The sequence below is a fragment of the Cicer arietinum genome, chromosome 7 (assembly GCF_000331145.2).
Source record: "Cicer arietinum cultivar CDC Frontier isolate Library 1 chromosome 7, Cicar.CDCFrontier_v2.0, whole genome shotgun sequence".
NCBI classification, from domain to species: Eukaryota; Viridiplantae; Streptophyta; class Magnoliopsida; order Fabales; family Fabaceae; genus Cicer; species Cicer arietinum.
Genome location: NC_021166.2, coordinates 17188202 through 17259909, shown reverse-complemented (window position 1 = coordinate 17259909; position 71708 = coordinate 17188202). Strand labels below are relative to the sequence as shown.

At 31.6% G+C, this 71708-nt stretch overlaps 7 protein-coding genes and 1 long non-coding RNA gene across 25 annotated transcripts in view; 5 read left to right on the top strand and 3 right to left on the bottom strand.

Moving 5' to 3' along the window:
* The window catches only part of LOC101496147 (exosome complex exonuclease RRP44 homolog A), a 13451-nt gene extending 11850 nt beyond the window's left edge, over positions 1-1601 (bottom strand). Inside the window, exons 1-3 of the mRNA XM_012718302.3 lie at positions 1350-1601; positions 1083-1220; positions 801-958 (exon numbers count right to left, since the gene is read on the bottom strand). Of these exons, the coding sequence (XP_012573756.1) occupies positions 801-958; positions 1083-1220; positions 1350-1403 (350 nt within the window). The 5' untranslated portion in view covers positions 1404-1601. The remainder of the gene's footprint in view (positions 1-800; positions 959-1082; positions 1221-1349) is intronic.
* A 4729-nt stretch (positions 1602-6330) lies between these two features.
* LOC101495825 (serine/threonine-protein kinase/endoribonuclease IRE1a-like) lies at positions 6331-14734 on the top strand. 3 transcript variants are annotated; one of them, XM_012718272.3, is made up of 8 exons: positions 6331-6676; positions 8121-8367; positions 9343-9952; positions 10043-10838; positions 11696-11868; positions 12452-12698; positions 13148-13451; positions 14423-14734. In XM_012718272.3, the coding sequence occupies exons 1-8, from the start codon at positions 6534-6536 to the stop codon at positions 14564-14566; spliced, it is 2664 nt and encodes an 887-aa protein (XP_012573726.1). In that variant the 5' UTR covers positions 6331-6533; the 3' UTR covers positions 14567-14734. The 3 variants fall into 3 exon arrangements, with proteins under 3 accessions (XP_012573726.1, XP_004509458.1, XP_012573727.1); XM_004509401.4 differs by having other exon boundaries at positions 9343-10838; XM_012718273.3 differs by lacking the exon at positions 6331-6676 and having other exon boundaries at positions 8137-8359; positions 9343-10838.
* Positions 14735-19502: 4768 nt separating this feature from the next.
* LOC101495056 (glutamate receptor 3.6-like) lies at positions 19503-25329 on the bottom strand. 4 transcript variants are annotated; one of them, XR_001144402.3, is made up of 8 exons: positions 24992-25329; positions 24304-24616; positions 22840-24191; positions 22472-22749; positions 21311-21342; positions 20801-21207; positions 20439-20562; positions 20205-20342 (listed from the first exon to the last, which is right to left on the bottom strand). XR_001144402.3 is itself a non-coding variant. In XM_004509399.4 (7 exons), the coding sequence occupies exons 2-7, from the start codon at positions 24575-24577 to the stop codon at positions 19863-19865; spliced, it is 2823 nt and encodes a 940-aa protein (XP_004509456.1). In that variant the 5' UTR covers positions 24578-24619; positions 24992-25325; the 3' UTR covers positions 19503-19862. The 4 variants fall into 4 exon arrangements, 3 of the variants coding, with proteins under 3 accessions (XP_004509456.1, XP_004509455.1, XP_073219429.1); XM_004509399.4 differs by lacking the exon at positions 20439-20562 and having other exon boundaries at positions 19503-20342; positions 24304-24619; positions 24992-25325; XM_004509398.4 differs by lacking the exon at positions 20439-20562 and having other exon boundaries at positions 19503-20342; positions 24992-25325.
* An 8482-nt stretch (positions 25330-33811) lies between these two features.
* Positions 33812-35485, top strand: LOC101494730 (amino acid transporter AVT3C-like). Its single transcript, XM_004509397.4, has one exon. It carries the CDS (start codon positions 33931-33933, stop codon positions 35167-35169), a length of 1239 nt encoding a protein of 412 aa, XP_004509454.1. The 5' UTR covers positions 33812-33930; the 3' UTR covers positions 35170-35485.
* Positions 35486-51205: 15720 nt separating this feature from the next.
* Positions 51206-53070, top strand: LOC101515608 (uncharacterized). Its single transcript, XR_001144400.3, has 5 exons — positions 51206-51860; positions 52043-52120; positions 52213-52318; positions 52419-52557; positions 52729-53070. It is a non-coding gene; the product is annotated as an uncharacterized lncRNA (long non-coding RNA).
* A 1465-nt stretch (positions 53071-54535) lies between these two features.
* LOC101494413 (uncharacterized) lies at positions 54536-55802 on the top strand. Its single transcript, XM_004509396.4, has 4 exons — positions 54536-54677; positions 55073-55235; positions 55324-55470; positions 55558-55802. Exons 1-4 carry the CDS (start codon positions 54658-54660, stop codon positions 55672-55674), a joined length of 447 nt encoding a protein of 148 aa, XP_004509453.1. The 5' UTR covers positions 54536-54657; the 3' UTR covers positions 55675-55802.
* Positions 55803-59239: 3437 nt separating this feature from the next.
* LOC101493038 (glutathione S-transferase zeta class-like) lies at positions 59240-65499 on the bottom strand. 13 transcript variants are annotated; one of them, XR_012161269.1, is made up of 12 exons: positions 65252-65469; positions 65057-65168; positions 64914-64970; positions 64737-64822; positions 64570-64641; positions 64275-64328; positions 64048-64126; positions 62835-62896; positions 62431-62490; positions 61687-61807; positions 59683-60988; positions 59240-59532 (listed from the first exon to the last, which is right to left on the bottom strand). XR_012161269.1 is itself a non-coding variant. In XM_027336730.2 (11 exons), exons 1-11 carry the CDS (start codon positions 65252-65254, stop codon positions 59494-59496), a joined length of 672 nt encoding a protein of 223 aa, XP_027192531.1. In that variant the 5' UTR covers positions 65255-65487; the 3' UTR covers positions 59240-59493. The 13 variants fall into 13 exon arrangements, 11 of the variants coding, with proteins under 11 accessions (XP_027192531.1, XP_004509449.1, XP_027192528.1 ...); XR_012161270.1 differs by having other exon boundaries at positions 59683-59730; XM_027336730.2 differs by lacking the exon at positions 61687-61807 and having other exon boundaries at positions 59683-59730; positions 65252-65487.
* A 2764-nt stretch (positions 65500-68263) lies between these two features.
* Positions 68264-70014, top strand: LOC101515282 (uncharacterized). Its single transcript, XM_027336453.2, has 5 exons — positions 68264-68301; positions 68723-68846; positions 69436-69516; positions 69707-69805; positions 69910-70014. The coding sequence occupies exons 1-5, from the start codon at positions 68285-68287 to the stop codon at positions 70012-70014; spliced, it is 426 nt and encodes a 141-aa protein (XP_027192254.1). The 5' UTR covers positions 68264-68284.
* The last annotated feature ends 1694 nt before the right edge of the window (positions 70015-71708 follow it).

Genomic DNA, 71708 nt, shown 5'->3' with positions numbered 1-71708 from the left:
GAGTAAAAAAAATTATCAACCCCAACAAAAGGAACAAAGCCCTAAAACAATCCTCCTCCCAATAGGTCTTCAGAAGTGGTGTCTTTCACTTGTAATTAATAGTAGTCATGTTGAGATCCTACATCATTTAGAGATATGGCAAAGTAGTCCTTATAATGCTAAGCAATCTACAATCCTCACCCGTTAAGCTAGCTTTTGGAGTTTAGTTAGGCCAAATATAAATTCTAAAATTTTGAGTCTATCTAAGATTCATTGTTGGGTCATCCATTGTTATTGGGCCACAATCAATTGACCATGCTTCAGAAGTCTAGACCTAGGCATGTCTTGAGATGCCACGTCAACTAAAAGTATTGTCAAATTAGTCCTTATAAGATTTGGGCAATAGTCGTCCCTTATGCTAGCTTTTGGGGTTTGAGCTAGGCCTACCCTAAATCCTCACACCACCCGGGATTGGGCATATGGTGCATGCACAAATGCAAGTTACCCAATAACAACACCCCGTCGTCATGCATAGCACTAAACATATGTAAAAAGGTCACTGAAAATATAACAAAGAACCAAATATCAATAACCCTGGGGTCTTTTTGATGCTTAATGTTGGAGCAGAATGCTCACATGTCTAAGGTCTACACTTCCCCCTAATTCGCATTTGGCAGAATTATGCAGCCTTGTCAAATTTTTAGTTTTTTTTATCACTCTCATAATTTCTTGTGTTCCCTAAATGCTGTTATTATTGTAATATAATTTTTTGTCATAACAAAACAATAAAAAATCGCAAAAAAAAAAAAAAAAGAAACTACCTGTGGTACTCATTGGAAAAGACACAGAATTTCCTCATTGAATTGTCACAGATAGCTCTAATCCGATTGTAAACAGACAAATTCTTGTTCTTAACCTCTTCCAGCACAATGGACAGTACAACAACATCATCAATGGCCGGATTCTCCAGCAAATCAATCTGCCATGACAGTACATAATCCAATTCACACACAAAAAGATGTCTTTCGTCTCAGCATAACAAACCTTCCAAATAGAAACTAAGCAAAACAACAAAGAAACAAGGTGAAAAATAAAAATCAAACCTGATTGAGAACAACATTGGTGTCAACAACAAGAATTGTGGAAGCAGACTCACTAAGGCGAGCACCAGAAGAATCACAAACAGTACAAAACGGAGCACCGCAATATATATCATCTCGCAAGTAATGCTCCCTCAATTGCTGCTCTCAAACGTATAAATAAGTAAATAAATATTTTACAAAAAAAAAAAAAAAAAACCAAATTTCTAGAAAAGAGAAAAGCAAGTTGAAAAAAGTTAGGATTAGGGTTTTAGAGGAAGAAGAAATTACCCTTATGATTTTGCCACCTCTGGTTTTCTTAGGGAATAACTTGTTGTGAAGCATTGTGGCGGCTCAATTGAGGTACTTGAGTGAATTGAAACGAAACACTTTTGGTTATGACTACAGGTTTGTATTCACCGGCGGCGGTGACGGCGGCGGAATATGAGAATCGTGACGGTGCGAGCCGCTGATAGTTGAACGCTAACAAAGAGAGTTCGTAACGAGGAAACCGGGAATTATTATTAGGTTTGGCATAATTCAATTTTAATTTAATCTATTTTTTTATCAATTTTTTTTAGATTCTTATAAAATTTTAAATAATCTCTAAAATCTACTATCAATTTACTATGTTAATTAATTTTTTCCTTTGATCATTAATTGGGGAGAGGAAAGTAATTGAGCATGTTTAAGATTTAAAATTTAAAAACAGAACTGAAAGAGTTATAAAACTGTGTCCTCTAAATAACTGCAAAAAATTAGGAAGAAATGCAGATCTCATCATCACTTGCTATCCTCTGAATCAACTCAATAAATATGTACCCAATTTCTATTTTCTAATGTGTTTTCATTAATTTGTTTTTATAATATCTCTTTAATTATCTATTGATGCAATTTTTAGCACCAAATTTCAAGGAAAATTTAGAAAGAAGGATAAATTAAGATGATGAATAGATTGGGAAGGGATAAATCAATGTAAACAATGACTAACAAAAAAATAACAGTGTTGTTTTCATTTTTATACCACTCAATTATTTTACACATAAATCAAGACTACTCAAACACTTTATTTTTCACACACATTTTTTTATCTTTTTGTTTTACATATTATTATATTTATTTATTTTATTTTTATTATTATGTTTAAATACAGTTTTAATCCTCTTATTTTTATTAGTATATAGTTTTGGTCCTTTCATTTTTTTTATTTTGCAATTTTGATCCTTTATATTAACTAATCTGTAATTTTTTATTCTCCATTTTTAATTTTTCAATTATAGTCTCCTTATTTTAACTAATCCTTAATTTTTATTCCTCCATTTTAAATTTCATAACTTTTGTCCATCTATTTTTTAAAATTGAGACATTTTGTCTCACCTGCAATTTAGATCTCTATTTTAATGAAATTACATCATTAGTATGGTTAAGTGTAAGTGTCCCTCATGTTATTTAAAATGTATTGTTTAATTAAAAATCAATAAAATGTAACATCACTTCCACTTAACCATACTAATGATATCATCTCATCAAAATGGAGGCACAAATTGTAGGTGGAATAAAATGTCACAATTTTAAGAAATAGAGAGACAAAAATTACAAATTTAAAAATAGATTTACCAAAATTACGAATTAGTTAAAATAAGAAATCAAAATTGTGAAATTAGAAATTGATCGCGACCAAAAATACGGATTAGTTAAAATAGATAACCAAAATTGTGAAATTATAAATGGGGGACCAAAATTACAGACTAGTTAAAATATGAGAACTAAAATTGCATTTAAGTCTATTATTATTATTATTAAAATTTAATTTGTATACATTATTAGTGTAAAGAGTTTTTTACAATGCCAATTAATCACAACTTTTATATCGTTAGTAATATTTGATTCTTATCATAATCACTTAAAAAGGCATCCACATAATTGGATATGATTTATTGACTATGTAATTTTTTTAACACAAATAGTGCATACAAATTAAACTATTATTATTATTATTATTATTATTATTATTATTATTATTATTATTATTATTATTATTATTATTATTATTATTATTATTATTATTATCATCATCATCTTTGTTGAGTATATTTTTTGAATTATATAGTGTGTTTGGATTATCGTTTATAAATGTGCTTTTGAAAAAATAGCATTTTACATATGTATTTTTACTTAAAAATGAGTTTTCTTTAACATAATTTATATTTAAATATTTGTCTACAAAAGTCATTTTATTAAATAAAATTTGTGTGGATTATATAACCAAATGTACTTTTAAATGTGTATTTATTATATATATCCCAAAGTTGTATTTGTAATCGTAACTTGTAGGAGATGATAAATTGAGAACAATTCGTGTAAGCAGAAAATAAAAAAATACAAAAGCATCATGGGTGATACTTTTGCTTAAATATTCTTTTAAGACAAAATTAATTTTGTCAACGAAATTTTAATGTAATTTAAACAAAAAGTCAAAAATATGAACAAAAATCTTTTAGTTATAAATATAAGAAATCACAACACACATTTATTACTGATACATAAAAAAACACATAACAAATATTTGTCATTCATAATATTAAAATAACACAATAAATAGTTATAATTGGTACATAAAAAAGAGACAATTATTTGTACGTGACAAATGTAAATACTACGGGAAAAATATTTATTAGTGATACATAAAAAAACAAGAGACAAATATTTGTCAATGATAAATATTAAAAAATATAGGATAAACATTTATAAAAGATACATAAAAAAGTAGGACAAATATTTGTAAGATATAAATATAAAAAATCACGGGACAAGTACTTGCTACTGATACTTAAAAAAAAACACATGATAAATATTAAAAAACAACATAACCAATATTTCTATTGATATATACAAAAACACGGGACAATTATTTAAAATTAATAAATATTGAGATAAATATTTATCATTAATACTTAAAATAAAATTTTATTAAAAGTTTGAATAAAGTACAAATAAAATACCGATGACGCGTTATATGTGCAATAGCACGATTTTCTTGCTAGTTTTGAATAAAAAAATACAATATTTATATGTAAGAGAAAATTAAAGAGAACTATTATATACATATATTTTTTTAATAATTATTATTAGTTTTAAGAAAGACATTCACTTAAAGAGGAGTATTGAGAATAATATGTTTAAATATCTTTACAAGATTTTATTAAGATTCAAATATATTTAAAATTTATAATAAGCTATTTTTTAGATATATAATTTATATTTCAGTTTATAATATGTTTGAAATTTGTTTCTTATTTTAAGGATTTAAAATATTTTTAAATTATAATTTAACTCTATATATAGTTCACTAAGAGATTTCAGACAAAAATAATAGACTTTTTTATACAAAATACAGTACATATAATCTCATTTCCGCATAAAGTGATAAAAGAAAAACAAAAAACAAATAACCAACAACAACAAAACACCTTTATAGTGTATAAATTGAAAACACTTTATCTTTGTTGTTAAGATGCAAGGGACATTCGATTTTTAATGAAACATGAATATGAACCAATGAAATTATACATATTGATTTAGTTCAATTTTACTTATTTTTATGAGTTGATCTGAACCAAATTAAACTGTTCAAGTGATTGGATTTGCAAAAAAGAAACTATAAAAATGATAATATTCTAGTAGAATCATAAATATTATTTAAAAGGTTATGTGAAGAGTTATTTCAATTTAGTCATACATAAATCATTTCTCAAATAAATCATTTCTCAAATGAATTTCTAGTATGTTTAACTAGAGACAAAATTTAAGTTCTTTTTTATCTTTTCACAAAAGAATATAAACTGTATATCATAAATAAACAATTAAGATTTTATTTATCAGAGAAAAATAAAGAATGACAAAATGGTTTACCTCCTTACATTGATAAGACAAGGTGTAACATAATAAATATATGTATTCATAAAAGAGATTTTGCTGTTATGCTCCTCATTAATTTTTTATCTGGTATCTTATAAGGACATGAGAATAATTTGTCTGCCAATGTTGGCAGAAATACATATTCTAACAATTCAGCACAAAAGTCAAAATTTTGGGATAAATAAATATAGTTTTATATTTTGTTACTTAAATAATATATATTTAGCTGCTCTAAATAAGATAAGTAATAAAAAAATTAAAATAAATAAAAACTATCACTTATTGATATACATATTCGTATTGTTTTACACTTTTAGTCTATACTTCAACTGCAAATAAAATATATTTAACAATAAAAATTGTCAAGACATAACTCATAAAAATATTGATAATTAATTTCTTGCAAATAATTTAATTATTTATATTAAAAAAATTAATTATTATAAATTAATTTGACTCCCCAAAAGATCGTCAAGTGCTACTTGATTCAAATCATGATTTTTCTTAAATCAGTTTTACCCTTATTATTATAACTAAAATCATTTTTTACCCTTTATAATTTATTTATTATATTTTAAAATAAATAATTTAAAATATTTTATCTATTATAATTTAAAATAAATAAATTAGCTAAATAAATAAAAAAAATATATCAAATTAATAAATATTAGGCATAATTGTTTTTGCAGTCCCTTAACTTAATTTTAGATAACATTTCAGTCTTTTATTTTTTATTTTCCGATTTGGTCATTTATTTAATTTTAAGTAAACAATTTGATCTTTTATGTTTTAAAATGTTAACAATGTTATCATTTTTTTACAAAAATTCATCAAAATTTTCAAACAAAACTCATAAAATTAATTATCATCTTCAATATGATACAAATTTCATCAAATTTATAATTTAAATCATCAAATAAACTCATATTTTCATTCTTTATATTTCGAATTTTTTTAATAAAATTAAATAAATGACCAAATTGAGAAGAAAAAAAAAGATTGAAACGTTATCTGAAATTAAGTTAAGAGACCGCAATAGCAATTGTGCCTAAATATTATTTATTATTTATAAATGACAAATTTTAAAACAATTAATATTTTAAAACAAAAAATAGATAAATAATTGAATAAAAAGTAAATTTTAAATTACTATTTTTAAAATATTTAAAATATTAATTAGTAATATTTATTTTTAATTAAATATTTTTTTTATGTCATTTAATATTTAAACTTTTAAGAAGCGATTGAATCACTAATTTTAGTAAACACTTCAATTAATTGAAACTTTTATGATTTATAAACTATTAGTTAATTTTAAAATCCAAATTCTAAACCAAAATTGCAATGAAGTTGACGTGACGTGAGTTAGATGGTAGAAGTCTTTGGGGGAGTTTGAATTGAATTGGAGGATGAGATGATATTGAGATGAGAAGAAGGTTGGAATATAATCTTGGATTCGATGCTCCATGTTGCTGTTTTCCTTCTTCTCCTCTTTCTTCCATCAAATAAATAAACAAACCCTACTTTACTTTCTCATTCATTCCCTCCTCAAATGAAATGAAACTCTTCTTTCTCTTTCGCATTTCCTTTCTTCTTCTTCTTCTTCTTCTTCTTCTCCTTCTCCTTTCGCTTCTCAATCAACACTGCGTCAACGCCTTTTCTCGCTCATCCTCAGCGCGTTCCATTCTCTCCCTTCCTCCGTCAGTTCATTTCCCCTCAACTCTTTTCAATTTCATTCATTCCTTTCTTTGTATTTTCAATTAACGCGTTTATTTAGCTACATGTCTCAACACATGAATTAACTATTTTTAGAAATATCCATGCAAAATTATTCCCATGTCATATCAGGAAAATTAATATGGCGGGAAATTAACGCATCTTTTAAATTCCCACACGTGTCATTGTGTGAAACACTTTTCTTAGAATAAATAAATTAGAAGATAGGTGTGTGTTTTTTGAAATTTACGGTGAATAGATAAATGCATTTATTTATGGATATGTAGACAGACAAATTGATTCATCCTGAAATTAGTTTTCGAATTTTGTAAATTAACAAATACATCTTGAAATTTAAAAATGATAATAAAAATAGTTTATATATAAACATTTATCGGTAGAGATTATTATGAGATCTGTTAATTGAATATTTGATTTCATATCAATATCATCAAAATACCAACTAATTTTTCTATGAAACTTAAATATTTCATGGATTAATTTGTCAATAATTAGTCACAAATTTGTCTTTGAGATGATAAATTTTATTGACAAATTTGTCACGGAAAGATGACATTGACGTGAGATCAACATTGATAAGCCAAATATTCAGTTACAGTGCTACATCAAAGTATTTAATAACAAAATTTTACCGAGGAACTATTTTCATTGTTATTTTACAATTTCAGAGATGTATTTGCCAGTTTGTAAAATTCAAGGACTAATTTGACCGACACTTACTATTTCAAGAACTAATTTGCCTATTCACTCGATATGTACGATATATACTTACTTGAACTATTAAATATCAAAGCAGACGAAAAAAATAGCGGGAAACAAATTTGTGAAATTCCACCATATGTCATTATGTGAATGATTTATCTTAGAATAGATTGATTCTTTCTAAATCATGTTAACTGTTAAGGAACATAAGGTTGTTTCAACACCATGATGCTGTAAGCATAGATAGCTGCTTGCTTTTACTTGTTTCTATTGGATATGCAGGTTGAAAATTATTTGTTCTTGCTATTTGTTTTCACTCCTAAAATTGAATTTGCAGTGGATGGGAATAAGGCTATGCTGCCTTAAACTATCATAGGAGGTTATTAAAAATCATTTATTGGCATATCATATGGTGTTTTTATAAGCTTTCCCAAATATTTATATGACTGTGCTTATGCCATAAACTAAGATCTAGTTAAGCTCTTTCAAACATCCTCTAAGTTCTAAACATATACATTCTAAATTTTTAATGTTGATTTATCTTAAAAACCTTCCATTACTGTTGTAGGCTCGTATTTTTTGGTGATGTGTTGCAGGCTTGTTTGTTTTGCAAAGATTATTTTTTTAAAAAAATATTTCTATTCTCTGTTTTGATCATCTTGTACTTATAGGTGTAGCTCCTATTTTTTGTGATTTTTTTTAAAGTAATGCAGCAACTACAGCACTGATTGCCACACTAGATGGGACCATGTATTTGGTGGACAGCCAGGAGCATGGTCCCATGAGGGTAATATGGTCATTCTCTACAGGATCGCCGATCTACAGTTCGTATCAAGCTCCTATCAATAAGGAACGTGGTAAAGAAAATGCATCTGCAGCACCAATTAGCGGGTTCGTGGAGTGTGGGGATGATTGGTCTTTGTACATGCACGACAAGCACTTTGGTAAAATGGTATTTATTTGTCTTGATGTATATGTATATACATGTTTGAAACTTTGAATATTGTAATTGTTGTATTGATGGATTTTCTAAAGTGATGCCTTTTTTACTGTGGTTTAAGACAACTATCATGAATTTAACTGTTGCTTTTGGAAGTTACCCTTGTTTACATATATAATAACTTGTAGTGTATTTGCATAATTTATTTGTGTTTTGGTTTGAGTGGGAGGTTTTGGAGCATACATGATTTACTGAGTACATATAGGAATTGTGATGGTTTGCATTTAATCTGCACTTCTGTCAGAAGAAATAGAAAACTTCTTGTTACTAAGCAATATCTAAATTCAGGAGAAATACTTGTTTTGTGACAGAAATGATGCTAATTCTGTGGTATTTCTTGTTTGAAAGCGTATTGATTCCTTAGTTTGAACTTCGTGCTTCAAAGTTGACAAGAGATGATAGATAATTCATTTGATGGTTTGGTGTGAGAGTAATAGGTCTTCCTGTGGCATGCTGGTTTTGAGTAATGCTGCAGTTGTTACCAAGTCCAACAATAGACGTAATTCAACCTTTTATTCTTTCTTTATTTTGTCCTTACATGGAGAAAACAAACCTATAATTTCGTTCTTATCCTGCATTGTCCCAACTATGAGAGAAACTGTTAAGAAAGACCTAAAGACTAATGAGCTGGATAAAGACATGCTATATGATAGAATGTCATGACGCCGTTTGATCCATGTAGCAGACCCTACTTACTGTAATAATGTTTGGTTGTTGTTGTTTGTGTTGCATGTAACCAACAATAACTTAAGCTAAAGCTTATCCTGATTGATCAACAACATAGTGGGCTCTTTTCTTACTAGATAAAAAGTATAATATTTTCATTGTCAATTTGTTCCCAGGTTACTTTTATCTAAGTTCTGTTCATTCTATTTTTTTGAGGGATTCTGAGCTTGATGTTCTGTTCATTATTTATCATGTCTGCAGAGAATCTCAGAATCTATCGCAGAATTTGTACTCCGTACACCTACCATTTCAGATGATGGAGCAGTTATACTTGGATCCAAAGAAATCACTTTATTTGAAGTTGACGCTAAAACTGGGTCGATCATTCAAATCCATGCCAAGTCCGATCCTGATAATGCTTCTGCACCTATGAGTGATGACACACTGAGTGTTAGAAATGTCATCAGTGCGGGTAAAAAGGATGTTGCTGATCCTGAGAAGCTAAATTCATCACAGCCACTGCTCAAGATTTTCAGGTCAGATTATTCTCTGCAGTCTGTTAGCCCCAGCTCGGGAATAGTATTGTGGACTTTGACCGTAGCTGAGTTTGAGGCGGTATTATTATGCCAACATACTACATTTGATGTAGAGGATGAAAATTATTCTGACAGTGACATCAATTTTGCGATGCCTTACCCGTGTCAAGAGATGCAACAAGTCTTTCGCCTGAAAAAGAATTTTCTGCTAGAATCTTCAATCACCGAAAGTTTACATAGGACTTATCATGAAAATGATATACTCTCAATGCCTGCCTCAGATCCGATGATTCCATTGCAACCTAATATTGATAGATTTTTCGATGGTCATGATGGTAATACGATGAAGCTTCCTACGCCTTTGCCAAATTCTATCCTTTCTCTGCAAACAAATAATAAGTTCTATAACAGTAATGATAATGCAGATAAACTCCTTCAGCCTCTCATTGAGATGACTTCACCAGCTGATGTTTATTTGAACAAGAAGAGTGGATGGTCAACTCCATTACCTCATATTTTGTTTATGGTCTCTCTTCTGGTGTCAGGCTTTTCTCTCGTCAGCTTTCTTCTGCTGAAGGAGATTAAGAATCAAGATATACCAAAGGACCAAAACAGAGAGTGTGAATTGAAAAGTTCACCCGCTAAGAAAAATAAAACACACAAGTCAGGAGAAAACAGTGGCATTATCGATAAATTGGAAAAACACGTTTCTTCAGAAGATGAAGATGAACCAACACGAAAGGATACTAATAGAGAAGTATGGCAGAACTTAAATCAAGTTGATGAAGGTGTCGATGGACGAAGGATTGGTAAATTATTCGTTTCAAATAAAGAGATTGCTAAGGGAAGCAATGGTACCATTGTGCTTGATGGAAGATATGAAGGCCGACCTGTTGCAGTCAAACGTCTGGTCAGGGCTCATCACAGTGTAGCCAATAAAGAAATCCAAAATCTCATTGTGTCTGACTGTCATCCAAACATTGTTCGATGGCATGGGGTGGAGCATGATCAAGATTTTATTTACCTTGCACTGGAACGTTGTACTTGCAACTTAGATGATTTGATTCAAATTTATTCAGATACATCAGAGAACTCTGTTTTTAAGAAGGACCAAGCATTCATATGTTTGATAAAGGGCCAAATGAAGACAGGGAAGGGTAATACACAACATCTTTGGAAAGAAAGTGGCTATCCATCACCTCTATTGCTGAAATTGATGAGGTTAATAGTATTTCTTCTTGATTGATGATTTATTTAAAGGACATATTCAGGCAAAAGATAATACTAATAGACATATTATGAGATTGCAATTTTTTCATTCCTTTCTCATTCAACACTCAAAAAATGAGGTTAGTGAATGCTATTGAACTAGGTTGAATTCTAGAAATTCCTAGGTGAAGTAGGCATTATATTAGTTGGAAAAACTCTACCAATAGCAGTCTACTAGATTTTGCTGACTAGTGAGCTACCTGATGCTTAGAGTAGTGATACGGAACTTAATGTTTTACCTTTACCTTTTAAATTTTTAACAATGAAGCTTCGGGGGACAGTTCATAAATAAAATTTGAGATTAGAAGCAATGGTTTTATAGTGTAGCTTGGTTTTAGGTTTAGCAAACGCACCTTGTTGGTGTTGATGTGCTGGAGCATTGCTGCAACTAAGGAAAGATGGTTGTAAAAGAAAAGGATGGGTGGTAAATGGGGATGTTGGATCTGGTATTCAAGGTTGAGATTGAGTAAGTAGAAAATGAGGCAAAATTGACTAGAATAATTTGGCACTACAATGTAGGAGTAGGAGAATACAAGGGGATAAGAGGAGACTATGGATGACATAAAATGAAGGTAATAAAATATGGTAGTCCAAGGTTAGTGGAAAGCATAATAGTGCATAGAAAAGGATGACTAAGAAAAAACCTATTTAGATTCCGTAAGGATTCTTGTACTTGATCCAAGTCATTTGAGGTTGAGATTAACCTTCATTCAATGAAAGCTCTTATTACTTGGATGCCCACATTCTAAGTGTGTTTATTTCACAAATTTTTATTATAAACTAACTTTCATTTTTGTTTTGCAACTTAGGGATATTGTTTCTGGGGTTGTTCATTTGCATGAACTAGGAATAATACACCGTGATTTGAAACCCCAAAATGTTCTAATAATCAAGGAAAGATCCTTATGTGCAAAGCTTTCTGACATGGGCATTAGTAAGCGTCTTCTTGAAAATATGTCCTCTTTGGGTCATAATGCTACTGGTAAGAACTTCTCAGAAGAATTAAAAAATTGTTTGCGTTTCCTAGCATTTACCATGTGAATGGCCAATTATGTCTAGCATGAGATTAGCATCTGTAAATTAAAATATGGTGACTGTTAGATATATCTCTTAATATCTTCAGGGTATTTTAAATGTCTTGGTAGTATTTTATTAGTGGACTTTTACTGTTTGGTTTGATAATATTTGTTTTTGTTTTGTTTTCAACTATAGTTACCAAAATATCATGTTTTCACTGCATTGTACAATTTTTTAGAAAACAAAATGAAAACAAGGTTGCACTTCTATAATTATTGCTGAAAAGAAGGATTGAAAATAGAAAACATCAAACCAAACAGGCTCATAGGAGTTGTTTCCTAATTTTTGTTTTCTTTCCGAATTTTTTTCCATATCAATCCAATCTCATGTTACTCAAAGTCTTCTTTCGCTTTTCAAATTCATTAACCTGTTTCCTTTTTTTTTCTTTCTAAATTGGAAAGCCTGTTTTAGTCTAACCCTACATTTTAACTTATTGAACTTTTATCAATCTTTTGTTCTTGCACTAAGGTTTAATGGCTTAATTGTAGGTGGAGGCAGTTCAGGTTGGCAAGCCCCAGAGCAGCTTGTTCAAGGACGCCAAACACGAGCTGTAGATATATTTAGTTTAGGCTGTGTTCTTTTTTTCTGTATGACTGGAGGAAGACATCCATTTGGACAACATCTTGAACGTGATATCAATATTGTGAAAAATCGGAAGAATCTTTTCTTAGTGAAGTTCATTCCGGAAGCTAAGGATCTTATTAGCTGTTTATTAAACCCTGACCCTAATCTAAGGTAAATTATTGTGTTTTTGGAGGATGGAAGTATATTTTCTCATACATTCACAATGTTGCATCTGCTATGACTTGCTTAATTGTTATGTTGTATAAAATGATTAAGTCTCCAAGTTCAAACCAATATACCAATTATGGATATTAATTTAAGATGAAGAGTGTCACCCCATTTTGATTATCTATAATGATCAACCTATTGTAGTTTTATTTGAGTTTTTTAGAAATCTTTGATTGCTCAAATTAAGATTTGAGGGACTGTGTGATAGGTCCAATAATATGAGGGACAGTATATGTAATGTTGCCAAAGATCAACTCTCCTAAAAGCTTAAGCTTAATTAAGCCTTTGGGTAGAAGCCCTGCATGGTGTTGTGTCTCCAGCTTATTTATTTAGTTATGATTATGGTTTCAAAATAGCAATTTTATTTAAGACGTTATTTCCTTTATTGGCAGACCGAGAGCGATTGAAGTATTACATCATCCTTTTTTCTGGAGTTCTGAGACAAGACTTTCATTTTTACGTGACACGAGTGACAGGGTGGAATTGGAAGATAGAGAGATTAGTTCTGATCTTTCAAGGGCGTTAGAACGCATTGCCACAACGGCCTTAGGTGGTAAATGGGATGAAAAGATGGAACCAGCTTTGATTGCTAACATTGGTTATTACCGGCGTTACAAGTTTAACAGTGTTCGAGATTTGTTGCGGGTTATGAGAAACAAGCTAAATCATTATGGAGAATTGCCTAAAGAAATCCAGGTTATTTATTGGACTAGTAGATTTTAATAGATTTAAATTTTTTCATTGTTGTTTTTTGTTGGGTAGGCTTGGCAAAACCACAGGTTAGGGTGAGTTTTACTCCTCACCTCACCCATGAATTTACAACCCCTTACTGATATATTTTCATGGTAAAATCAAATTCCTTATGTCCCGTGGTTTGTGACAAAAATGCTCAAAGAAGTATTTGGAACTTAAACATGGCAGCAATAAAAACAAGCCCAGTGTAAACATCGATAAAATAAATTTTGGGAGTTCAAGCCTCAAACCTATTATATGCGTGTAAAGTTGAAGTGCAGTCTGTGGATAGTCATGCCAGCTCTTTCTCATCATAATATCAAGTTACATCAGAAAAATCTAAACATTTTTAACTTCTCATTAATTGCCTTTCCAATTCATTCATTGGCTTGTTAGGTGTCCTTTGAACTCTTCTTTCCAACACCCCTAACTCCATTGACACGCATAGGCATTCGTGCAAACTTAAATGTTTTCACCTCTACCTAATCGACTGTTCCTCTTGTAACAATTGATGTTTCAGTGGCTTATTAAATTACCCACTATGATTGTATATACAACCAATTATCTCATTCCCCTTTCAATCATCTTCTTATTTCTTCAACTAAACACAACAAATCCTCATTTACCATCAGTTACTCTTTGATTGTAATAGCTTAGACATAAGCTCTGACATGATAAACTCTAATTAAGTAAACACCTAATTATACTGTTTATTCAAGCACTTCCCAAGTCTTTCCACCGATACAACATATAAGAAGGCCTGTACTACATTGCAAAACTCCCATTTATCAAACGCTCCTACAATCATGTAACAATGATCTATATTCAGTAGACATTTTTTAGCCTGAACAATATATATTCAGTTAATCTTTGCTTTAGAACATGAAAGGTATCCATCCATTTCTATTGCTTCTAATTTCTTACTGGCTTTTCAGGAACTAGTTGGACCTGTTCCTGAAGGATTCAATGACTACTTTGCAAACCGATTCCCAAGACTCTTGATTGAAGTGTATAAAGTTATATCCAAGCATTGCAAGGAGGAAGAGTGTTTTCAAAGGTATTTTAAAAATGTCGATTAGTGCCTTGGCCTCCTACGTATGGCCTGAAAATAGATGACATGGGGAAGAAGGTTGCAGTGTGAAGTGGAATATGTCTATATTTTATAAAAAGCAATAATACGTGTATATATATGTTGTATGTATATTATCACTGATTGATCAATCTAAGTTACACCTTTTTAGTTTTCACTTTTTTCACCAATTTATTAAGAATGTGTAGAAATGCATGTCTCACTTGGTATCATGCTACCATGAACTGTTGATAATCAAATGTAATCTCTAGCATTCAAAGACTTTCTAGATTCCAATAGTTGCAAAATACTTCAAAAAAAAGGGTCATCGATCAAAGAGGTCTACCAAAACAAATATGATTGAGACTTGAATCTACTAAGTTTGCTACTCAACTGCATGCGAATCTGAAAAAAAAAAAAAAAAACAACATGAAGGGGTAAGTCACAAAGACTTAGTGAGGAGATAACAATCACCATCAACTAGAAAGAAAACACAAAAAAAGACACGAAAAATTGTTTTATAATCTTGTGACGATTATGCTATACACATAATAAAATCATTAAACTTATAATTTAGTTGTTTAGATAAAAATATTAAAAATTCAATTAATAACCAAGCAAAATCAAAATGAACAACCTTAAAATTATCATAGAAAATCAAACAAGTAAAAATACAAATTCTCGAGAACCAAGAGGCGGCTTCATCTCATTGATAGCCCTTTCCTCCTAAGGGTGACATTTTCCTTAGGGGTGACTCCATCTAACGAATAGTCCTCTCCTCTCAATCCCGCAACGCATCATCACATATCAATTTTGTTGATAGTCCTCTCCTCCTACAGATGACATTTCTCATAGGGGCGACTCCATCTAACGGGTAACTCTCCCTAATCAAAACGAGGTAACTAGGTGCACCTAACGTCGTTAACGATTTAATAATTATAACAACTATTTCCCAAAACACGTATTTAAAATCATCTCTCATTTCATCGTAATTCATGGAAAACATATTCAATCGCATAACAATTCAATATTTAAATACTTTTAACTCATACGTAAATCAAATTAATAACATATTATATAACAAAGACCATCAAAATAAATAAATGACGAAATCTAGATAAATTTCAAATGCTGTGTTCCTTAAATTTTTAAATAAATACTTTACATAGGAAACAAATAAAATAATAATTATAGCATTATAAAAATATATGAAGATGACCGTTGTTAACTCACAACTATGTAGATTGCATAAGTTTGTTCTCCAACAACTCTGAGAGTAGCAGGCAAGACCTTAACTAACCAATCTGAGTATCAAAAATATTCTTAAGACTTTAGAAAAAATATTCTAAAATTTAGCTAACTCTAGGAAACCATACAAATTATTTAAATCTACTCTAAGCACAAATAAGATTTTTAAACAGAACTACATTTTTCTAGAGATTCATATTAGCATTAGAGCTGTGTATTTGCCTTAAAAAGTTTCAATAAATAACTCTCAATAAATGGATGCCATTTTCCTTTGCCTTGTGCACAATCAACAATCAGGGAACATGATCGCGATGAGGCATAAAGTTGGACGTCTTTTTCCTCTTTATTCACTGTTGTCCCAATGTTCTTGTATGCCTTTTATTTCTTGAATTCTGCAATTGTTGATTTCCAAATATGGCATAAGCGTCTTGGTCCCCCAAACTCAAATGTACTTCATGACTTGATCAAATATGCGGTTCTTGGCAATAAAAATTTCCTATCTCTTAGAGCTATTCAATTTGATTGCATTTCTTGTAAACTTGGTAAATGTAAAATTCTACTATTTCCAATTCATCAATCAAATGTGAATCAACCTTTTGACATGATCCATAGTGATTTATGGGGAACAACACTTGCTATATCTCATGCTCGTTATAAGTATTTTATCACTTTTATTGATGATTGTAGTCGTTTTACATGAGTTTATTTTTTGCGCTCTAAGCCTAAATCATTTTTTGAATTTAAATTTTTTCATACCTATTTTCATACTCAATTTTCATCTATAATTAAAATTTTGCATTTTAACAATGGGGAGAATATATATCTTCATTTCAAGAGTTCTTGCAAACAAATGGTATTATATCACAAAGGTTATTATGCTCTTTTACACCCCCAATAAAACAGGGTAGCGGAAAGAAAAAACTGTCATCTTTTTGATGTCGTCCGTACTCTCATGTTGGACTCCTTTGCACCCTTTCGATTTTGGTGTGAAATTCTTTACACCGATGTCTATCTAATTAATCGGCTGCCCTCTCAAGTCTTAAACAATGATTTCCCATTTTTCAGACTACATGGACAACAACCCTCTTATAGCAATCCTCGTACCTTTGGTTGTGTTTGTTATGTTCATCTTTAGCCCCAAGAATTCACCAAGCTCACAACCCAATCTGTTAAACGTGTTTTTCTTGGTTACTCAAGCCATAATTTTTTATTATATGCTATGATCCTAATCTAAATAGGATTCAGGTTTCTAGAAATGTTATTTTTTAAAAGGATGTATTTTTTTCCCCACCAACCAAGATACACATTCTCCTACCTCCACGTATGTTTTACCTTCGTTTTCTAACAATTATGCAGGAGAGTTAGCACATAAGTCCCTTTTGGTGTAACAAAGAGGTCCAAAACCTCTTCGACCCCCTCTATATCATTCTCTGGCTACTAATCTGGTACATCAACTAAAGCCAACAACTTTACGTCATAGTACTCATGCTTGTAATCCTCTAAAAAAGTATAATCCATCTTCACCTTTATATTAGACAACAACTTTAGCTTTTGTTTCTATCTCTTCCCCATATAAACAAGCTTTGGGACATAAATGTTGGCAAGATGCTATAGAGATCGAACTTCTAGTACTAGAGGAGAATCAAACATGGGATGTTGTTCCTTGTCTATCATTATTTAAACCTCTAGGCATTAAATTTGTATTAACTATAAAGGTTCATTCAGATGGATCCATAGATTGCGACAAAGCTCAATTAGTGGTTCTTGGAAATAACCAAGAATTTGGCCTTGATTATGATGAGACATTTGCACCTGTGGCCAAAATGACTACATTGCGCACTATTCTAGCCATTGTTGCATCTGAATCTTGGCAAATACACCAGCTAAATATCAATAACGTTTTTCTTCATGGTGACCTCAAGGAGGAAGTTTACATCAAACTTCTTACGGGTATAACTTCTACCTAATAATGTTTACAAACTATAAAGTCATTTTCTTGAAATTGGTATTGAATTTTATGGGTTTTGTTTGAAGATTTTGATAAATTTTCTAAGTTTTTATAAAGAAAGGATAATATTGTTGACATTTTAAGATATAAAAGATCAAATTGTTACTTAACATTAAATAAAAGACTAAATCGAGAAGAAAAAAAAGATAAATGACTGAAGTGTTACCTGAAATTAAGTTAAGGGACCGCATGAGCAATTATGCCCCAAAATGACTTCAATGCGCACTATTCTAGCCATTGCTGCATCTAAATTTTGGCAAATACACTAGCTAAATGTCAAGAACTCTTTTCTTCATGGTGACCTCAAGGAGGAAGTTTACACCAAACTTCTTACGGGTATGACCTCCACTTTACCTAATAATGTTTACAGACTATAAAGTTCTTTGTATGGGTTAAAACAGACACCAATAATGTGGTTTGAGAAGTTTAGAACAACACTTCCTAGCTTTTCCTTCATCTAGAGCAACTATGATCCATCTCTATTTATACAACAAACATCAAATTGAATTATGATACTCCTTATTTATGTGGATGACATTGTCATGACTGGTTCTAATCAAGAGGCAATCAATACAATTTAACAATTGTTGCATTCCAGTTTTCACATGAAATATCTTGGACAACTCACTTACTTGGACTTAGAAGTACACTTCCAACAAAAAGACATATTTGTTACTCAATACAAATATATTCAAGATCTAGTAGGTCTTACCAATGTCGTTGCTGCTGAGAATCTCATGGAAGTTAATGTCAAGTTAAGACGGGATGAAGGTGAACTCCTTACAAATCCAACTTTATTTGGAAGCTGGTTGACAATCTTAGCTACTTTACCATTACAAGACCCATATCTCTTTTTATGTCCACACAATTAATAGATTCATGAAAAATCCTAAACATTTGTACCTTTCAGCTGTACACCGAATCATCAAATACCTATTGGGTACTCCTAGTCGCGGTCACTTATTCCCTAATGGTGCAACAATACAACTTCAAGCATACATGGATGTTGATTGGGCTGGTTGCCCATACACAAGAAAATCTACCACTGACTGGTGCATGCTTTTAATTGCAAGAAACAAGATTCTATATCTAAATCCTCTACTGAAGTAGAATACCAGTCCATGTCTGCAACATGCTCATAGATTATTTGGTTGTGCGACCTTCTTTCAGAACTTGGTTTAACACAACCAACTCCATTGCATGTTGATAATACAAGTGTCATACAAATTGCAGGAAATCCAGTATATCATGAAAGAACAAAACATATAGAAGTCGATTGTCATTCAATTAGGAAAGTCTATGACCACAAAGTTAATACTCTGCCTCATGTCTCAACTCAACATTGGTTCAATTGGCTGATGTCCTCACCAAATCCTTAACACATCAACAAGATAAATTTCTAATAAGCAAATTGATGCATATAGACTCAGCAACATCAATTTAAGGGGGATGTCAATGGAATTGACATTTTTCATAATTATTAATTGTGCATATTTGATGATATTCATAATTATGTAATTATTCTCATAATTAATTAGCCCAGTTGCCATTATAGCAAGACTTAAGGCTACATATCATTATGTATCAACATTATTTAAAGAAAAATTCTCTAATGGAAATGACACATTTTACCAATAAGAAATTCTACGTTTGACACTCAACTTAAATATAATAGTTATGTAAAATAAAATTGCCTGTAAAAATGCTTACATTATAATATCAAATATTTATATCAGAGACCTAACACTCTAGTACTGTACTACATTGAGTAAAAATCAGTTGTTATGCTACAATCAAAGAGATGGAGCCACCAATTAGTCTGCTACATTTTAAATAATAATGATATGACTTTGTTCTAAATATATATACTACAGAAACCACAAGTAGGAATAATTCTACATCCATACATTACAGTCAGACACAAGTTGGTATATCCTACAAATATATTTTCTGGAAACGAAAAATGTGGTAGGAACCCAGCAGCAGCAATAGTAAATGTAGATTTTACTGCAGTGGATTCAAAATCGTTAGGGAAATCGGCAACAGTTGGTCAGACTTCATTAACAGAATCAATTCTGTTCACCGATGACGGCGATAAATCTTTATTGGAGATGATGGTTGATCCAACCTCACTTGTGCTTCTATATGATATCCTCTCCATCTGCCTTCTCTTGGAGCGACTCTTAACTATATCTTCTTTTTCATCTACAAATGAAATAAAAGTCCGCAGGCGCGAAGATCCCAAGCCTTGGCCAGGAGACTCAAGTTCCTCCGGACCGTGCTTCTTGTACTGCCTCAAGGTCTGAATAAGATATATCAGGAGAGCAAGTAAACATGCCAAACCACAAACTAGATAGAGGCCCCAAAAGCTTTTGAGATTGAGTCTGTCTACTTCAAGCTTTGCCCCTTGTGACAGACAAGCACTGCTCAAAAGCCATTTGTCATGGATCCTTTGTAAATCTCCATTTTCTGCCAACTCCAATATGGCAGTTGACAGGTCAACTGCTAATGGCGAGTCTGGTGGAAAGGCCTGAAAAAAAAAAATGAATTACAAGAAATAGTGAGAGACTACTATCAGTTGATAACTTTAAACAAGGGAACCAACAATCAAACGCGGTAAATTGACCTTAATTTCAGTACTGACAAAACATATAACTCTAAAATGCAGGGAATATAATGTCCTTCCAACTTTTTATGTTCCTATTTTAGAGTAACCAGTTGAGCTCTTTCCTTTCTGTAGTTAATATGCTCTGGCAAAACATAATCAAGTATAATGACCACAACATGTTCAGTAAAAATTCTTGAGTTGGCTTAGGGAAGCTGTTATTATCATCAAACATACAGGAAGAATATGAAGAAATGATATTATATATACAAGTATTATTGTGTTGATGTTTGTTTTAAAACTTGGTGGCTGCATGGCATATCTGGTAGAGCACATAAATGAAGTCTATTTACTGTTAGGAGTATGTGTTTGCAGATACTTACAAATCCCCAACCATTTCTTGTAAACTCTTGACCTACAATAGTGAATTCACACCGGCTTGAAAGGAAGAGCTCTATGTAAGCACGCTCGTCAACATACGCAGCAACACCACCCTTTTTGGGACCTTTCTCCAGTGCTTCCATAGTTTCTTCAGGTGTTTTTAGAGGAACTAGTCTGGATTCATGAATACCGATTTCGTCGATCAAATAAGACCGGGCAAAAGAACCCTGCAAGTAACCGATAGGCTCTTTGCTATTTACTAAACTTTCAATGCCTTTAATAGGTGAAGAAAGTTGTTGCACTGTGAGAATTGAAGTCAGGCTTGCTGTGTAACTCGAGTTAACTATTAGAACTACAAATAGCCATATAAGCAGCACAAATCGACCAAGAGTGCTCACTGTATTTTCCCCTACATTGTATGAAGATAAAAAGCAGCAAATTGATTTATTCAAAGTAGCTACCACTTATATATGGACCATAAGTGTCACAGAAGACAAAGAAATGGTACTTACTGTGAGCGAAGAACATAGTTGAAAAACTAAACCTGCCAAGTAAAACACAAATGCAAGTTACAAACATGAAGCTATTAGTAATTCCAGTTGGATAACTGGAACATTGATATATAATTATTGCATGCATCAGTAACATAGGTTGAGTTCCAAAAAGATGCTATATTTTTTTTGGTAACTATGTTATTAATGCGAAGTATCCACCAGCTTTGCCAATAACTAATCTCTAGTGGGGATAGGGGTGTACATGGGTTGAGTTGACTCGTTTTTGGCCAAATCCTATACCTGAACAGATCAATTTATTTGGGTTGGGTTGGATTGAGCTCTCAACCCATGATTTTTCCATCAAATCCGAACCAAACCAAACCAAACCAACCCGATAATGAGTGGGTTGGGTTCACGGGTAATAAAGAAAAAAATATATTTTTTTATTTAAAAAAAATGTAATTAAATTTAAATACTCAAACATCTAAAAAATAATAAAACTATAATGCAAGTTGCAACATATCATTCAATACTTAAAATACATCCACAAACACAACAAAACACTTAAATTAATTAAATTAGCAACAAATTCTCAAACATAGTCTAACAACTAAATTTTAACTATACATCAATAGTAAATAAATAAATAAAAATATATATGCCACGTCAATAGGTTGGGTTTGCGGGTTAATGGGTTCAAAAAATTAAATTCGCTATCTGAACCAAACGTAATTGGGTTTTAATAAGTTGGTTCGAATTAAATTAGCAACAAATTCTCAAACATAGTCTAACAACTAAATTTTAACTATACATCAGTAGTAAAAAAAGTAAATAAAAATATATATATGTCACGTCAATAGGTTGGGTTTACGGGTTTAAAATTTTAAATCCGCTACCCGAATCAAACATAATTGGGTTTCAATAGGTTGGTTCAGGGAAGACCCGAACTTAAATGAGTTGGGTCAAAATATAGGTTGGATTGGTTTGGGTGACGGGTTTGCGGGTTTACTGGGGAACCTAACCACCTTTAGAGGGGTTTCCCCTCCCAACCACATTTTTTTTCATCAACCAGATTCTAATCAGTGACCTTGCTTAAGGGATCTGAATCTAGTTCTACTCAGACAAATGTAATGCTAAAAGGTAAAACAGAAGAGATAGAGAAAGACCAGTTTTGATTACCACAAAATTGTGGCTAATTGTTTTTTAGGTGGTCCTCTAAAATCATCATTCATTCTATGTTCTAGAATCCAAACTACTGCACCAACTAGTAGGAAAAAGATAGCTGTTACAGTCCACATCATTGGTGTAAATGGTGTCAGAAATGCCCAAGCATTGGAATCTGTCTTCTTAACTGATGCTACTACCACTAAACCAGACTCAATATATGGCTGAGTAAAATCTACCATCTTTGTTCTTTCTGTAGTAATTGTAATGTCACCTACTGCAGCATCAAAGACCTGTATTGGAAAGACAAAAAGTGGTATCAGAAAAGTATACCATAATAAAACATCCAAACTTCATAAAAGTTATTTCGGAATGATACTCACGCCGGCCGTGATCAGACGCACAAGCTCGGTGTTACTAGGATTGTTTCGACCATCACCATATGGAACAAACTTATAGGGGACCGCATAGGGCAACAGGTTTACCGCAGAAAGAAATACATCAATGCAGAATCCCTTGAACGTGTCAGTAGATTGTACCTGGGAAATAAATTCGCGGTAACTAAACCTTTTCGGTACTCCAATTTTTAAGAGCTTTCCATTGTTTGGAAAAACCCAACCTCGAGGTCTCTGGGTTGTTTCTCCTGGCCAAAACACAGTGAGTAGCTTTTGATTTTCGCTCGAACGATTAGGCAGTTTTGAGTAAAGTTCTTCTGGAGGAACAACCGATAATCCAGAGTAATTAGACCAATAACCAATCCTCCGAGTCCCGGTTCCAATCACATTGATGATTTCATATGCTGGATTAGCAAGGTTTCCATCATGTGTATACCTGAATGGACCTGTTACACCAGTCATGTTAACCTCATAAATACTTTTACACAAAAGATTTCCTTCATTGAAGATTTTCACAGCATCAAGATGCATGCTGTCTCCGTGTAGTTCAGTTAACTTTGGATCGTGCGAAAATGTAATTTGGTTCCCTTGTTTCAGAAATGTATCAAGGGCACGCGCAAGCACATAAACAGTATCATACGCAAATATACCATAAGTACTAAGACCAAGAGGACCATTTGCAGTCTTTCCACTAGTCAAATTTGCCCACCTAGAAACGAACGATCTTTTGAGCTTCGAATCCGGTATGTACATTCTTAATGTAATAACTCCTTGAATGTTATCCATTTCATCTGACGAAAGTGGACTATCGATGTCCAGAAAAGACGATAGAAAATTAGTAGCAATCCAGACATAACCATTTTGCATCATTCCAAGAGACTTTGCCACACTCAACACTTTTGGACCCCAAGCAGTACTTGTGTGAAGAACTATAACCCGAGATTCTGCCAACGCCACCTGAACAAGCACATCGGTAATCTCCTCCCTATTTGCCTCAGGAGTCATCGGTGCTTTAAACAAAATCTTGCAATGTCTCTCAGCTAGCTTATCCCCTAACGCACCTATGCCATTCCTCCCATGGTCGTCATCGCCGTAGACTGCAATAACCTCTCTCCAACCATAGTGGTTAACAATGTCTGCTATAGCAGTCATTTGAAAAATGTCACTGAAAGCAGTTCTAATAAAGAATGGGAATTGAAGCGAAGAAAGAGTAGGATCCGTCGCTGAAAATGATAGCAGAGGTACGTGGAGCTCATTTGCTATATGAGATATGACATGAGCTGTTGTCGAAGTCTGCGGACCGATAATAGCCACAGTGCGCGTTGCCATAAGCTGCAAAGCTGTTAACAATGTATTTAATACAATAATCATAATAATCTGTTAAAATTACATACCTGAAAAAACAAAATCATTTTTCTAACCAAAAAAGTGAGAGTATTATGATGAATTTACCCTCGGCGATGCTCAAAAAGCCTCGGTATTTCGAATCTTCCTGTAGTGAGAGCTTCAACTTAGTTTTACCAAGAATAGAAGGATCAGAATTTATATCTTTAACTGCAGCTTCTACAGCAATTTTCACTATTCTACCAACACTGGTATTGAAAGAGTAAAGAACCCCAATATTTACAAATGCAGGAGGTACTGTGGAATTATCCAAACCAACACCACTTGAAGAGAACAACAAATTGGAGAGAACCATCAACATCACAAGCCAAACTCTGATCATGATTGCAATTTCCTATTGATAAATCTAGTAACAATCACCCTGCTTAACAAACAAGTAAATCAACACCTTAAAAAAAAATGAAATTAACCACTCATCCTAAAAAGGATACTTTGCATTATTAGGCATAATATAATTTCTAACAAACTCAAGTATAAAAAGAACAAAACTATAATTTTTTTTTCCATTCATCATTTTTACATTCACCTTTTTATTTCTTTCTATTTTACAATGTTTTTCTTTTTTATATAAAGATAACATGAAAACAGAAGCAAAGCACATCTCATACACAAAACCAACATGGGAAAGAATAAAACAATAAAGTGACTCTCATTATTGCTGAAAAGTATTAAACTGCAAGAGGGAATAACAGCATGTGAAGAACATGACTTTTTTACTCCAAAAAAATTAATGTACCTCAAGTTTGGTTAGCTGAAACCAATATTTGGCAGCAACATGGTGAAGAAAACTTGATGTTGTGTTCAATTTGAGCATTAAAAGAAAGAACTTTACATGTACCCAGATGAAAAAAGAATAAACTTTAACCAGAGGGAGGCAAAATAAGCAGTGTTGAATGATTGGGATATAATTTATGGAAACCTGAAGATTAAGAAAAACTGGAGAGAAAGTTGATTCAAACAAAAGGGTAGATCTTAGCAAAAGGAATTGAAATGGTATGGGAAATATGTATGAAAATGAAGGGTACCCACTTGGAGAATTTCACTTTGGAATTTATTGTCGGATGGTGCACATATATTTGAATAATATTTAAAACTATTCTTCATTTTCATGATGGAAGAGAGAATAAGTCATAAAAGTGAAAGATTATCATTTATATTTAAATATTTCTATTATATTAAATTAATATCAATTAAATCATCGTTTTATTATAAATACGAATAAAATTTACAAATTATTATTTTTTTAAAATACTATTGGTGGTATCTAAAATTTTAGCTGAATTTTTTACTTTAAATTCTAACTAATAAATATTAATATTTTGAAATTATACGAATTAATTACAGTGTAGTTTACTGTCACTTCTAAAATTCAAGTGAATTTCTAAGTATTTGCCTCGAGTATTTATGAAGATGCTCCCAATAGAACTCACCTTTATTATCACAAATAATGAGGGAGGGACCATTGGATCCCAGGCACGTGTTGACTGTGATGTGTGAACTAGTCGTTTGTGAAACTAGAAAATCACACACACACAAAAGTTGCTATGAAGTGGATAAAATGTTTTGGTGACAGAATTTTTTTTATTCTTATAATAATAGTAATTTTTATTAGCGTTCAGGTCGGTAGGTGTGTATGGTTGAGTCGTGGCTTTATTTCAATTTCGAAATCATATTAATTATTTATTTTGAATTATGTACCTCATTACAAGTTATTATATTCTATTATGTAGTTATGATAATCATGGACCCTCAGATTTTATATAATATGATCCACATTATTAAGGTTTATATAATATAATCAGATTTGAATGGAATGCAGGGTCAAAAAAGTTATTAATAAATATTATATAAAATTAATATGATGATTTTTTAGATAATGATTATTCTGTGTATTAGTTTAAAAATAAATTCTTTTACATGGTGATTGGGCGGGTTAGAAAATGTAATAAGTGGGCAATAGTTAAAAAATTAGCAATATGATAAAGCTAATGGCCAAGGGGCCCTCCTATTACTGAGTGCTTATCTCGTTCCACCAAACGGGACACTAATAATAATAATAATAATAATAATAATAATAATAATAATAATAATAATAAATAATGCATATAAAGGTGAGGGAAAATGTCATGTAGAAAGGGTCTCATTGATTATTTTGGGACAAACTCTTGATGCAATGGATGTATGCGTTTTAAAGGTGAGAAACTAATGACAAATTCAAGGCAACTTTATCTCTCGATTTTTCACAAGTAGGTATTTTCCGTATAATTAATGACTTTCTTCACTCGAGCATAAAAGCCATAATCCAGGTTATATGTTGAGTGTAAAGTTTTAAGTTGAAGAAGACCACACACATGACACATGTGATGTGGTGCATAGCTAGGTACCCATGAATATATACCAATTGGGTTCATGATGGAGTTGAAGCAAGCTCTGCTCATGTACCACTAGTACATGAACGGGTGAAGCCACCGACAAGTTTTCATTATTATAAGTGTAACATTAATTCATGTTTCATTTTCCACTTATCATAATAGAGCTGTTATTGGCATTTCATTAGAGATAACTAAGACTAGTGTGAGTTTGCAAGAATGAATGGGGAAATCTTCTCTAATGTAAAACTTTTGAAATAATTTTTTTTTTTAAAGTTTAAAAAAGTTTTGAAAATATAGTTAAACAACTTCATAAATGCAATACTTTTTAAAGTTTTTATAAAAATTGAAACTTTAGATGAATGTAAAATTTCTGAAATACAATTTTTCAAAAATTTTAAAAAAATTTGAAAATGCAAATGAGAAACTTTTGAAATGTTATATTTTCAAAATTTTAAAAAATTTGGATGAATGTAAAACTTCCTAAATGATAATAATTTGGATGAATTTGAAAATTTTGAAATGATAATAATTTCTATAATTTTAACTATCAAGTAGTAAGAGATAAAAAAAAAAGTAATATGATATTTTCAAATACTTTGGAGAGATTGGAGGTAAATGTGAGGGGTGATTGATAGATTTCTCAACCAAATGGTTCTCACATATTTGTTCGGTTGATGTTTGAGAAGCAATTAGATTTTTCCTTGCGTTGATTTGGCTTCATGAGCTATAACTCGTTTTCATTGATAAGAAATCTACTCTTCACCCCTCACTTGTACCTCTCATCCCTCAGCACACCTAAAAAGACCTTTTTACCATTTTTTTTTTTACTTTTTATTGAAAATATGTTACTAAAATCTGACATTTACATTCGACTTGTATAAAAACCAGTTATAGAAATTTTCTAAAATTTGATTGATTACACAATTTTTGAAATACAAAGTGATTTCAGATTTTTGAAATTTTCGAAAGTTAGGATGAAAAATTAGTATTCAAACACACAATCATGATTTAACAGATACTTTAGACGACAATGTTCGACCTTTACCGTTATTGGCACTGTTAATCACGATCTTCTCGACCCTCCCCCTTCCACTTATAGGTAATAACAAGTTTTTGTCTTTTGTAGGAATCCAACCCAGTAATTGAGGGATAAGTACCATTCATTTCCACCATCAATTGAGCTGTTGGAATGAATGGTGATACTTATTCCTCATGTACCAGGTTCGGTTCCCACAGAAGACAAAAACTCGCTATTTCTAATGGATGGAAAGGGAGAACAAGAATGTCGTGATTAACAGTGCCGATAATGGTAAGCATCAGACTGTTACATTAATCCCATAGTTTTCACTCAAATATATAAAAAAAAAATGGTACTTATCAATCATTTTTGAAAGATCCGTACATAGAAAGTGCATCATATATTGAAGTTAATACAATGTGAAAATTATGTGCATTGGACAAGAAGACGAGATGATTCAGATGTACATATTTTGGACGCACCTTGATTGTATAAAGTTATTGAACACATTTTATTTTATTTTGATATGTGATAACACATACAAAAATAAATAGATATCGGCTACCATTGCTTGAAGTTGTGGTGTAGCATTTACTAGGTTGATATTTTTTGTAGCATTTGCTTACTTGAAACAAGAGCGACAAGAAGACTCATTTGGGCATTTGAAAATGTATGACAATTGTTCGTCTCTTAGAATTTTATTTTTAAAGTTATTGTGATCGATAGAGATCTTGCCATGTTGAATGATATTGGAGTCGTATTTCCTACTTTAGTTAATATGTTATGTTGTTTTCATATTGAAAAAAAATATTAGGACAAAATGCAAACAATATGTGAAAAAGAATATACAAGATGAGGTAATAGATTTATGGGAAAATATTGTATATTCGACTAGTGTAAAGGAGTATGATCATCACTTGTAACACTTTGAGTTAGTGTTGGCCAATATTATCATTTTTGTTGATTATGTTAAAGATTCATGGTTCACACCTTACACAGAAAGATTTGTCGTTATTTGGACCAATAGAGTGATGCATTTAAGGAATACAACAACCAACATGTATTTTTAATTTATGATTTGTTTTAGAAACATGATTGAATCATTTATGTGATTTGTTTTAATTTTTATATTTGAGTATGCTCATTGGAGATTGAAAAATATGTTGCAAATTATAGTAATGGAGACTTGTGCAAAAGTTGAGACGTGTTGAAATGTTGAAGAACCAAATGTATAGCATCAAAACATATTTTTAGAAAAGCATTATCGATATTGCGCATGAGCATAATTCACCATTTTATCAGAAATTACATCACTTTGTATCAACAATTTTTTTTATTTAAAAAATGATAAAGAGTTAAAGAGATTAGAGATGGTATGTATTGACAAAACAACATGTGGTTGCTCAATTATGGTAGCTCATGGGTTACCTTGTGTTTGTGAGTTGACACATTTGCAGATATCATGTACTCTCACCACTTTAGATACCATTTATGTTTTTTTGAAGAAAATTAAACATGAAACATAAATTGGAGGATGAAGAATCTCTATCACAGTATGACTTCTTAGAAGAGTAGGATGTAATGAAAACATATATAAAGACACAAGATATTGTTGGTCAAAGGATATTCAGAACAAAGGTTCGTGAACTTGTATTTCCACGTACAACAACAATGCATTCACCACATGGTAAAATAAAAACCAAAGGAGCTACTAAGAAAAATCAAAAGAGAAAACAATTTAATGCTCCTTATGAAATCTGCAAAACATCCACCTCAAGGATCTACAAAGCAACAATCTCAAGGATATGCTAAGCAACCATCTAAGAAGCATTTTCCTACTTTTATTTATCAATATATTAATGATATAATAGATGTTTTGCCTAATGGAAACTATGGTTATTGCACAATTGCAGCAATATAAGGTTGGAGTGAGAATCTTGATATTTAGTTTGGACATATTTGAACAAACTGATCAATCTACATTATGATCTTTATTCAAATGTTTTCTTTAACAATATCGAAAAAGTACAAAAGTCATTGAAGATATCTAGTTTGAGTGCTTACGAAAAAGAAAAGTAGATAACTATACCAAAGATGAGTTACGTGATAACATAAGATATAATATCATTCTAAACATGACATTTTTCCCACTGAAGGAACCACCATCAAGGAATTCTTCTCGTAATTCATTAATAGCAATTGAGTTTGTCAATGAAGATCATTGGGTACGAGTGAAATTTATGGTAAAATCCAATACGTTAATGGTAAATTAATGCTTAATGGTAAACTAATGTTTAATACTTATTGTGCAGGTAAAATTGAAGTTTAATTGTTCTTTGCCACCCACTTCATAAAAATGGAGAGACTTTTGTAGTGATGTTGCGAAGACATGATACATAGCTTATGGAGGACGTTTCAAGCATTAGGAACACAAAGATCCAACATTTACCAAACCATATCGTGTTTCATTAAATGAAGATTAATTTGTATGCGTTAGAGTGCATCGATTGAGTTGATATTTCTATAAATCTACTTTAGTCGACCCATAAAATTCTTCGTGAAGTTTTGTATATGTTGTTTGTTTATTTTAGAGAAATAAAATAGTATTTGCATAATTGAACAAAATAAATATAAACCATCACGAGAATTATATCCATGATACAAAATAAAACACAATTTACTAATGACCTCCTTGGAACATGCAGATAACTCACATGGTATCTCATGAACTTCACCATATGGATTTACTATTTGTATGACCCTATGTAAAAGCTCAGATTCTCTAGCGTCTCGTGCAAGAGATGAACCAACTCGTGTAGGCATGACAACAGAGCAGGGGCGAATTTTGCCTCCTCAACCCCCGCATCCGACTAATTGGGAAAAACCTGCACTGGTCCCCGTTTCATAGCAAATGTGAAATTTAGACCTCCATCCCGTCCGCAACGGGGTTCGAGTTTTCCCGCCTACACTTGCACTCATTCATATATATAAATTATAAATTTAAAAAACATATCTATTATAATTAATATAATAAATTAATAATTATTAGACAATAATAAAATTAAAAATATTTTCTATAGAGGTGAAATTATAATTTTTAATATTTAAAAAAATATTAAGTATATTCAATATGTATATGTATATAAAATTTAAAAATTACAATAATATTACTTGCGGAGTGGGTTCAGGTGCGGGATGGATATCACCACCTCCAAACCCATTCCTGCCCCTGAATTTTAATTTCGAGGAAAATCTGCACCAGCGCCCAATCCAAGCAGGGTTTCCCCGTCCAAATCAAACGGGTTTAGGTGAGTACCCGCGGCTGCGGGTTATGTTGTCATCCCTAAACTCGTGTAGAAGATGATAGAACATGTGAATCAACACGCAGAGTAGTAGATGGAGCATAAGAGATGATCCGATGATGTGAAAAATGTAAGTATCAGGCATAATAGCTATTTGAGACCTCACCAGGAAGTGTCACTAGAGGTGAGAGACTTTGAAGGATCATTATACATGCTCTCAAGGTATTCTAGCACTAGAGGAATGTCACGTGAAATGTATTGAATGTGACCAAACTGTCAAATACATCGCTCTGAGAGATATGAGACTAAAGTTCCACCCCAACAAAGGTAAGCGGAGTACATCGTTGTTGGTTCAAAATGATGATTGACTCGATCATCCTCGTATGATGTAAAAAATACATCCTCAAGCAAAATAACATCAAGCCTTTGTCGATATGTCATCAATCCATCTTAGACATCATGTTTTGGGGTACATCTATGGGTTCTGGGAGTATGTTTAGGAACCCTTCCACTGTTCCCCCGCTTAGAGATTTTAGGAAAATGCTCGTAAATCCAACACTACACCAAAAATAAAAGACAATATAGTAAATTAAAAACACAACTTAATATGGGTCACATACCTGTAAAAAGATCATATACCCTCCCAACTTTCTAGTGTCATGAATAACTCTATCTCCTAGGTTATCATATAGCACAACCAACGTAGATTTACCCCATGCATAGTCTTGACAATGTTCTAAATTAGTGAACAAGCTAATATACTTCTCCTTCACCCGAGTGTGAGTCTTATTGGCAAAAATAATGCTTCCAACTAAACGCAAAAGATATGTTCTTGCAACACATTGAAATTGGTTAATTTAGAAAAGACTTTTGTATAGGTTGTTCAACCACTACAATCTATATTGAACACATTTGTTAAAATTTATTTTAGTAGTTGTTTCTTCCATTGTTGCCTCGAATACTCATGTATAGCAATCACATCATTATTAGTATTCATATTTATTGATGCACTGAAGAACCTACCACAAGGAGGAATATGTAAAAGAGTCGTGACATCATCTAATGTGATGGTCATTTTCCCGAATGACATGTGAAATGAGCTGGTTTTTCTATGTCACATTTCTACAAAAGGCAAATGTGAGACCAACGTCGACCATCATAAAATAAGCTAAAGACAAGTGTACCGATTCAGATTCTTGAATTCAATATTGTGCATGATCAGGTAGTGCTACTTCAACAAACTTCGTCAGTTTCAAATTGTGCGTGATCACTTTCAGCCGACCACGATCCTACAAGTGATTAAAAACATAAAGAACATAACAATAAAATAATGTACTAAATTTCATGACAACAATGTACTAAATATAATATACTTATTCTTAATTAAAAAAAAACTTTATTAATTAAAATATATCTATTCTTCCCATATCTTTCGAGTCACATGATGTTCGTATTATATCAACATCGATGTGACCAAGGGCCCTCCAGGGAATCCACGTTGTTGGACATGGTCTTCGACTGCCTGCTCCTCAACTACCTGCTCCTCATCGTCCATTTGTTTAGGCTCCTGAACATATTCGTCAAGTTCCTCAGACTTGATACCATGTATACTACAATGTCGAAGAGGTGGATAATTAGCCCCATTCATATGTGGATTAAATGTAGTGGATGAAACTTTTTCGCCTCTATCACCTACATTGTGAGCGATGGTGCGAATAGTTTCTTTGCTCACGCCTCTCATCTTAGTCACTGACATGAAAATAAACATATCAATAATTATATGAAAAAAATTCGAAAATTTTGAAAGTTTCGAGAGTTTTGAATTTTTCATTTTCTTCAAAAGTTTCAAAATTTCATTTCTCTAAAAAAATAATTTAGTTTTCAAACTTTTGACATGGTTGAAAGTTTCATAAGTTTAGTATTGTTTGAAACTTTCGAAAAGTATTGAATCCTCTATTTCAAAAGTTTCATATTGCTCAAAACTTTCGAAAAATGTTGAATCCTATATTTCAAAAGTTTCATATTGTTCGAAACTTTCAAATATGTTTTGAAAAACTGGAAATTACACTTCGAAAGTCTTAAATTCATCAAAAAGTTCGAAAGGTTAACTTGTGCTTTAGAGGTTTCAAAATGTTGGGAAATTTTATCAGAGATTTTGAAAGTTTCGAATCCGTGAATGAAAAAGTGGATGGATTTTTTTTCCAACTTTACATATAATAATAAAGGGTAAATTTATTTTTTAGGTGTATTGGGAGTGAGATATGTGAGGGGGTGGAGAGTAGATTCGTGGTTCATTGGTTATGAGTTGGACTCTAGATGAATTTTGATTACTTTCATAGCAATAAGGATGACACTGCTGAATTTACATTGTTATTAATGATTGTAAGCGTCTATTTACATTGATCTTTACTTAAAAATTCTTATGTTGAGTTGAATTTGTAAGAAAAAAAGATAATGAGGTTGTCCATACTCTAGTTAGAGCAGTATCATCTTCGATTAGTTTCCAATTTTTAATTGATGTACTAATATATTATGTACATTATCATGAATGAAATGCTATGAACAAACTAACCATTAATTGACTCAAAAACATCAATCAAATTAAAAAATAAAGAATAAAGTGCATAGAAATTACGAGTGGTTATTTATATTAAAAATATGATTTTTTTTTTTTTTTTAAAAAACAGTAACAAATGGGATCTTAATGTTTGGTACGAGCATAATTATTTCTAATTTACTTATAACCAATGATTGTTGTTGGTTTTTTGATAGACCATATATAACCCTTTCTTAATTACTTACTAAATTAGCATTTGCCAAACCTTGACTTAAGGTAACACCACATCCTCTATCCTAATTACCTAAATAAACATAACATTAGAACACATTTTCTCATTTTTCATATTTTCATATTGTTGTTGCTTCTTCTGCAAGAAACCCATCAATCTCCATTAATTTGCAGAAGAAACAACAACAAACAACAATGGGGTTTGATCCAGAAACCACCACCTCATCATCACAACAACACACCCCTCTTCTTTCTAATGCACCTCCTCTTTCCTCAAAACTCAAAACCTTTGCAAACATCTTCATATCAATTGTTGGTGCTGGAGTTCTTGGTCTCCCTTATAGTTTCAAAAAAACAGGATGGATAATGGGTTTGGTCATGCTTTTCTCTGTTGCTTTTCTCACTTACCACTGCATGATGCTCCTTGTCCAAACTCGTAGAAGGCTTGAATCAATCATTGGGTTCCCAAAAATCAATTCTTTTGGTGATTTGGGTTATGCAACAAGTGGCCCTTTTGGAAAAATTTGCATTGATTTCATGGTTGTGCTTTCACAATGTGGTTTTTGTGTTAGTTACCTTATTTTCATATCAACTACTTTGGTATATCTTTCAAGTTCATCATCATCAATGTTTGGTCTCACACCAAAGGTTTTGTTCATTTGGGCTTGTTTCCCTTTTCAATTGGGTTTGAATGCAATTCCAAGTTTGACCCATTTGGCTCCTTTAAGCATATTTGCTGATGTTGTTGATATGGGAGCCATGGGAGTTGTTATGATTGAGGATATTTTTGTCTTTTTGGAAAATAGGCCACCTTTGAAAACTTTTGGTGGTTTATCTGTATTTTTGTATGGTTTAGGTGTTGCTGTTTATGCTTTTGAAGGAATAGGAATGGTTTTGCCTTTGGAATCAGAAGCAAAAGATAAAGATAAATTTGGTGGTGTTTTGGGTTTGGGAATGGTGATAATTTCTTTGTTATATGGAGCTTTTGCTGCTTTAGGTTACTTTGCATTTGGTGAAGAAACTCAAGGGATTATTACTACTAATTTTGGACAAGGAATGTTAAGTGCTTTGGTTCAATTGGGTCTTTGTGTTAATCTCTTTTTTACTTTTCCATTAATGATGAATCCTGTTTATGAAGTTGTTGAGAGAAGATTGTGTGATTCCAAGTATTGTTTATGGCTTAGGTGGTTGTTGGTGCTTTTGGTGTGTTTGGTGGCACTTTTGGTTCCTAATTTTGCTGATTTTTTGTCACTTGTTGGGAGTAGCATTTGTGTTATTCTTAGCTTTGTGTTTCCTGCTTTGTTTCACTTTTTGGTGTTCAAAGATGAATTGGGTTGGAAGTGTTTGGTTTTTGATGGAGCAATTGTGTTGTTTGGGATTGTTATTGCTGTCACAGGAACTTGGTCTTCCTTAATGGATATTCTTTCCACTTAGGCTTAATTCAAAAATAATTAAGAGATTATAAAGTTGAGGTTTTTATTCATGGAGCTAGCAATTGGGTTAGTTAATTGTTTTATTAATGACAATTGAGGGAGATCTTGCTTCAAGCAATGGCTTAGAATGATTTGTTACTTGGATTATCAATTAGATTATACATTGTAGTGTTTACTAAAATTGATGATGGTCCACAACAAAAGCACCAACCTATGATTTTTGTTGTTGTTGCATTCTGTTGTTTTTGTAACAGTTGCACCTTATACTTTCTTAGTATGTATGATGAGAAAATGTATAAAGAAAAAGATTCATGATCTACCTGATTCTTTTTATCTACATGAATTTTAATCTTTGAGAAATAGTCCATAATAAATTTTGTCTATAATGAATCCATGTGTACTAATTGACATTTTAAAATCTTAATTAGTTCAATCTGTATGTATATTTAGCATAGTTACACCATTGAAATTTTGTTTAATGATTAGTATTCTAAAATTCAAAGTACTCAAAGATGGCTTGAATATTTTAATATTAATAATTAATAATGTTAATATCGTTAGTATTTTATTGAGAGAGGAGATTGAATCCACAACCTTCTTATCATACAATCCCTTAATTTTTCCACTTCAGTTATCAAATCAATTTTATATCTCTCGTAAAAAAATTTGAATTTACTTGAGCATAAATTAATAAACTAATTGTTTACTTAATACAAATTCAAAATCATTCTTGCATAGATCATGAAGAAAGTACATTTCAAATTCTTATATTATGAAAATTTTGAATACATTTGAAACTCTTTCGTAAAGAAGCAAGAATGAAGTCATCTAGGAGTTATTTAAATTTTTTCATGTTGTGCAATTTTTTTTTTTTTAAAGAACCCGTATAATATTAGTATTTTAATAATTGTTAGATTTACGTTGAAGATGAGAATTGAAGATTTAACTTCCTTATTATTTCGTTCTTTAACTTAACCACTAAACTAACTTTTTATTCTTATGTGTAATTCTAATAGTTTTCTTTTAAATAAAAAAGATGTACTGTTTTAAAACAGTAAATTCTGGATTTATTTAAGAGATCATTATAAATATTTGAGTAGATTTACAATGTTGTTGCAATCACAACCGTAAAGTTTACACAAGTCTCATTTAGTTTTTTACATGTTTTATGATCAACGTAATATTAAAACATCTAGGGTGAAGTATTTGTTTCATACGATATATAGAAGACCATAATCTATAAACAGGGTGATAATTATGAGTTCTCGTTATTATCAAATGGATCATCAGACAATATTCATATTTTTTTTGTCCATATCAATTAATTAAATATTTAATTAATCATTTAATTAAAAATCTAATTAATCTTATTACTTATTTGATCATTAATTAATTAAAGTTCTTAATTGATAAATAGTTAATATAATAAAAAAAAGATACCCACATAATAATATTAAAATATAATAATTAAATAAAATATTTCAACAATTTCTCGTCCGAACAATATATTTTAATAATTATATCAGAATTATTTATATGCGGATTCAAATGATATTTATCTTTAGATTTCTCCTTCACAATGTGGTCCATCAGATACATTAATTATGAGACCACCATAGTTGTCGTCACAGACGTATAATGTGACTAAATCCTGATGACCACCACTTCAATGCATTTGATGAGATAGATCGATATGGATAAGTGACTTGAAAATTTCATGCAATATGATATCAAATCAGCCCAATTGAAGTATTTAGTGATATCAAACTGAAATTCCTTATGTGCAAATTTAATATTTTTACACATGATACATAAATGACTATAATAATAATAATCTCGTAAACTTTATTTATGTAAAAAATCATAACATAATGTATGTATCAATTCTAAAAGTATAGAACATAAAGGAAGAACCACTCTCACTAATCCAAGACATCCTAAATGACAACAACAATATGAAAGATCTTAGGTGTCAAATCTTTTATTTGTGGGTGAGCTAACATAACATCTATCTCTATATGTTCTATTCTTCAACAATAGTATGTTATATCAGTACATTTTATAAAAATGTTGAAACATTATACGGTTGATTTACGTCGCAGTATAACTTCAATGATCTTTCATAATCTTTTATTATATGCAACCAAGTGAAATAAATAAATCAACCATTTTAAATTAAGATGTCCACTTTAAGTGGACATCTTAAAAGATTAGAGTTTGACATACTTATGATATCCAAATAGTTAGATATCTGATTTGTGAGGATAAATTCTATTGTTCTCTTCAGAAATCATTATGGTTGCTTTTGTTAACAATTTAAACGTGAATTGCTCAAGTACATTTGTCAAATAGTCTTATTATGTAAGTTATTTCTGTAAGATTTATGGGTCACATATGTAATTAATTAATAAAGTGTGTTAGGGTCATTATATAATTAGCCAATAAACTAGGGGTCAGATAATATATAATAGTTTATGGCTAAAGAGCATAATAGTTATGAAAATTAATAGTGTAGATACCAGGCAGTTTCTAATTTAATAAGGGGCTGAATTGGAAATACTGCAATTTGGGATATAACTAATAATAGTTATATATAGGGGTAACGGTCCCCAAGGCAAACACAACAAGACTGTTCGGTCTCACAAACCCTAAAGGAGAAAACTCTCTGGTTCTCTCTATCCCCATCAAGAGAGCAAGGTCTTCAGGGTGTTTTGCTGAGGAAGATCACCCAACCCATTGGCTCTATCATCATCATCGCATGATTTCATTAATGACAATTCCCACATGTACGCTTCCGCCTTTGGCTATTCATCATGTAATTGACATGGATTGTTGAGCACAACGTTATTAGGGTTTTCCCACAATTGGTATCAGAGCCTACCATGTTTAATTCATGATGAAATTCGATTATTGTCTTTGTTTAGGATTCAATTTGGGAATTTTGACATGATTGAAAAATTAGGGTTTGTAATTTGGGAATTTTGATATATATATTATGGAATCCATATTTTTTTGTTTCCGGTTATAATTTTTTTTTTGTAATGGTTTGAAGTTGAACACACTGTGATTTTTAAAACCTATTGTCGTTAATAATCTTTGCATGTTTTTCATTTCGGAATTGAATATGTATGCTATTGATTTGTAAGCAAGAATTGTAGCTTCTGTGTTTATTCGCGTCTACATTCCCTGATTATGGTGTTTTTGAAGTTATCGGAGTATGTGATTTTGAGTCAATTTATTTGTTAAACTCGTTGCTTTTGTTGTTATTTTAGTTCTATTGAGTTTATTGAACAATTAGATCTGATTTTGTGTTGTGTTAATTTGTTTGCATTTGTCCAAATTCTGAGATAGATTGTACTATCCGGCTCACAAATGGATGAATATTAATTAGTTATGATTCTGTATAATTTTTTTTGCATTTAAAGTACAATAATAATAATAAAGCAAGCACCATAAAAAAAATTTTTTTTTGACAAATGTATATTCCATTTTGATTGTCACTCTTCTGACTGAATTGGCAGAAAACATAGTGCTGTGAGTATATATAGGGTTACGTAGTGTGTGTATTTTTTTAATTTTTATTTTTGATAAAACAATAATTATCAAATACTAATGAAACACTGTGTATATAAGTGAACAATATTTTTTTTTATTGTTTTATTTGGATATAATAAATATATGTTCAAGTCAAGTTTGACATTTTGAATAAGTTAATTGAAACTTGATGTCGCCAAAGTGACCTCTCTTGTCTAAATTGCTCGTGAAGAGTGTCAAATGGATGTGTATATGTTTATTCATGCGAGTATTGACCGGCCCAAAGGAAGGTTAATATTTGACATAATCACATATACACCTGCGATGATAAATGCGTGACAATTATTTGGTATACATGAGAGCAGTAAATCGGCCCAAAGGAAGGTTTATTGTTTGATATGTCTTATTGTCAACATTTGATCGTTGCAACAAGAGTACCACTAGCAGTTGGTGTTACTGTCCAAAGACTTGACATCAATGGTGCACCGGGTATCTTGAGATGGGTTAAATTCCATGATTTGAACATATGTATTTATTTATTTATTTATTGATTTATTTATTGATTTAGTTTTTCCTATAATGTGAGTTTCTAAGTTTCGTTCTTTATTTAATTCACAGCATTGGTTGCTTCCATATCTGCAAATTTGAGTTATATTCTTGTCCTTGATGGGACAAATTTTAAGAGAACATTCTGATTGTTCTTGGCTGCATGGATCTAGACCTTGCATTAAGAATTGATCGACCCTCTACTCCTAAGAACTCTAGTTCTTCTGAAGAAAAATTAGAGTATGAGAAATGGGATCGCTCAAATCGCATAAGTCTTATGATCATAAAGCGTGGCATTCGTGAGGTCTTTAGAGGTGCTGTCTCGGATGAAATAGATACAGCTAAAAAATTCCTTGCTGAGATGGAAAAACGCTTTGTAAAAAGTGATAAGGCTGAAACAAGTTCTTTGCTTCAGAATTTAATTTCCATGAAGTATCAAGGCAAGGGAAATATAAGAGAGCACATTATGATGATGTCCAACATTGCTTCTAAGCTTAAAGGACTAAAGCTTGAGTTGTCAGATGACTTACTCATTCATTTAGTATTGATGTCTCTTCCTTCGCAATTCAGTGAGTTTAAGCGCTTGGCGTGTTAAGAAAGGTATGATTCTGTCTTTGGTCTGTTCTGAGGTTAATTTAGCTTCAGTACCTAGAAACACTTGGTGGTTAGACTCTGGTGCAACTACTAACATCAGTGTTTCAATGCAGGGTTGCCTGAACTTCCGAAAGCCTAGTGATACTGAAAGATGGATCTATGTAGGAGATGGGAAGAAGGTAGAAGTTGAAGCCATAGGAAAATTTAGATTATTATTAAGTTCCGGTCATTATTTGGATTTAAAAGACACTTTTGTTGTACCGTCATTTAGACGGAATTTGATCTCTATTTCTTATTTGGACAAATCAGGATATTATTGTTCATTCGGGAATAAAGAATTTACTTTGTCTTTAAATTCGAATGTTGTTGGAACCGGTTTACTTTCTGGTTATGATAATCTTTATTTGTTGGAAACTGTGGCTAACTATAATGAAACCTTGAATGTGGAATCACGTGGTACTAAGCGGAAAATTGACAATTTCAATTCAGGGGTGCTTTGGCACAAGCGTCTAGGTCACATCTCTAAAAATAGAGTTGAACGACTTGTGTCAGATGGAATTTTAGATTCCATTGACTTCACAGACTTTAACGTTTGTGTAGCATGCATTAAAGGAAAACAGACTAAAGATAAGAAATTAGGCGCATATAGAGCTACAGACGTCTTAGAATTGATACATACGGACATCTGTGGGCCATTTCCAACTCCTTCTTGGAATGGTCAACAATATTTTATATCATTCATAGACGATTATTCTAGATATGCCTACCTTTACCTAATTCACGAAAAGTCCCAATCAATAGACGTGTTCAAATCCTTTAAGGCAGAAGTTGAGAATCAACTTAATAAAAGAATTAAAAAGGTCAAATCTGATCGTGGTGGTGAATACTACGGCAGATATGACGGTTCAGGTGAACAACGTCCGGGACCATTTGCCAAATACCTAGAGGAATGTGGAATCGTCCCACAATACACTATGCCGGGGTCACCCAGCATGAATGGTGTAGCTGAAAGACGAAACAGGACTCTTAAGGATATGGTAAGGAGTATGATTTGTCATTCCACCTTGCCAGAGTCACTCTGGGGAGAGGCATTAAAAACAGCAGCATACATTCTTAATAGAGTACCAACTAAGGCAGCGGCTAAAACACCTTATGAGCTTTGGATTGGGCGTAAGCCTAGTCTGAAGCACCTTCATGTTTGGGGATGTCCAGCTGAGGCAAGGCCTTATAGGCCGAATGAAAAGAAATTTGAACCCCGAACAATTAGCAGCTATTTTATAGGGTACTCAGAAAAATCAAGGGGCTATAAATTTTATGATCCTAATTTGAGAACAATTTTTGAGACGGGAACGGCAACGTTCTTTGAGGATATTGAGTTTGGGGGGAAGATTAAGGTTAAAGATTTTGTCTTTGAGGAAGAATCGGTAACAATTCCAGAACTGATTCTTCCACCAATTGACTTTCCCATTATTGAACAAACTCAAGATGATCTGGTTGTTCAGGAAGAACAAAATCCAGATCAAATTCAAGATCCTCAAGAACAAGTGCCTCAAGAGCCAGCTCCATTGCGGAGATCCACTAGAGAAAGGAAAAATGCTATTTCGGATGATTATGTAGTATTTATCAATGAGGTAGAGGAAAATGTTGGCATGACGGAAGACGACCCAGTCAACTTTCATCAAGCCATGCAAGATTCTCGTTCAGATAAGTGGATCGAAGCAATGAATGAGGAGTACAAGTCTATGCAAGACAATTCAGTTTGGGAACTTATCCCATTACCTGAAGGAAAGAAACCCATTGGTTGCAAATGGATTTTTAAAACCAAGCGGGATTCCAATGGTAATGTGGAGAGATATAAGGCACGTCTTGTAGCTAAGGGTTATACTCAAAAGGAAGGGATTGATTATAAAGAGACTTTCTCTCCGGTTTCATCGAAGGACTCTTTAAGAATAATCATGGCTCTTGTTGCTCACTTTAATTTGGAGCTTCATCAAATGGATGTAAAAACAGCTTTTCTCAATGGCGACATTGATGAGACGATCTATATGGTGCAGCCAGAAAACTTTGTGTTGGGAGACCCAAAGAATATGGTGTGCAAACTAAGAAAATCCATTTATGGGCTAAAACAAGCTTCTCGTCAATGGTACCATAAATTTCATCAAGTAATTCTCTCATTTGGTTTTGAGATGAATACAGTTGATGATTGTGTGTATCATAAGTTCAGTGGGAGCAGACATATTTTCCTGGTCTTGTATGTTGATGACATACTGCTTGCCACTAACGATATAGGCATGTTGCACGAAACTAAGAAATTTCTATCAAAGCATTTTGAGATGAAAGATCTTGGTGACGCCTCTTTTGTATTAGGAATTCAGATACACCGAGACAGATCTCGAGGTATTCTTGGATTGTCACAAAAGAGCTATATCGATAAGGTTCTCAAAAGGTTTGGGTTACAGGATTGCAAACCAGGGGACACCCCAGTTGCTAAGGGAGACAAGTTTAGTCTCAAACAGTGCCCTAAGGGAAGTTTGGAAATTCAAGAAATGCAAAAGATCCCTTATGCTTCAGCTGTAGGGAGTCTTATGTATGCCCAAGTATGTACGCGTCCAGACATAGCGTTCATAGTAGGGATTTTAGGCAGATATTTAAGCAATCCAGGTCTTGACCATTGGAAAGCAGCCAAGAGGGTCATGAGATATTTGAAGAGAACAAGAAACTACATGCTCACATATAGGAGGTCAGACCAGTTAGAGATCACTGGGTACTCTGACTCGGATTTTGCGGGATGCCAAGACAGCTTAAGATCAACTTCAGGCTATGTCTTTCTGTTAGCTGGTGGAGCAGTTTCTTGGCGTAGTGCCAAGCAAGGTCTTACTGCTTCATCAACCATGGCAGCAGAATTCGTAGCAATTCATGAGGCATCTGACCAGGGCATTTGGCTGAGAAATTTTGTCACGGGGCTGCAAATAGTTGAAGGGATTGAAAGACCACTCAAGTTGTATTGTGACAATAGATCAGCAGTCCTGTATTCTAACAATAATAGGAGCTCAACCAAGTCAAAGCACATTGACATTAAGTTCCTAGTTGTTAAAGAGAAGGTACAAAGTGGACAGATATCCATAGAACACTTAAGGACAAACTCCATGATTGCGGATCCACTCACTAAAGGTCTACCACCCAAGGTCTTTCATGAGCATACTGCTCACATGGGTGTGCTACAGTTTGAGGAATCTTGATTTTAGTGGGAGTTTCGTCCATTATGTAATTCATGTTCTATGTTTAATTGTAAAGTACAAATACATTGTATTTGGACTTTCTGATCAGAAATAAAGTTTAAAGTATTCAGTTTTTGGTTACTTTGTACATTTAAGTTATGGTATGATCTCATTCGATAAAGTAGGACCAGTTGAAAATTGACATGCATTGACCAACTTCATGTAATTTTCATGCTACACTTTTCATAATGGGTCTATGTCATTTAGTTGTGTCAGTACGGGTGATCATTGATGGGTTTAGTTATGCTTATTATGACGAAAGCCTCTTTGGTTCCATGTGCTGATATGATTAATGGACGGGACAATTTGGATTATACTCAAGGTAATTATAATGACATTTTTGACGTCATAAAGTCTAACACACTCCTAAGGATACATGTGTGACCAGTGGGAGATTGTAAGATTTATGGGTCACATATGTAATTAATTAATAAAGTGTGTTAGGGTCATTATATAATTATCCAATAAACTAGGGGTCAAATAATATATAATAGTTTATGGCTAAAGAGCATAATAGTTATGAAAATTAATAGTGTAGATATCAGGCAGTTTCTAATTTAATGAGGGGCTGAATTGGAAATACTGAAATTTGAGATATAACTAATAATAGTTATATATAGGGGTAACGGTCCCCAAGGCAAACACAACAAGACTGTTCAGTCTCACAAACCCTAAAGGAGAAAACTCTCTGGTTCTCTCTATCCCCATCAAGAGAGCAAGGTCTTCAGGGTGTTTTGCTGAGGAAGATCACCCAACACATTGGCTCTATCATCATCATCGCAGGATTTCATTAATGACAATTCCCACAGGTACGCTTCCGCCTTTGGCTATTCATCATGTAATTGACATGGATTGTTGAGCACAACGTTATTAGGGTTTTCCCACAATTTCTGAATGTGTATAAATAAGATTATTCATAATATTTATCACAACTAAAGTATAGAGAAATACTTAATTTTCTGAATTTCTATATTTTATATAGGGCAAAAATTGAGACTAAAATAATATCCCTTTAGTGCATGAGGGTCTCCCCTAGTATATTTTTTTTCTGTAGCGGATCTTGCACAAAATATATGGGAGAGCCGATGAGTGACAAGTATTAACTAAAATATTATAATTTGAATTCTTAAAAGTAATATAGTTTTTTTTAGAGTTTCACACAATTCATAACAAGTTGAAAAAGTTATAATTCTTACAAGTTTTACAATTTTCACAATTCACACAAGTTTTTAGAACTTCACACAATTCAATCAAATAAAATATATTCATTTTACGATTTTCATCTTCGTCGAAAATTTTCTTCTTGAAAAATGCATTAATTTTCTTATGTTTAAACATCGTGTCACTCCTAAAAAAATACACATATTAATTAAAACAAGTCACAATTAAAAAATAGTATCACACTAGATCATATATCAATGGTTAACATGTAAAAGTTTACTAATAGATAGTAATTGAGTTGCTAACTAGGGTGTTAGAGTTTGTCTATTTGAGATTAGTTAGTTTATAGCTCGATATTAGGAAGTTTATCTATATATAGAGTTTGTTGTATTAATTTTATTAGTATAAATTCTAAGAGAAGAGAACAAATTGAGCGGATACACGAGAGAAGAGAGGTACATAGGTGAAGAGGGGAGGCGAAATGAGACGTTAGTTTCTCAAAAAGCATAAAAGTTTTAGGATACTTTAATTTTTTATTACTATTATTTTAATAATCTATTGTTATTATATATATATATATATATATATATATATATATATATATATATATATATAATAACAATAGATTATTAAAATAATAGTAATAAATTATTAAAGTATCCTAAAACTTTTATGCTTTTTGAGAAACTAACGTCTCATTTCGCCTCCCCTCTTCACCTATGTACCTCTCTTCTCTCGTGTATCCGCTCAATTTGTTCTCTTCTCTTAGAATTTATACTAATAAAATTAATACAACAAACTCTATATATAGATAAACTTCCTAATATCGAGCTATAAACTAACTAATCTCAAATAGACAAACTCTAACACCCTAGTTAGCAACTCAATTACTATCTATTAGTAAACTTTTACATGTTAACCATTGATATATGATCTAGTGTGATACTATTTTTTAATTGTGACTTGTTTTAATTAATATGTGTATTTTTTTAGGAGTGACACGATGTTTAAACATAAGAAAATTAATGCATTTTTCAAGAAGAAAATTTTCGACGAAGATGAAAATCGTAAAATGAATATATTTTATTTGATTGAATTGTGTGAAGTTCTAAAAACTTGTGTGAATTGTGAAAATTGTAAAACTTGTAAGAATTATAACTTTTTCAACTTGTTATGAATTGTGTGAAACTCTAAAAAAAACTATATTACTTTTAAGAATTCAAATTATAATATTTTAGTTAATACTTGTCACTCATCGGCTCTCCCATATATTTTGTGCAAGATCCGCTACAGAAAAAAAATATACTAGGGGAGACCCTCATGCACTAAAGGGATATTATTTTAGTCTCAATTTTTGCCCTATATAAAATATAGAAATTCAGAAAATTAAGTATTTCTCTATACTTTAGTTGTGATAAATATTATGAATAATCTTATTTATACACATTCAGAAATTGTGGGAAAACCCTAATAACGTTGTGCTCAACAATCCATGTCAATTACATGATGAATAGCCAAAGGCGGAAGCGTACCTGTGGGAATTGTCATTAATGAAATCCTGCGATGATGATGATAGAGCCAATGTGTTGGGTGATCTTCCTCAGCAAAACACCCTGAAGACCTTGCTCTCTTGATGGGGATAGAGAGAACCAGAGAGTTTTCTCCTTTAGGGTTTGTGAGACTGAACAGTCTTGTTGTGTTTGCCTTGGGGACCGTTACCCCTATATATAACTATTATTAGTTATATCCCAAATTGCAGTATTTCCAATTCAGCCCCTCATTAAATTAGAAACTGCCTGGTATCTACACTATTAATTTTCATAACTATTATGCTCTTTAGCCATAAACTATTATATATTATTTGACCCCTAGTTTATTGGCTAATTATATAATGACCCTAACACACTTTATTAATTAATTACATATGTGACCCATAAATCTTACAATCTCCCACTGGTCACACATGTATCCTTAGGAGTGTGTTAGACTTTATGACGTCAAAAAATGTCATTATAATTACCTTGAGTATAATCCAAATTGTCCCGTCCATTAATCATATCAGCACATGGAACCAAAGAGGCTTTCGTCATAATAAGCATAACTAAACCCATCAATGATCACCCGTACTGACACAACTAAATGACATAGACCCATTATGAAAAGTGTAGCATGAAAATTACATGAAGTTGGTCAATGCATGTCAATTTTCAACTGGTCCTACTTTATCGAATGAGATCATACCATAACTTAAATGTACAAAGTAACCAAAAACTGAATACTTTAAACTTTATTTCTGATCAGAAAGTCCAAATACAATGTATTTGTACTTTACAATTAAACATAGAACATGAATTACATAATGGACGAAACTCCCACTAAAATCAAGATTCCTCAAACTGTAGCACACCCATGTGAGCAGTATGCTCATGAAAGACCTTGGGTGGTAGACCTTTAGTGAGTGGATCCGCAATCATGGAGTTTGTCCTTAAGTGTTCTATGGATATCTGTCCACTTTGTACCTTCTCTTTAACAACTAGGAACTTAATGTCAATGTGCTTTGACTTGGTTGAGCTCCTATTATTGTTAGAATACAGGACTGCTGATCTATTGTCACAATACAACTTGAGTGGTCTTTCAATCCCTTCAACTATTTGCAGCCCCGTGACAAAATTTCTCAGCCAAATGCCCTGGTCAGATGCCTCATGGATTGCTACGAACTCTGCTGCCATAGTTGATGAGGCAGTAAGACCTTGCTTGGCACTACGCCAAGAAACTGCTCCACCAGCTAACAGAAAGACATAGCCTGAAGTTGATCTATAATTGATAATATATGTTATTATATATATAAAAAAAAAAAAAACAGGGGATGTCGTGGCCCCTGGCCGCTCCTGAGAAAATTCGTCACTAATTGTCTTTCCCGTCAAATATATTTACAACTTTAATGATATAGTTCTTTTGTGGTAACTTAATAACACTTTGAGAATAATCTCTAAGTATCACAATGTCTCATATAAATGAGGCATCTCCAAGATTTTTTATTGCTAAACATTCCTTAAAGACATCTTGATTTCACGCAACAAGTCTATATACTAAGTAAAATAAACTTGATGCATGCTATTGGGAACATAAACTTGCTCCCACAGATCTTGTAATATTCACAATTCTCCACAATATAGTAATCTAAACAAAAATAAATGAGATAATTACCTTGTAAGACTTTGTGATATCATTAATGTGACTTATTCATTAACTCATATTCATGATGCTCTAGTTCTTAAGGGTGTTCAATTTGATCATCATAAATAATTTTCTTAACTTGATTGAGATAAAGAACAATAATATTCGCATGAGAATCTAAGTAATGACAATCTAAAAAAAAATATCTAAATCATCAATCTTTACCGACTTTGTCTTTCTAAATTGATGTATCTTTCAATACCATTGATCATTTGTCAGATCCATTCTTAGTTTTCCTTATTTTTTCTTATCTTTTGAGGTATTTTTCAAATGAGCACTATTTTATTTTCCTTTGTTTCAGTGTTTTCTTTCTCGCACACCTTATGAAATAATCTTATTTAAATGATTATTTCTAAATTTAATGATTATAAACTTAATTGTTCAATGAGAATACAAAATGCTAAAATTTCGAGCAAATTATCTAAAAGTCGAAATTGTAATTGACACGCCCCGTTTCAAAAAAAAAAAAAAAATTAATTAATAATAATAATAAATAAAATAAACCAACCCCACCCACTCTCAATTTCACTCTCTCCTTATTCTTCTTCTCTCTCCGCAAACACCACCCCTCCCCCATTTTTATTTTTCTTCTTGCTTCTTCTCTCTCCACAACACAAATTGTACACCCAAACCCTCAACCTTTAAAATGAATTTAACATCTCTAAAAAAACATAACTTCTCATACTTCTACAAATGCTCTTGGTTAGATTTTTCGGGGTTAGGGTTAGTGAGTGAGGAAGGAGAAGAGAAATCATTCTTAGAAAGGTGTTCATTGAGACTCTTTGAGGTAAATACACAACTCTAAAGCGAATATGAATCTCTACAAAAATGTAGTTTTGGTTAAAAATCTTATTTTTGTGCTTGGAGTAGATTTAAAGGATTTTTATAGTTTCCTAAAGTTAGTTAGACTTTAGAATAATTTTTCTAAAGTCTTGATAATATTTGTTGATATTCAGGTTGGTTTGTCAGCTGATGTCCTGTCGGCTACTCTATGAGTTGTTGGAGAACAAAGTTAGACGATTCTCTATAGTTGTGAATAGACGATAATTATTGTCATATTTTTATTTTTGCTATAATTATTATTTTACTCGTTTTCTATGTTAAAATATTTATTTAAAAATTTAGGGAACACAACCTTTCAATTTTTCTCGATTTCATCGTTTATTTATTTTAATGGTCTTTGTTATATAATATGTTATTATTTTGATTTATGTATGAGTTATAAAATATTTAAATATTAAATTGATATACAGTTGAATATGTTTTCTATGAGTTATTATATTGAATTGATATACAGTTGAATATGTTATTATTTTGATTTTGGTAAAGTCTGTTGAATCGTGATGTATTTTGCAGTTATTTGAATCTAAAAAGTCTTTTGGAAAATATATTAAATATTTAGATTATGTTATTTGAATTATGACTAAGTTAGAAGTTTAAACAACAATTTTTTAAATTGAGAACGTTAAAGTTACAGAGGATACTCTGTCGAAATTTCGAGAAAAATTATATATTTTTCGAAATGGTTATTTAGAACTATTTAATTGTTTAATTGCTAAGTTAGTTGATAGGTTTGTCACGCTAAGAGCATAGCTTGTGCGCCAATCATTGTGTTTATTTTTTGGGTCGTGACATTAACGTATCTACAAGATTAAATATTTATGTAATGTGTCATTTATGTTTTCTTTTCCTAATAATTTTAATGAAATTAGTACCAACTCTCGGACGAGTGCTTAATTTTGCTTTATTGCTTTAAAAAAACTTTAATTTAAGCAAAGAAATATGACAATAAAATATCATCTTAATTACCACCTGTAATGTATTTGAAATATCATGTTTTATGATAAAATAACCTATGTGTTTTTGAGAAAACTTATTTTCCATATTTAATTATTACTTTAGAAATACTAAATTCTAATAGCGTAATAGTTTCTTCCTTCTTATACAAAGTTTAGTTCCAAAAATAATATTGTTGTTCTTCTTTATACCAAACCGTAAAGGTAAAAATACTTTTTAGAAATTAAAATTAATTTAATTTAAGATTCATAAACTATATTAGTTTAAAGAGAACAAAAGCAAAATATGCTCATCAAAATACTTAATGCAACATTAATATAAAGTCTGTAGACAATAATATTAATTGCTAATGATATTTTGTTGCAATGATCAAAAGTACTAGTAACAATTACTATTTTTAAACAGTAAATTTTTATAATTGTCCCATGTTTACCATCACAAATATAAATTAAAATCGGTCAAATAATTAAATAATTTAATTACACCACAACATTAGTTGATACATAAAAAATTGATTACAAAGGATGCTCTAAACAGCCATAATGGGTAGAAGCAAAACGCAAAAATAAAAAGAATGAGCATTTATCTTCAAAGTAAACAACAGATAATTTTACCAATTGCCATAAAGATAAACCTTTATAATATAATACTTTATTTTACCATATTTTTTTCCATAAAGTAAAAAACACATTTAATTATTCTTTATAGCCTTATTCAAATTTAGTTACCAAATTCCATTTCAATTAAATCATAAAAATAATATTTAATGATTTTTTTTTATTAAAAAAAAAATTGGTTGACTCTTAACGCCCAGAAAGCCAAAAATGAGACATGAGTTCATATTCATGTGTATAGCAAAATCAATAATCTGAATTTCAAAATAATCCATCACGTGATGCCAAAAAAAATGGTATTAAGCACATCTCGTAATCTTTGTTTCACCTTATCACCACTAATGTGCTCACTGTAATAATAACAGATTTTGCTAAAGCATAAACTTGTCAAAAGATAAGGTATAATCAGATATTTGCACAAATTTTCAACAATACATCCAAGTCAACTCAAAATTAAATTATAATAAAATGGTGATACCATCTCTAATCGACTCAATCAGAACACATATTAAAAATGAAACTAATATTCATGTACAAAATATATGGTGCAATTCATGATTGTTATGTATCTATATGACATTATATTGGTGATCACATTTATAACACAATAACCCACAAATTCAGATTAATTTCATCACGGAATTCATAACGGTCACTACTAGAAATCAGCTTTTTTCATGCGGAATTTCCTGGGTAATACCTAAGGATTTTGCTGCGGCTCCCACCTATTTCAGGATAATTCCTGCGGTATCCTAATCCGCAGGTAACACGGCAGGTAAACTTTTTATTTCCTGGGGATTTACACGTGACATCGTTTCCGCAGCAACGTTCACATTTTCCCTTAGAATATATCTACGGTAAAATGCTGCAGGAAACATCTCCAGCAAAATCCGCATCAAAGTTTAGGATTTATTTTTTATATTTAAAGAAGTTTTTATTTTGATATAAATAAAATATAATTATTTTTTAAAGGAAAAAATCAGCTTTGATTTGGAGAAAAAAAGTTAATCTATTATTATTTTTTATATAACTATTTTATGAATTATTATTAAGCATCAGAAATAGAATTTATGCATAAAAATAATACTATTTAAACTTTTAAAAAATTGAAAATAAAAATTTTAATATATTTTTAATTAATTTTACTTTTTTTGAGTTCTTTAACAAATATTTTTGAGACATTACTTAACATTTACCTTATTTTAATTGGAAACCTAATTAAAAGGCATTAATTAATAAAATTGTAAACAGAGAGGAGTAAGCGAATTATATAAAAAGCTCTTTATTTATCTAGTTAGGGATTGCACTGCACGTTCCACGCACGCTCTCTTTCTATTTGATTGATTCATCGATTGTATTCATAGTATAATCTCAAGAAATTTGAATGTGATCTACAGTGAGCTTTGATTTTGATTCTTCCATTTATCATTTGATTTCTTATTTGAATTTGAATGTAAAATGTGACCACTTAAAGGAGGAGAAAAATGATTTTCGTGAACTATAGTGAATTAGGGTTTTGATTTTCTTCTGATTTAGGGTTTTTCTTGTGATTTAGTGTTTTTGTGTGTTGTTTTTTTGAACATTTTCAATTTGCAAATTGCTTTAGTTGCAGATATCAGTGTTTTCTGTAATTGAAGTCTATTGTCAAATTGAATGAGCCAAAGAGTTCTCGAAATTAATTTTATGTTTACTAGTATTATTTACCGACCAAAAATGCTTCATTTATTAGTTAATGGTATTCATTACTTTATTCTATGAATCAACATGCAAATCTTGCCTTTTCTTTCTTTTGCTCTTGCATTGCTCACTTAACTGTGTTTAAAACCTCTTACTTACCTTGACAGTTGAGATTCTTCTTCAGGGGCTATGTGGTGTTCAAAGAGAACGATTGAGGATCCATAAAATATGTCGCAAGAAAGGTCCAAATCTCGGTGAGTATTTTCTTCCAATACTTTGTTATGCTACAGCCAACAATACTTTGTTTAACCGGTTGCTTCGCTATTAATGTATTGTTAATATAATTTGAAAGAATATGCAGAAGATAGATCTCTTGATATTGCTTGCTCTATATTGAACTTTTAATGACTAGTGTTTTGTTTTTACTTCTTTTCAGTGCTTCTTCCCTCAGAATTTGATTATCAGTGTTAGAACCCCACTCTTTCTTCTTAATGCTGCTTATGATTCATGGCAGGTAACTTTATCATAAATCATATAATATGATCTACGATAGTATTGATCATTAAATTATTTGTACTAAACAATCACGTTTCCAATTATAATCAGATCCAATCTAGTTTAGCTCCTCCATCAACAGATCCCCATGGACATTAGCATGATTGCAGATTAAACCATGCTAAATGTATTAGGCCACAAAACCAATTTCTGCAAGGTGATTTATAAGTACCATTCATTGCAAGTGAAGAGAAATCTTAAATACATACTATTCATTTGTTTAAGACATTTTAATGTCTTTTGAATACATGATTCAGGAATCACATGCTGAATTCTGCTAAAGATTTCTCAAGATCAAAACATAATGGACTGTTTATTAATTCGTGTTTTGCGTACTGCCAAACCGAGAGGCAGGATACATGGTTTTCAGATAATTCTCCAGCTGTTGGGAACAAGGTGAGTACAAGCTTTTAGTTGACAATGGGAAATGTTAGTACAAGCTTGATTTTTGACAATGTGAAATGCTACTTAATGGTGATTCTTGAGATGATTGCTGATAATACTCTTTAATTTAAATATATTTATGTATCGAATACTAATATGTACATATACATTAACAATATGTAGGTAATTGCTTTAGCTGTTGGAGACTGGTTTTTGGACTGAGAAGGTGTTACAGTCATTGATTGTCCTTATCCTTGTGATAATACATGTCACTATTTGGTTTTCTGTTGAGCCAAAGTTCATCCATCATCATCAGTGGAGGATTAGCTATTTGAGAATGTTGGGGCAAATCCATCCTCATCATCATATGTATTATTGAGCCGTAGGAGGGATCCAACTCATATCTATAGTTAGATTGTTACTATTTGTAATATTTCAAATTTAGCTTGATTATAAAGATGTTTATCCAAACAATTAAGACAAAAGGGTAAGTTTATTGATGTATTTATGAGAATAATATAAATATACGAGTCATTTATATAGAAATTTTATAATGAGATAATCTATTACAAATTTGAGTTGAGTTTAGAAGGCAAAATGTATTTACTAAATTATCGAGGAATTCAAAAGTATTTTAATAGTATTCTAATTAAATACTTCAAAAATATTATATATTTTCATATACTTTTAGTTGAAATTTTCATATATTTTAAAAACTAGAAAAGAACCTTTCCTGCGGATTTTTCTTTGAAAACAATATTGAAACGGATTTACCTACGGATTTTCGTTCAAAACAATGTTGCATAACGTTTGCAGGAAACTACTGCAGACTTGTTCTGCATGAAAATTCGTAAGAAAATGCCTTAAATATATAAAATATATGCTGCGGATTTTATTGACTTTTCCTACGGAATTATCCGCATGTACCTTACCTGCGGATATAGAAATCCTCAGGAAACAATTATCCACGAAGGTTTTACGTGGGGAAATAGTTCCTCAAGTAAATCCGCAGGTAAACGTGTTTCCTTCAGATTTTTAACTTAAAGCCGCAGGTAAAACCTTATTCTAGTAGTGGGTCCCATTTATATTTGGATCCAAAGAATCCGAATTAATGCATTATTACAATGAACTCCAAAAACTGATCCAAAATCATAATAAAAGAAACTTTAAAAACTTAACGAAGAACCAAATCAATGAGTCTGAATCCATAAAATGAGAGAAAAAAATTATATCAATTTATAGAACAATAGGAAATAAATTTCAAAGAAAACGCTACCATATCAAGCATCAATACTTGTTTCTTAGACTAATTGAAAATATTTATTTTTTCATTTAGAAAAGCCTCGCAACTTGAAACAATGCAAATCCATCGATTAATAGAAAAACTATCACAAAAATAATCTTCAATGAAAATTCTCGTACAAGATACCAAATTGATTAATAATTTTCTCCACTTGTTCGGGAGTTCAAGGACGCAGGAGTAGGATCCACGAAAGATTTTGTCATCACATTTCCACCCAAAGTCTTAAGACATTATATGTGTGAACCATCAGTCTTATATATATTTAATATTTACCACGTTTTTAATAGATGTGAGACTTAACTACACATTAAGTAGACCCAACAATTTTTTCCTCAAATGTGACTTCGATACAAGGATTCAACATCAAGATCAACTCCCGCTCCCTTATCAAGTACCACTTGTTGGAATTAATTTCCTAATTCATTCATCAAGATGGTCAAAATGAATATAATCATGTTTTAGTGCGAAAATCAAATAAGCATATGAGCATGTGTATGAACATCAAGAACAAACATAAATCTTGACAACATCATGATTTACAACATGTTCATTTATCAAAGACAAGGATTTAGGAATATATGAATCATGGCAAAAGACAAGATGAAAAGACGAGCAACAAATTTGTTGGCTTGTGTTCTTTCTTAACAGGTGTCTTTAATGCCTTGAACACTCTTCATGTTTTAGTGCGAAAGTACTTAATCTTGACAATGGAGTAGAGATATCAAAACGTAGGTCAGGTTCACTTCACACTTTTCGCAGCCGTTGGATACTTGGATCTGTCTCTCCACAACAATTCATCACTGTTGCTAATGCCATTGATGCTGCAAAGGTGAATCCCATTTTTCTCATCTAATCACAGAACCAACATAAAGTTATCTTTATGTTCTTATGGAGCTCAATAAACAAAACAGAAAAAATAAACATTGTAGGAGACTTCAAACAATTAGATTTAATTCTCATCTAGAATGTTGAAAAGAAAAAGAAAACTTTTGTCTCTAGCACTTTTAGTTTTTCCTTTTTATATATTTCTATTTTTCAACATTAACATCACATGATTGTGAATGTGAATGTGTTGGTACTAGTATGGAAAACCCTTGCAACACACGAAAACAAATTTGTTAAATATATATGAAGTTTAACACTAAATTTAAAAAATATATAATTTTTTTAAGAATATAAAAATACTAATTATGATATTGATTTTCAATTAATGATTGTGTTAAGCCAGCAATGGGACTCTGATTTGGTGGAAGCAAGATACATAAAAGAAATTGAAGACAACCTCAGCATAATTCGTCTTAGGTTTGGAGATAACTCCAAGCCACTGTTCAGGAATAGAGAATTCATTGTCTATGAGCGACGTCAAACTATGGAAGATGGCACTGTGGTAATAATTACTACTCAAAATTAACTTATACCATAAAGCGTGTTTTAGAATCATGGCTTTAAAGTTAACTGAATGAATGAATTTGTAGGTAGTAGCAGTTGCTTCATTGCCAAAGGAAATAGCTGCTGGATTACATCCTAAGCAAAATAATGCAATAAGAGGACTATTGCTACACTCAGGATGGGTAGTGGAGAAGCTTCAAGATAATTCATGTGTTGTTACTTATGTTGTTCAGGTAAATAATTTTAATACTCAATATTCATATACGACTAAGTTTTCTTAATTTACATTAATAATCCTCATTGTGTTTGTTTTCTTTCAGTTGGATCCTGCAGGGTGGCTTCCCAAGTGTTTTGTGAATCGATTTAATACAAAACTGGTTATGATTATTGAAAATCTTAGAAAATTAGCACAAGCATGTCCAAGTGGTCAAAATTGACCACTTTGTAAAGTTGCAAGGAGAGGGGAATGTGACCATTGACCAAGCAAGCACACTATTAATGGCCATTCATATTATTTACTTGCTATTTATAGATTATAGATAATACATAAATAGAATCAAATCAATCAATTGAGCCAAATGGCAATTAATTTTAGCAATGCAATATAGTTATCACAACTCAAGAAGCTCAAACTCTTTGGTATCTGTTTCAGTGTCTTGTGATATCAAACGCTTTAAATATTGAACATGAAATTAAACAAGAGCTAATGTAAGTATAATAATACATATGGAAGGAAACAAAATATGCTAGAGTGGGAGAATAGTGACACTTCAAACCTATATTTAAATTTTAAAACTATACATAGTAAAATTACTTAATATGTGATTAATATAATTGTTTGTTTTATAATATATTGACATTAATTTCAACGACTACGGGAAGAATTTATGTCATAGAAGAAGAAGTATCTTATTTTCTAAGTTTATCTAGTGCTCTTTTTTACTTGTAAATGCTAGGAAATTAATTGTTATTTTTTAAAAAATTTGAACTTAAAACATGCTTCTTAAAATTCTTTTGGCGTTCTTTAACTTACTACCACAACTGTCTACAATGATCTTTAACTAATAAATTTTGAATTGAAGTCTCACAAGTTGAAATGAACTTTCATCATTTACTTGTAAGCTTGTTGGGCTGAAGGCGTGAATGTTTGAAGCTTCAAACGTTAGTACAATAGACTGTCAAAGGCCCAATAGAATTAAAAACCGGTGATTACTCATCCAAGTTATATTTTTATTCACAAGATATGCTAAATACACTATCAAAATCACGAGTCTAGTAATTCACTCATTTTTCACTATATATACTATATTCGAAAACATTCACTAAGCACTATATTAATCTGATTATAAAAACTAACTAGATAGGAATAAAAAGGGAGATAACTAAAAACTAAACATCAGCAATATTATCATTTAAGGGAAGCAAGCTTAAGGAATGTGGAAACACTTTAGGATGAGACATGGATTGTGGGTTGAGTTGTAGAAATGAACAAGCTTCAGTAATGTTGTCAATGTTGATGTCATAGATGTACAATTGTATGCAAACTTTGATTAGTAAAATCCCATCTTTGAAACCAAGAAGCTGTTTTGATATGATTTGATTCCAGCACCGCGTAAATTAGTAGTACTATATTGTGACAAACTCTCATTTGCAGAGAGAGACAGAACGCGAACGAGTGAAGTGCGGGTGTGTCTTTACAAATTCAGCCTTTTTGCATAAATAGAAACACAGAGTGCAATTATCACAGGGAGAAAATTTGGTTTTAACAATTAAGCGTAAGTTTTTGTAATTTATTAAATTTTTAATACTTGAATTTTGTCGTCGAGTTGTTATTAATATTTTGAAATAATAAGACAGTAAATGCCAACCAGTTATCTAAAATTCTTACTTAAAAAATAAAATGTAATATTCAATTACTATTATTCATGCATAAATTATAATTTTTAACGTCTTTAAGAAAACTATATTTAATTTTTTTATAAATGGTTTCTATCATCACTACCTAGTAATATGGAAATGAATAGAAAACAAAATAGAAATATAAAATTCAATTAAGAAATTATGGATCTCACAAAGAAAATGATTTATTTTATTGGAGTAATGATAATATAATAGTGGCACAAGCAAACAACCAAGATAAGAAGAGAGAAACTGAAAAGTTGTAAAAGATAAATAAATAAAAATAAGCAATGTTTTTTGGCTTTTAGTGCATCATCTCTCTTCCCCTCTGTTCTTCTAGTAACTAACTTTTTGGTTCGATAAAAAAAGCAGAATTGCAGTGCAATTGCTGTGGCAACTGCCAAGGCTGCCTTGCAAAACTTGTGAAGTTGAAATGGCCGAATGGGAACGTTAACTTCTTTTGGTAGTAAAGGATAGGAACAGACAAAATTGGCCATGGGAGATTACGATAGGATCAATATTTTTTAGGTTTTTTTTACTAATTTTTAATAATTTAAACAATATATTTATTAAAGAAATGCTCTTTATTCTATATATATCTAGTTTTATTTTAACTCTATAATTTTCAAGAAAGTTGAGTTTTAATTATCTAAAATTTAATTTGAAGTAAGTAAAATATAATTGAAAATTATTTTAAATATTTGTTATTCACCAAAATTTATTAACTATTTAAGTACAATCACTTAATTATAACTTTTTACTTATATGAGTTTTTTTTCCAACAAATACTATCAATGAAAGAAAATACAATCACTTGACTATATTTTCTTAATAATACACTACTTAACATATACTACAACATCAAAATATACAAATTTGTTTCTTCTAAAATTAAAATTAATAAAATAAAGAGATTAATAGTTGGTATCATATCACTCATAATTACCAATTAGAGCATCTACAACGGGAGTGAAAATGAGTTCGTCCGCCAGCGTGTAATTACTTAACTTCCTGTTTTTTGTGGGTTCACCGTTGGAGTTGTGCCAAGCTGTCATCACGTTACTGTCAGGAAGGAACGGTGCTTCATAGCAGTTACCTTTTTTTTGTTTTTTTTTCTATCCACTTTCACAATTTAATAATAATATAATTATAACCGATACCTTTTATTAATTTATTAATAATAATAAATTTATCATTTTTTATTAATTTATAGTCGTTAACTTCTTTTTAATTTATTAAATAATAATAATTTTGTAATCATTAGCTTTTTTTTAGTTAATATACCACCGTTAGCCTTTTTTTTCTCCTTTAATTACGATTGTTAGCTCATTAATAGAAACAATTTGTTACTCATACTTTTTCTTCACAATTTTTGTTACAAAAGTTTATTAAAGTTTTTATTAACGTACTTTTTTATTTATTTTTTCATTTAAATTAATATTTTAAGTTATAATAAAATTAAATATTAATGTATAAATTAAAGTAATGGAATATAATATGATTTTTTAAAAGTTAAACCATAAAAATGAATGAGTTGATTTAGGGTGATGTGGCATAGTAGAACTTGAATCATGTTGAGTTCACCGTTGGAGTAGAAAATGAGTGAATTGCTTCAAGATGATGTGGCACAGTGGACCCCATCTAAAGAACCCATATTGAGTTCACCGCTGTAGATGCTCTTAGGATCTGCCATGATTTAATTAACGAAGAAACACAATGCTAAGGAATCCAAGGAGGTACTTGTTAACAATTTAAATATAGAAACTTATATTAAATAAATACTTATTAACAAGACTCATGAAGAAAATCAAATCAATGAGTCGTGACAATAGTTCAGTAAAATTAAATCGAACTCTTAATGTTTCGTTCAAAATTAAATTGAACTGATATAAAAGGTTTGGAGCATTGATTCATTATTTCCAAACCAAACCAAAACAACAATTACATAATTCATGTGCTGTTACTTATGTTGTTCAGGTAAATTTTAATATTCAATATTCATATACGACTAAGTTTTTTTAATTTACACAATTCAGGGATAAGGATAAGGTTACGGTCACACAATTCAGCCACCGCAAGTCCCCTACCCCCAGTATAGAAAAATGAGAAAGGAGTTTTAAAGTCTGATTATTTTGTAATACAGGGCAATGCATTTATGCACTTGAAAGAATCAACTTGTCTATTGTTGTTAGTACTAACTCAATTACATTAATAGAACTCAATTACATTTTCTTTAAGCACAAGCAATCACCCTTACAAGATTTACGGCTTAATATTGGAAACTACATAAATAAGGATACTAATTATATGACAGCAATAATGAAAAGAATATATGTGCTTCGAAACTTTCCAAGAAATCAGAAACACGATACGAATTTCCCAAGAGGACATTTTTCCTGAAATAACATAGAAGACTTGGGTTTAATGCAAGTTAGGAGCATCTTGATTATTATAATTCAGTTTCATTCAACCTGCACACTAGTCTGGAAAACCACATCATGCATCTTTTCTAGTCTACAAGGTTTCCCCCAACAATAGTACAATACCTTGAAATAGATCAAGCTAATTAATAAGTGGACTTGCCCAATCTGCACCTGAACATCCCACAATTGTATTTCCGTTGTAATCAAACAACAAACCCTTGATTCAAAAAATATTCTTAAATATAAGATTACATTTAAACCCTCAATGCCCAACACAGAGAGATTGCACAAATTGACTCGTGGCGTTTACAGTAGAGGAAATATTTGGTACAGTTATTGTGAAATAGTCCAATTTCGTCACTAATCTCTTGTATCAACCAAGACCTAAATAAGGTTTCGGGGTGAGTAGATAATAGTTTACTGTTTGCACACATAAGAGGAGGGTCCAGGTTTTCAATTGATTGTGTCAGTTTCATATATTTGAGTCATTTTTTCTCTGCGAAAGCACATACCACTCTCTGAATAAGCTATATCAAGACTTGGGAAGTATTTAACTCTCCCCAAATCTATGGTTTGAAAATGACTGACAAAATGTTTGTTATAAACCATAAAGAGATAACTTCAACTTAAATACCAAATCTTAATCCCCTTAAGCAACAAACTTATGTGGTTTCTCCATATACATTTTTCTTCAACATGAAAGAAGGCCCTTTTAGTGCCTACTTGATATAATGACCAATGCCAATAGTTGCCACAACAAGAAGTCAAATTGAAGCCATCTAGGACACTAAAGAAAATGTAACACCGTAATTAAGGCCATATATTTGACTGTACCCTTTTGCAACTAGCAAACTTTTAAACGATCTATTTGCCTTTCTAAATAAACCTTCATAATAAACACATTAACATATAAAAAATGTTTTTCTTAGAAAAGAGGAACTAAGTCCCACATGCCGCTATGCTCAGGAGCAATCATCTCATCATGGCATGCCGTTGCCTCTATCTCAAATGAGAGAGCCTAAAGATAAACAATGAAAACTTGGAAAATTGTGAATGTGATTAGGGTTTCAAGTTGGTCGAGTATCTTTTTGAAGAGCAATTGGTAGATAATCATCAAAAAAAAGTTATCATTCATATTGTACAGATCAGCATTATGAAAAACCGTTGGAGTCAGGAACGACTCATTGCTATTCTCATTGGCTTCTTCAATTGCTGGAAATCTAGAATGACATCCCATCGATCATGACGCATAATGAGAGGTTTCTGCTGAGGATATGATTGAATCTCAAGTCTCGACAGTTGTAGAACCCGCCAATTGGACCTTTAAAGGAGATAAAGGTGGACCAAAATAGAAGTAGGTAGGACCCTTAAAAGTACATTAGGATCAGCCGAAGAGATGAAATATGGTGCTCTTCAAAGAAGGTGACATCTACCAAAGTAATATGACACAAACGACAATTATATCTTTTTGCATCTTCAATAACCAACTTATACTGATCAAGAGAAAGACCACAAACAAAACATGCACAACCATACACGAGATGAAGTGTAATATAAAGAAATCTAGGAACTAACACTTCATGAGGACTTCAAAATTATTAGCTGGAAAAAAAAGCATACTACTGACCAAAAAAGCAAGCTGTTTAACCAACATTTTGTGGTTAAAGCAAAAGAGTATGGGCAATCACAATAAGATGGTGATTTTCCCTCTCAGCTACCCTGTTTTGTTGAGATGTATGAAAGTGTGTGGATTTATATAAGAGGTCATAAATGCCTTGTACAAGTTTTTTAGAGTCGTCGGAAAGTGTCACAAAGCTGGACAGATCATGTAGAGAGAAAAGGCAGTAGTATCAAGAATTCAAGTTAGATTAATACCAATATTTTATATACAAAATGTGGGATTGCCAATATGTGAGCTATATTAATAGTGGTGGTGGAGGACCGAATCTGTTACTCTACTTTCAGTTTCAGTAGAACATGATCCTAATATTCAGCTTCAAAGAGAGATGAATTGTGAAGGCATTGCTAGGACAATGGCCAAGGAAAATTACATGCCCTCAAGAGAAGAGGTCGAACCTTACAGATCAAAGACTCACACACAACCTATTATCATGTGCAATCACTCACCAATGCCAAATTATTGACTCAGCTAGCCTACTGCATCTGGCTGATTCTCTGGCCAGGCCTCCCGGAATGCTAGGATCTCATAATATGTCTCATGTAATCTTGATAGAATAGGGAACTCATTCTGCTTGGACAATTAAGGGAAAAGCAAGTCATATGAAGAATTCGGCAATGCAATTTCATACCTGACAGAAGATTTCATATAGAAAATAATAACAGGTTTCAAAAATTTGTAGTTTATAAAATATGTCATGTCAGATGGAGATATCTTCATCTATTACTTATACTTGTGAGAGGATTCCACAATAACTGGTTTTATCCAAATTGAACTCCCTTTATTAACGCATCCTCTTTCTGATTGAATTACCCAATTTTATGTTTGAAACGTTGATTGCATATACGACACCAACAGCCAACAAGTGGTAAAAGCTAGAAACTCGTGCAATTCTGCAAAATTTTGTAATCAAACAGATTTGAACTAACACTAACATTAACATCTTAAACATCCATATTATTAAGCTAATAGGCAATGTCCAAAGTTATTTAGGCAACAACCTATGTTTGGAGTGTGGACAAAACACAAGGCTAAAACTGCCTTGCTTAAAATTTTAATTATAATAGGGAAAACAGAGAGAAGATACATCCTTAAAGAAGTTAAAGTAATTGCACCACAACAATACTAGCCATATGTTTCATTACAACCCTTATTCCCCCACATAAAATTTACGCGAGACAATAGAATATTACCATGGGAATGTTGAATCTCTTATATGCAGAATGTAACTGAGGCGCTAAAAATATATCCGCCTGCAAATGATAATGAACATGTTAATTTATACATAACTACGATAAACAACATTAAACCGGAAATACATTCCAAAAAAAGATGCAAATCTAGTACTTGTTTCTACAGAGAACCCTATTAATTTTCAAAAACTTATGAGTTGTGATCTGGAGTTGAATTGCATTATTATATTCCAAAATAACAGAGCATAAATACCATTTATTACATTATTATACATCAATGATCAGACATATCAATAGTAGATAATGGAAGCCAAGATTTTTGGGCTACTAAAACCTTTTGAAAGGATTTATTTATTCCTCTTATTAGTTTTAAAACGAACAAACTTCAATGATTAGCAACATACCATGAAAATTTCATCTCCAGTAGCGTACCTCCCAGAGTGTTCTTTCAATAGCTTTTCAAGTGCTGAACCACATTCAATTGTAAATATATTATATTAGATTAGATTAAGTCAACAACACACTGAAACTTGTATCTAGTAAGGAAACTTGTATCTAGTAAGGAAACTTATATCTAGTAAGGAAGGACATAACATAAACAGAATATTTCTTATCAGTAAATGAAGAGATATAAGGTGTTGGTGGTTGGGGTGGGGGAGCTTAGAAGTGGAGAGATAAGGAGGTCTAGAGTTCGATTCCTACCTCCAGGCCCCAACATAATACTGACTATACTAACATGTGTCATTCAAAAAATAAAAAAATAAAGCAGGGAGGACAAAATACCACAGTGAACATTTTCTTCAACTGTTAACATTGCATGCTAGCCTGTTAAAAAATAACCAAACCTGAATGCTCAAGCTAACAAAGTTTGTTCCACCAGGGCTAACTTTAACTTTGACCAATCATAAGATGCACTTATTTTGATAGGCTCACAATTAGATTTGCACTGTTGACAAAGTCCTTAATAAGCAGTTCATTTTTCAAAAAAGTTGAGGTCCTGATGGATATAGATATCAACTATCGGCAATCCAACTGGTTATTACAGTCTCATGAACTACCAACGTAGGGATAATTTAGAAGATAGAATTTCGTTCTCATCATATGCACTTTCTATTTTTGGTTTCTCTTCTTATTTCCAGTTCATTCCAAACATAAGTCCAAATGTTTATCAAGAAATGTAGTGCCCAAATAGTAGAAACTCAATCGGTCTCATCTCATTGACTATCATTGTAATAGCCAAATACTGTATGTGTTCCATTAATTAAGAATAAAACAAAATCAAATATTGTAGAAACACAAATAAGGATAAGGGGTAGTATGATAGATGGTACCGGGAGAAAATTTTAATTAATGAGACCAGCCCATTTCCATGTTATATAAATGAAACTTATGGTTCTTGACGTTTGGACCAAAAGGATCTATGAAGTTAAAATTGAGAAAGTAAACCTTGTTCTCTTAATGATCCATTATGGCAATAGGCTCTAATAGTAAAGAAATTTTTTTAACTTTGAATAAATGCATGACAAAATTGACATTAACTATGGAACTATTTCTTTCGCTATTAATTTTATTAACCCCTCTCAAAACCAATTGGTGAGCAAGTTAGTTTAATCTCACCTGTGAAGCCTTTTCTAATTACACCCTGGACCCATGGAAGCTTTTCATCAGGGCCAACTTTTTCTTCGATGTATTTCTGCTAATAGAAAAGAAAAATAGAAATGAACTTATAATATGCACTCTAGATCAACAGAGAGGTTGCTTCTTTCTTTATTGAAAAAGAGGTGACATACATACCAGGACATAAACAACCTAAAATTTTGTAGAAAAAAAGGTTACATACATACCAGGAGATTTAGGTTATGAAGAGGTTGTATAGATGAGGAAACAATACTAGCAGCCTGTGGATCAAATCATCAAAAGGGAATCCATTTACGGGTTAATTTGAGGAAGAGAGAATCCAGAACATCAATTCCGTTACAACCCAATAATAAAATTATAATTTGAATTTGATTACATATACCAATTTGATATCATCTGATCCTAATTGACATCACTTTAACAGTGAAAAAAGCACTTTATTGCACTATCTATGTGGCCTGGTTATTCAAATTTTGGAGAAAATAATGCAATAGTAACCACCTGAAAATTGATAGCTCTTTTGTGAATATCAGTGGGTAGCAAAGGATGTTGAGGATACTTATCCTCCAAAAACTGCGTTCATTTCATTTAGACATCACAAAAAAATGATCAGAGATAAACAAACAATTTCAATAATTGGAAAAGTAAAAGAAAGGATTGAGAGTGACCATAATAATGGCGAAAGAGTCAAAAATTACAGCAGGACCATCGACGAGAACGGGAACAAAACCAATAGGGTTGAGCTGGAGAAACTCTGAATATGTGAAAAAGGAAATTAATTAAATTAAGTATAATTAATAATATATAAAATAATAATACTAAAATTAGGTTTATGGATAAGAAACCAGGATGAGTTTGTTCTCCCTTCAACAGATTGACAGCTCTGTACTCATATTTGAGCCCTGAATGAATGAAAATGTTAGAGAAAGAGAGCCTTAATAATTTATTTAATTAATAAACAAGAGGAACGATTGAATGAGTGGAGTACCTTTGACGTTAAGAGCAATTCGGAGTCGGAAGGAACATGAACTCCTCCAATATGAATACAGAATCAGTTTATTATTATTATTATGTTCTTCTTCGCCAACGCTTGCGCTTGCCTTGTTCGAATCAACGAAGCATAACGAGTTAGATTATTATTAGGAAACAGTAATTAAAAATATGCATAGCATAGGATACATACCATTGACTTGCCGGAGCCAAGTTCCGTGCTCGTTCTTCCAACTTCAAAACGAAGCTGACGATGATAAGTATAAGTTATGGTGACGGTTGGCCTGAACCAAAAGGTCAAAGTGTACTGACAACTGTGCTTTATTAAGAAATCAAAAATCAACGTTTTCTATAGAAAAAATAACTTTTTCAATTTTAAAAAATTGAAAACACAAATTTCAATATATTCTTAAGGCTAAAGAGTATTTAGAGTGAACTATCAATTAAGTGGTTTATATTTTTTGTAGAGTAGCTGTCACGTTTTTTTTCTTCTCCTTCTACAACCTTCAAGCCATTAAACACGCATAAAAATTGCAAATAATATAAATTATAACTTGGTAATCCCAACACCTGCTTAAGAAAAGTCGTCAAAATGACATATCACTTAGTAATTTGAATTTGGTGTTGTAAAAGAAAATCGCAAATGTCATCGATGCCGTATTAAAGTTAATTTATTTGAATTTCTATACTTTCTTCTATGATTGTTTTCTCCTTTTGTTCATGTAATTAATCTAGACAATATAGATTAATTATGATTTTAAAATTATAATTTCGATGAATTAACGATTAATTTTAATTAATTATATCAATTATGATTTATATTTCATAATTTCGATGATTCAATGTTCGCTATCAATGAATCTCTGAGAAAGGGAGCAATATTAATGATATTGGTTCATTGTGCAATTAAGTCTTTCTGATAAGGAGTACAAATAATAGATACTGCACTATTTTTTTAATTCTATATTTAATTTGATAATAGGCATGATATGGTCAGTGAACAGTGGCCACATTCAAGGTGTGAAAGTAGCTGTGGATTATTTCTTACATCTCATATCTTTGGTTAGTCTTGTATTTTATATCAAATCCATACTGATTAGTGCTACCGATAGTTTAAAACCAATGTTACTTGAGCACATTTCAAAATTTGATGATACTCATGTAGGCATAACTTGTACAGGTCCAATTAATGTGATACTTGTTCCATTGGAGGAATTAAGAGATAGATTTACTTTGAGGTAAACTTTCATGAGATTGACTCGGTATTACCTTCCTTTTGCAGGCAAATTGCAATCTTTATGCATGTAACTTTGAATTTGGCGAGGCTTATGGTATATTAAAACTAACATGTAATATTTGCAGCAATAAAAGTTTCAGAATTTTATCTCTTTCTTTGATCTCAGCAGTGACGTGTATTTAGGATTGGATCAGTATAGTTGATGCAGATTACCAATTTTGGCAGCTTCTATTATAAATTGCATATTTCTATGCATTTGATTCGAATTTAGGTGAGACTTGTGGAATTCAACTACCAGATGCAAAATCAGTATGTCCTGCTGCAATTTTTCCAACCTAACATCAGGTTGCATTTCTGTAATCCATCAATTAAAATCAAGCATTGAAAACTACAAACTATGACAAAGATAACTAAAACTAATAAGAATCGGCATAATGTAGATTGCTAATCTAATACATTCATTAATTCGTCAAATAACAAATGGGGGATTCAAAAATTTATCATATACTGTCTATATTGACTCAACTACCCTACTACATCTGGCTGATTCTCTGGAAAAGTCTCCCGGAATGTTGAAATCTCATAAAATGTCTCATGTAATCTTGATAGAATAAGGAACACATTCTGCTTGGACAATCAAGGGAAAAGTAAGTCATGTAATGAATTTGGGCAATGCAATTTGATACATGAGAGAAGATTTTATTATAGAAAATAACTGGTTTCAAAAATTTGAAGTTTATAAAAGATGTCATGTTGGACAAATATATCTTCATCTATTTCTTATACTTATAGAGAGAATTCCACAACGACTGGTTTACCTAAATTGAACTCCCTTTATTAATGCATCATTTTTCTGATTGAATTACCCAAATTTATGTTTGAAACGTTGATTGCATGTACTTCACCAACAACCAACTAGTGGTAAAAGCTAGAAGGTCATGCACTTCTGCAAAATTTTGTAATCAAACACATTTGAACTAAGACTAAGATTAAGTCATCTTACACATCCATATTATTAGCTTGATTTGGAGAATACAAAATGAAAGATTGACACAAATATTGAATCTAAATCAACTAAAAGTTCAAGCCAATATGCAATGTCCAAAGGCATTTGAGCAACAGCCTATATATGTATGGAGTGTGGGACAAAACACAAGGCTTAAATTGCCTTGCCTAAAATTTTAATTATACTAGGGAAGACAGACTGAATTTATATCCTTAATCAAAGAAGCTAAAGTAATGACACCACACAACAATACTAGTCATAAGTTTCTACTACAACCTCTTAATCCCCCACATAAAATATACACGAGACAATACGAATACATGCTACTACTTCAACAAAACATAGCATAATCTATTAAAATCCCTCTACACCAATGCAAGCCTAGAATAAAACTCCCACTTATGCTGCGTTTTCCTTTCTGCACAATTTCAATGTAGTACTCCAAGTTAATTTAGAAAGACAATATTCCCTATTGATATACCCAATTTGTTTTCAAAATGCCATTAAAAGTTTCATTATTTATGCCTTAGCTACTACCTTCCGCACGATTACTTTTACAACTTGACATTTACTTGTACAACTTGACCTAGATTGAATGGATGAGAATGCGAATTGACTTGCACAATTAGGGTTGTGCAAAAAATCCGGTTATGAGGCCCAAATCCATAATCGGATCCAAATTCATTTTAAATATGTGGTTAAAATCATATAGTTATAATCTGGTTTATATAAACCGGTTGGATAACCACTTATGTTTTATATTTGGATTTAGTTTTTATTCACTACCAATATTTTGTTAATTTTGAGATTTTATATTTTAACAAAAAATTGAATTTTTTTTTCAAAAAAATATAAAATTTTGATTTCTAAAAAAATTTTATATCGAATTTTTTCTCAAAAAATTTGGTGACAATCTTTTTAGAAAAATTTATCGTAAAAATGGATTTTTTTAAATAACCCATTGAGATTAATGGGGACGATCAATGGGCGCAGTTACTAGGTACAACATCTTCCAATTAATTTTTTAAAATTAATTTTTTAATAGAATTTATGTTTGACCCCACTCTGAGAGAATAAAGGTTCTCAATGGGTTATTTTGACATATTCTAATATAATTCCATGCCTTAAGTTTTTTGTTAAGGACGGTGTCAACTTCTATCTTTCTCCATGCATGTTTGTGGACAAAACTGCCTCTCGAGGCATTCCTGTGGTTGAAACAAAAATATATTTTAATAATTTGATAAATGTGAAGAAGATAAAGAGGGAAATAACTGATTTTTTTTCAACATTTTAATACGTATTTTTAGAAGTTTTTATAGCCCAAGATACTGGGTGTTGTAGTATACATGTAATTATAATCCACACTTATATCAAAGATCTATAATGTAATTGAGTATTCACTTTGCTTTGGTGTGATGTAGCCTTCTTTATGGAGCCGAAGACCCTTCTATTGCTGGAATGGTATTAGATAGTGCCTTTTCAAACTTATATAATCTCATGATGGAGCTCGTGGATGTTTATAAAATTCGGCTTCCAAAATTCACTGTACTCTCTCTCTCTCTCTCTCTGTGGGGAGGGGGGATTTCAACTCCTTTTGTTGTCAATGCTCAATTGAAACAGTCACTCTTTGTTGAAAAAAAGTCGGATTATATTTGGTTTCTTTGAAACAATTGTGGCGCATCATCATTGAGTTATTCAGACTGCAAAAGACTTGAAAATTATTGCATTGTTGTAACTGCATCTTATGTTTATTTGTACTTGTAATCTGTAGACATTTTTCAATAGTTCTTGCTGGAACTTGGAAGAAGTTAAGTTGTTCTAGGCTCTAGCTTCTAGGACTTGGTGTATCTGCATTTCTTAATTTAGTAATTTCCTTTTTGTTAAGATGGGAAAGTAAATGAACAAGAATCCATGGGATTGAAGAATAGTTTATGTTGATTAAGATTTGATTTTGGATCTAGGGTTTCTTGATTGTTTTGCTTAGTTTGCACGAGTTTCTCACTTTTATGGCGGTTTCATTCTTCTTCAAATCTTTGAGCAACATGGATCTAAGCTAAAGACCTATAGCTGCCAACTTGAATTGTATAGTATGTTTCTTAAGTCAGATATTTTGCTTCATTTTCTCCCCAATTAGGTTAAAATGGCTGTACAATACATGCGGCGGGTTATTGAGAAGAAGGCAAAGTTTGATATTATGAAACTGAACTGTATTCTGGTAAGTATTAATTGTGCATCTTTGTTAAAAGTAAAATAATTATGGACACAATTATCTAAACTTTATTGATCGTGTTTTGTCTTTAACATGAAATCTGAGTGTGATAGACTTTCTTTTTAGGTTTAACTAATTGCTTTTAGAGTCATTTCATTCCATTTCTATCTTAAATTAATGCTTTTAAAGTCTACAGGTTGCACCAAAGACATTCATTCCTGTTTTATTTGGACATGCAAGCGATGAGAAATTCATTCAGCCACGCCACTCTGATCTCATCTCTGAATCTTATGCAGTATTAATTTAATACAAATATTTGAGTTTATATTTTCTAAAACAAGTTTGCAATTTTTTCTCTTTGACAGCCAAATTATCTAACTTTTGTTTATGAATTTGTAGGGTGATAAAAATATCATAAAATTTGATGGCGACCACAACTCTTCCAGACCACAGTTCTTTTATGATTCAGTTTCCATTTTCTTCTACAATGTCAGAACACTGTGAAGTTGTATGCAACACCTTTGCGAAGCATGAAAGAGAAATCATCAGACCCAAGAGAAGATGATAAGAAGTACAGGAAGAATAAAAAGAAGAATAAAGCTGGAAAAGTTGAAAAGAAACCGAAGAGTGACAGATTTGAGAAGCTGGAGGCTCTTAGCAGACGCTTGCGGCTTTGCCTTCTAAAGTGATCAACACATCGAAGACAAAAGTCCTCTTGACCTCATTTGTATCATATCAAAATCTTTAAATAGTCAGTCAATCTAATTGTAATGTTATTACAAAATCAATTTCGTGTGTAGGTTGTGACTAGTTTAGTAGTAGGTTTTATAGCAACATCATCTTGTTTATGATATTGTTCATCATATCCAAGGCCTTTCCGGATATAGCAATATCAGGGTGCACCTGCTTCAGAACCTCATAGATGTATTCATCGAACTTCAACGTCCACCGCTTCTTCATCGTTTTCTTCCCTTTGTCGACGGCATCTACATGCATCCCCACCGTCGAATTCTTCTCCACTGCAGGCTTGTTATTTGCATCCTGTTCAATCGCGGCGGGCTTATCTGCATCCTGTTCCATCCCGGCGGGCTTGTTATCTTCATCCAGTTCCATAGCGGATCAACGAATCGATACTCGGTAGAAAGAGAAATAGGGAAGAGGATGAAGGGAAACTCTTATTGAATTGTAGTAAAAGAGTGAAGAGAAGAAACAGATTAGGGTTTTATAGAGATGAAAGAGACCGTGATATGGGCCTATCCTTATTGGGCCGACCTAATTGCCGTGATAAATAGATTTAGATAATTTTATCATGTACCCTAAAAAAGAGTTAGAAAATTTTATTATGTACCCTAAAAAAGTAAAAGAAAGTATTAAAATATCTTCGTATATATAAAAATTTATTATTTATTTATTTATTTATTTAATATTTTCAGAACAACATTGGAAATAGCGAGTTTTTTTGGTCTTTCGTGGAATTTGAGCCTGGTATTTGAGATAAATATTATCTCTACAAAGTCCCACTATTAATTGAAAAAAGTTTTTCGAAAATAAAATGTGTACTGAAAATCTTTTTTGTAGTTCCAGAAAAGATGAAATGATAAAAAAAAATTGAATTAATAAAATAATTTAAAAAAAATTAAGGGTATAATTGGTATTTTTAAAAAATAATGGGTATAGGTATAAAAATGGGGTACAAAGTAAATTTTTCATGGCTTTAAAAGATTATACTATGCACCCCACACCTAAATGTGTCACCCCTCAAGATACATGAAAATACAATTTTATCCTTTTAACTATTTCTAATAAGTTTCAAATTTTCGAAATAAGAATTACATTTCCAAATTTTGAAAATTTTTCGAAAATTATGAAATTTTCTATTTCTGCAGTTTAGAATATATCGAAAATTTTGGAAATTGTCATTTTGAAACTTTCGAATAGTTTGGAAAGAGGAGTGAAAAAATGAGAAGTTAAAAAGTTATAGGTTTGAATGTTTTATAAAAGGCAAAAATGTATTTTTATGTGTCAAGAGAGGTGGCTAAAATACAAAGAAACCCATGTATAGTTGTTCTTTTAGTAATTAGTCTTTTTTATTTTATTTTATGTATTATCGGTAAATTACCGATAACAATTCTCATTTTTATTTGAAATTTTAATTCAATGAATATTAATTAAAATAAGAGTCAACAAAATTAAAATAA

Excerpts from the sequence above, each read along its gene's own strand:
- LOC101494413 (XM_004509396.4), top strand. The coding sequence starts at position 54,658 with ATGCCATTGATGCTGCAAAG. Across the intron at positions 54,678-55,072 it reads ATGCCATTGATGCTGCAAAG|CCAGCAATGGGACTCTGATT; the intron begins GTGAATCCCATT and ends GATTGTGTTAAG. Across the intron at positions 55,236-55,323 it reads CTATGGAAGATGGCACTGTG|GTAGTAGCAGTTGCTTCATT; the intron begins GTAATAATTACT and ends ATGAATTTGTAG.
- LOC101495825 (XM_004509401.4), top strand. The coding sequence starts at position 6,534 with ATGAAACTCTTCTTTCTCTTTCGCATTTCCTTTCTTCTTCTTCTTCTT. Across the intron at positions 6,677-8,120 it reads TCCATTCTCTCCCTTCCTCC|TAATGCAGCAACTACAGCAC; the intron begins GTCAGTTCATTT and ends TTTTTTTTAAAG. Across the intron at positions 8,368-9,342 it reads ACAAGCACTTTGGTAAAATG|AGAATCTCAGAATCTATCGC; the intron begins GTATTTATTTGT and ends TCATGTCTGCAG.
- LOC101493038 (XM_027336727.2), bottom strand. Across the intron at positions 64,127-64,274 it reads TTCATAACCTAAATCTCCTG|CAGAAATACATCGAAGAAAA; the intron begins GTATGTATGTAA and ends CTTTTCTATTAG. Across the intron at positions 62,897-64,047 it reads AATTAGAAAAGGCTTCACAG|CACTTGAAAAGCTATTGAAA; the intron begins GTGAGATTAAAC and ends AATGTGGTTCAG.
- LOC101494730 (XM_004509397.4), top strand. The coding sequence starts at position 33,931 with ATGGGGTTTGATCCAGAAACCACCACCTCATCATCACAACAACACACC.
- LOC101515282 (XM_027336453.2), top strand. Across the intron at positions 68,847-69,435 it reads TTCGGCTTCCAAAATTCACT|GTTAAAATGGCTGTACAATA; the intron begins GTACTCTCTCTC and ends CTCCCCAATTAG. Across the intron at positions 69,806-69,909 it reads TCATCTCTGAATCTTATGCA|GGTGATAAAAATATCATAAA; the intron begins GTATTAATTTAA and ends ATGAATTTGTAG.
- LOC101495056 (XM_004509399.4), bottom strand. The coding sequence starts at position 24,577 with ATGATCAGAGTTTGGCTTGTGATGTTGATGGTTCTCTCCAATTTGTTG. Across the intron at positions 21,343-22,471 it reads CAATTAGCCACAATTTTGTG|GTTTAGTTTTTCAACTATGT; the intron begins GTAATCAAAACT and ends TTTACTTGGCAG. Across the intron at positions 21,208-21,310 it reads AACTATGTTCTTCGCTCACA|GGGAAAATACAGTGAGCACT; the intron begins GTAAGTACCATT and ends CATACAATGTAG.